Source organism: Polyodon spathula, chromosome 2 (assembly GCF_017654505.1).
Source record: "Polyodon spathula isolate WHYD16114869_AA chromosome 2, ASM1765450v1, whole genome shotgun sequence".
Classification (NCBI taxonomy): domain Eukaryota; kingdom Metazoa; phylum Chordata; class Actinopteri; order Acipenseriformes; family Polyodontidae; genus Polyodon; species Polyodon spathula.
Genome location: NC_054535.1, coordinates 101,386,859 through 101,458,947, shown reverse-complemented (window position 1 = coordinate 101,458,947; position 72,089 = coordinate 101,386,859). Strand labels below are relative to the sequence as shown.

At 38.2% G+C, this 72,089-nt stretch overlaps 1 protein-coding gene across 1 annotated transcript; it reads left to right on the top strand.

The window, feature by feature from the left end:
• The first annotated feature begins 16,923 nt into the window (after positions 1–16,923).
• LOC121305594 (microtubule-associated protein 1B-like) lies at positions 16,924–70,722 on the top strand. The gene is made up of 7 exons (XM_041237287.1): positions 16,924–17,174; positions 25,924–26,025; positions 53,175–53,257; positions 56,546–56,686; positions 57,379–64,369; positions 64,857–65,095; positions 67,451–70,722. The coding sequence occupies exons 1-7, from the start codon at positions 16,991–16,993 to the stop codon at positions 67,604–67,606; spliced, it is 7,896 nt and encodes a 2,631-aa protein (XP_041093221.1). The 5' UTR covers positions 16,924–16,990; the 3' UTR covers positions 67,607–70,722.
• The last annotated feature ends 1,367 nt before the right edge of the window (positions 70,723–72,089 follow it).

Genomic DNA, 72,089 nt, shown 5'->3' with positions numbered 1-72,089 from the left:
AAACATGCATAATAACATTGTAATTATGTGTATGTTCATATGTATTAACTAAGTAACTGCTATGTAAATACATAGTAATTTGACACTTAATTATACAGTTAGCTTAATTAATCTATTATGGCAAATATCATTAAATGATAACAATATAGCTACATGTAAAGCATACAACATGTATCCCTCTAGACCCCGATGGCCTCTTGAGAACATGGCAGCATTGCTATGCAGTTCATTCATAACTATGCTTTCATGAATAAGGCATTGTATCAAAGTGTTCACTTCTGATCCATCCAGAAGTCTAACCTTGAAGAAAACTGGAAAAATTGTTTACAATTGAAAAAAAAACAAAGTTAAAAAAGAAAATAATTTAATAGGACTTTTTAAACGTCTTGCAAAAGAGGTTGGGCAACACCTGAAATATTTAACAAGACATTCTGTAAAAATGGGCTGTTCCTCACTGGACTGCTTCATTTGTTCTGTGTATTTAGGGTCACCATATGACTCCACGTACACTCAAACAGTTTGGGACAGTTGAGCCTTTTCAACTCACACCTCCAATGCATTTTGGTAAGTGTAGTCCTGCTGTGAAAGATACTTGAGACAGGTCAAATGTACCAGAATGCATTACGATGTGAGTTGAAAAGCCTGAACTGTCCCAAACTGTTCGAGTGTACATGGAGTCATACGATGACCCAATGCATATTGTATCCCTGACGTGTAATATACTGTATGGAAACTGCAGTTCTCTGTTGCAAATCACTTTCAGTGCAGATATGACAGACTTAAATAGAGGGCAGATAGCTTACTGGTCAGCTTACTGTTCAAGCCACTGGTTTACAAGACAGAGTATCTTCTCATTCACCTTTATTTCTGTGCACAGATTGTTTTGGTTCCGTGCAAACCATATTATATTAGATTTTATATATATATATATATATATATTATATATATATATATATATATATATATATATATATATATATATATATATATATATATATTATATATATATATATATATATAAATATATATATATATATAAGTATCAATCCCATCTCAAGAACAGTATGACAGTGTGGGCCAGTATCAATCCCATCTCAAGTACAGTATGACAATGTGGGCCAGTATCAATCCCATCTCAAGAACAGTATGACAGTGTGGACAAGTATCAGAGGGTGACCCACGAAGACGAATGGGAGGAAAACCCCTGCTTTCAGTTTCTGAACCACAAAAGAAAGCAAAAAACATAGCTGCCTGCTATATCATCAGAACCACCTGGGGTTCTTTTCCTCTTACATCTTACTGCTTAGTTCCACAATGAATAGCAATGAGACCATGAAGTAGTATTGGTTTCATATCCCAGAAAAAAAAAAAAAAAACATTCAAGCTGCTTCGTTGGTTAATATCATCTCAAATAAAAGAAGAAGTTCCCTTGGAATCACTTACCATGCTCTCCTTAATTTGCTTTTCCAGTGCAAATATATACAGCTCCAGGAGATGCACTTTTATGCTTAGTAAATGCTTAGATACTACTGCTTAAATTGTAATACTGCAAATATATAACAGCAATTGTGTAACCTTGAACAGTGAGAGCTCTACATCATGGAAATCTGTATTGTCAATGCTCTTCTCATTGGAAATGGGATCTGAAGACTTTGGGGGAGTGGGTAGAGATAAGAATAATATGAGAAGGCATTCACCCTTCTCAACCTAGTTCCCATTGAGCATGTGTCCACTTAAAAAAAAAAAAATCAGCTTCAAACACTCAATCAAATAATCTTCAGCAGTCTCAAAGTGCAGAAACATTTTAAACAACAAGTTTATTCAGTGTTTTTAATGGTGCATTTTCTCAGTTGTGGTGGAATAATAACACGCAATTAATTTACACTAACTGTGCTACAATACATTGCAATGAAAAGTACAGCAAAATGTGTTGTTTTATTTTGTTTAAAATACTTTCTAACAAAAAACGTATTCATTATGTTAACTCTCCTCTTCGTGCTTCACAAATCAATAACAAAGGCTATTTTTCAGACTTCAGATCAGCTTTCCAGTGTGCTGGTAAAGAAAACATTTGCTGACAAAGCCAAAATGGCAGGATTACGTGCCAAATAAGTGCTGCCAAAGTCTTTTAAAGGCCAGTCTTCAAGAGGAAAAAAGCCAGCTCTTTGTCTAGACAACTAGTGGTATAATGAGTCATATGATTTTCAAGGAGTCAAATGATTTGTTTTCCAGTTTGTGCTAAAGCATTTTAAACCTCATGGGCCCGATCTTCGAAAAGTTTGTGCACCGCACAGAGGGGTATGCGCGTTGCAAATGGCCGTTGTGCCGAAATTGTGCCAAGTTGCCATATTCGAAACGTCCTTTTGCACGTCACAATCCATTCTGCACTGTGATGAAATAAAATGTATGCATCATGCAACAGGGGGGGAGTGGCCGACAATATGCGTGATCCTGGTATATTCGAAGGAATGCGCCAAGCACAAAACCACTTCATAACCGCGGCACTTCATAACCGCGTTACTGCGACATGCTGAGGAACATATTAAATTCCCCAGTACCAGAGCAAACAGTGAGGAGATAATGCTGGGTTTTTATGAGGTTGTGCACCTACCGCGCGTGGTAGGTGCAATTGACTGTACCCATATTGCTTTCCGGCCACCTGGTCCAGTTGTCCTGTTCTATCAGGATTCCAGTTGTATTTGGAATAGTGGGACATTTGGATAGCTATTCCATACCATGTAAACAGGGTATTCCGAATGAATCCGTCCGTATTCTGGATACCAATATTCCGAAAACGTGATACCAAATACCCACTGAGTAATAGGATAACATCGGAATGCTAGCCCTTCTAAACACCTTATTCAGAAAACCTTTTTTTTCTAGACACAGGAGTCGTCGTTTTATAATCTATAATATATAAGACAATGACTTTTGTGCCCAACAAAGCCTTTGCAAAAACTGTGCACAAATATATTAGTATGTGTATGACCCCAAACTGGTTGCTGACTATGCAATACCTTCCTATATTTTTTTTTAGTTTTCTTGTTTTTTTTTTAGTAGATCAACAGTCAATATCAAGAGATATGTATGTATGTGTGTGTGCGTGTGTGTGTGTGTGTGTGTATATGTATGTATAGATATATATATATATATATATATATATATATATATATATATATATATATATATATATATATATAGTATTTGTATTATCCTTGTAGTCAAATTGAGATTAAAACCTCTTTTATGAGTGAGACCTAGCCAAGCAGGCAGCAGCAAGTCAATCGGACAACAAGAACAAGTACACAATAAAATGCAATTAAGACCCAGGCAAATCACATTTAAAACAATAATCAAAATACTCAAAAGTACGTAACTCAACTACTTAAAACAAATACAACTCTCAGTCACGACATCATGCAGTTTACTCTTAAATTGCAATAAAGATATCTGGGTCTGCAGCTTTAGTTTGGACTGGAACTCATTCCAGGACCATGGGGCATAATAAGCAAAGGATCCTTTACCAGCCTCAGTATGCACATTTGGGATTTTAAAATGCAAAAAAGAATGAGATCTGAGGCTATGGTTACTACGGGAAGCTATAAGGTATTCATTTAAATAAGTATGTTCATATAATTTACATTGAATAGCCTTATATACCAGAATTTACCAGTGATTCAACCTGCGTAAAGCCAAAGAAGATGCCATCAAAGTACAGAAATGAAGATTGAGAGAAGGATGAAGAGGAAAGGGGGGTCCTGCCTGTCTTTGGTGGGTGTTGTCACACATCTGTAAATTAATTGTATAAATACGTCTGTGGCAGGGCAGAGCCCTGTCTGTAAATAATAATATTGTTGTGTGGTGATTTAGTGATGGTTGGCAGGGATGGGGTTAATTTCCTATCCCTGCCAAAATACATGTGAGAATGTGGCTGGAGCTAATTGAATAATTGAAAATTAAACTCCAGCCACATGCTATAAAAAAGGGGAAATTCCTTTGTTCGGGGCACGTGTTTTGGGGTGAGTGAACAGTGTGTTACTACATTTGTTTGGTGTTACAAAGTTCAGTGAAGGCTCTGCCCGGCCTGAACAGTTTTGTTTAAACTTTAGTTTTGGCCCTTGTGCCAGTTATTTTGTAAGTGTTTATTGTGTGTGAGATTTGTTTTTGTTTGACCTTTTATTTTTGGCTGTGTGCGCAGTGTTTTGTTTATTGAACAGCGCAGCAGTGCTTTCACTGCAGCTTCCTTGTCTCTGAGTCTCCTTGCCTGCCGATACCACCTGGGCCCGCAACGCTATCCTGTCACAAAGTCACACACCCATCTTGTGGCCTCTTGCTTTATTTGGCTATTCCATAGGCTGCTCCGCATTACGGGTGTAGGGGTGAGCAGCTGCACTTCGGAGAGCCAGTCACAGTCAGTCAGCAAGGCATGCTTACGTTTTCCTAAAGCCAGACCGGTGATACTATCAACCAATCAAAGACCTGTATTTTCTCTGCAGCAGTCCATTCATAAGTTAGCTGAGATGGGACAAGCAGTTCTGTTAATTGTAATTTCTGGCCGTTTATGCAGCTGTCCAGTCGTTGAATGTCGATGTTGCGAATTGTACAGAGCCAGTTCATTTATAGAGAAATCATAGTAGGCTACAATTAACATTTTAGGGGCGTATTTAGAATTAATTATTATTCTTAAAGAAAAACAAATGTCAAAATGAAAAAAAATCCATTCTGGCGACACTCAAAACCTTACAAACTGGACTTAATCATAATCTTTATACAACACTGTCCACATTCAATAAAACAGTGGCATTATCAACACATTAATTTGAAAAGTTGGCGCCTAGCTATGGAGCCAATTGTGTACTTGAATGGTCCATATGTATGTGTGCACGATATATTGTGTGGTCTTGTCTGCTGTCATATCGGTACATACTGTGGCGATACCGATGATTTCATCTTATCGGGGTAATGCCATTACTAATGGTGACTGTCCATTATTCTGCATTCTCTCTTGGCTGATGTGTGCAGTTGCTATATTGGTAGTGAATGCGCAGACGGTTTTGCGAGGCACAAACAGATTTGCGAATTGCTCAAAAAACTGTTATATTCCAATGTCTCGCAAATGTTTTGTGCCGTTTTGGAATATCTCTCATTTTGTGCCAAAGCCCTATTTTTTTGCGAGGGGATTGCGTGAAGATAAGGCTGTGTGTGTGTTACAGTGCAAGGAACTCTAAACACTGTCGGCAGCAATGCACATTCCATGGGTTTTCATTTCCCTGCCTGATGGAGAAGATTTGTGTGATGTTGACTCAGAGCTGATTCACTTGAGATATCTGATTATAGAAAATATGTACTGTAATTGTGTTTGTTCGAGCAGCAATACACATAATCCTAACCTTAAACCACCATTAATCCCAGACCTCCATTTTAACCCTAAAATCACTATCAGTTTGTGAAATTGCTGTTCAGAAATTGCTGTGACCAGGCTGGCTGGTGGTGACGTCAGGGCAGGAAATGAATGCAACACAACAGCACACTGGGGTAAGAAACGCAGTGATGTGTGTATTTATTAAATAAAATTAAAGATTTTTAAACAGAACAAAAGACTTTCACAAAACACAAAACAAAACTGCACCTTGGCCAAAATAAATAGACAAACAAAACACTGACCCAAACAAGTACCGTGCTAAGGTGGTTTAGCACCAGTAGCAATTGTTAGTATTATTATTTTCTTTCTCCTCTCTCTACTCCCATTCTCCACTCACCGAACACCCATCCCTGAGTGAGTTATCCGTGCATCTATATATACAGCTGTGCTAGGATTCAATTGCTAATTAATTATTCACTTGAATCCCGGCACGTGAACTAATTTGTGCACTCCCAGTACACATTTAACTGCTCGTGAAGTGCTTGGGCAACCCCCCACGCCTAACTACAAATATACAGTTTAAACCACTCGTGCTACAAAGCCCAATCTATACCCTGCGCACCACTATAGCCACACCAACAATAACACACCACATATATAATATATAACACAAAAATACGTACAGGGGCGGGGCACCCCACCACAGACCCCCAGCAGGAAAATCTGAAAATTGTGGAAGTTTCCAGACTTTTTAGTACTGAAGAATCAACAGCCTTAGATTCAGATAGAGGATATTCCACTGGTACAGCAAAACAAGTAGACAGTGTGTATATCTAAACAGTGTGCATCTCTAAACTCTTTCAACATTGAAGACACGGAGAAAGACTTTGAGTCCAAATGATTGTCATTAAATTTATTAGGCTTTGTTTACTATTTCTTATTCCCATGCTCCACATTAGATAGGAGGGGCTATGTTAGTCAATGTTCAGGATTTGTGATTTTGCTTTGTGCACAACCCTGATATTTCTTTCTCAGGGTCTTCTACCAAGGCATTATTGGAGCTAATAATATTAGGATTTCTTTTAATTCTTCTAACAAAACCACAGTTTGCTTATATGAGTTATCATGGCTTTGGGGGATTGAGTGAGTTTAATTACAGCACCACTGGGATAGCAAGGCCCCTATAATAAGCAGCGTTCTAGCCGTGATACCTAGGGGACTGAAAAACAGAGGTAGACCTGTATGAAAAGATGCATATTGGGTTATTGGCACCCTCAATTCATTTCAATATTAGTAGCATGCAGTAAATGCTGATACATTATTATTATTATTATTATTATTATTATTATTATTATTATTATTATTATATTATTATTATTATTATTATTATTATTTGCAACAAACAGTGAAAACTGAACAATACTTGACAAGTATTCACAGCAGTCTGTACTACCTGTAATTGTGATTAGGGTACTCCCCGCCCTTGTGCATATGATGTTTTGTATTATTTTGTATCTGTATTATTTTTAAAGGCAGGACGAGTGAAGTTCTGTCTGCCATTGTTTGTTATTGTTTTATGTTTCAGGACTTCTCGTGAGAATGCATGACTGTCAGCTAGTAATTATTGAATTAGCTGGCAGTCACGCAGATTTATTAAACTCATGCAAACTATGGCCGGGGGGTTAATAAGATAATTAATAGCCAGTTAATCCCTCAGCCGTAATATAAAAGACCTGCAGCTCTGGCTGCAGGGGGAGTGTGTGTTCGGAGGCGGAACGTGAGTCGTGAGTTACAGAGAAGTAAAACATAAATTTCAACTGCTACCCTTGTCAGTTTAGACTAGCACGATGCTCGTTGTGTTCTGTGTCTTTTTGTTTCTTTGAATTGTTTTTGTTTTGTTCTTTTTATTTTACAATAAAGATAATTTATTCATATCCCAGCACTGCTGTCTGTGTCTTCTAGGTCACCACTAGCCACCTGGTCACAAGCACTAAAAGCATCTGTGTTTTTTTGGTTTTGTTTGTTTTTTCTTCACCTAATTATTGGAATAAGTCATGCTTTAACCAATACAACACAATGCTCCTATAACTGTGTGAAGAGGTATCTTGAATAGAGATGAGCTGCAGTCAAGGGAACTCTCTTAAATACTTCAACTTCAAGAGTAACTTGGTGTGGGCCATGAAATAAAAGTGTTATCTTAACTAATATATTCTTCTAGTTTTTTAGAATCACTTTGTATATTATATTGTTTTTTTCATCACATCCTGGTGACTTGTTAAAAACTAGTAGCGTTCTATCCATCGGGATTGTAGGTTTAAAGCAGCAATGTGATCTTGAAAGGGCTCTCAGACATGTCTTCCCTCTAAGTTCATCGGGTACAATAGAGTAACCAATTTTTTATTTTTTTATTTTTTAAATTTAGTTGTCTCCAATTTTTTTACCCCGGTTTTCTCTCCAATTTAGTGTGCCCAGTTATTATTGTATCCTCGGCTCACCGCTCTCAGCCCCCCCGCTGCTGACTCAGGGAAGCCAGACTGGAGCATGCCTCCTCCGAAACGTGCTCCTGCTAATCCGTCACTTTTCGCACTTTGGATCCATAGCGAGGCCACCAGACCTATAGTGCCAGAGGACAACACCGATCTGAATGACTCCACTGCAGAACCGCAGGCGCCCTATCGGCCACTGAGAGCCGTGGATTCCCCTGCTGACCTAAGCCTACCCGGGCAGCACTCGACCAATTGTGCACCGCCCCCTAGGAACGCCCTGTCACGGTCAGCTGTGACATAGCCTGGACTCGAACCTGAGATCCCCAGAGTGTAGCCATTAACCTGTCCCCCCTGCAACACTCTGTAAGAAACACATCAGTCAGAAACCTGTTTACTGCAGTGTGTGTTAGGAGAACAAGAAAGAGCAGAAAGTTTACAACTGTATATTTGCACAATAATTTAGCATTTAACCCTGCTTTCCTGCTGTGCTTTTACTGTGCTTTTCCACGCTTAACCATGTTTTTACCATTCTTTACCATTGAATCCAATGATGTCATTTGCGTCCCAATGCTTTCACTAAAAAAGGAGCTCTATAATGTCATGTGAATGTCCTGAGTAGCACCTTATTTTTGTATTAATGTATATATTAATTTATTAGAAGTACTGAAAGATGCCACGGGATGCTTGTTGCTGGGGCATCGCTTTTTTCCTCAATTTTCCATCAATTGGAGGATTTCTGTCCTCCCTTAATCCCATTAGGAGTTGCTGTGCAGCTGCTACTGTAAAGCTATGAAAAACAACACATCTTTTCATGCTGGGTAAATCAATGCGATACTTATTCAGGGATTTCCTGGTTCATCTGCTGTCAGTTTTATTTTTAAAATATTCACATAAAATGCCCATAAGAGTTGAACTAATGTTATTGATACTTATCTCAACAACTATCAAAACAAATTGCACTAGACAGTGTGGCTGACTAGCCAAAACAAACTGGATTAAATATAGCATCAGTCAAATGTATCTTTAGGTTTTTTCAAAGGGTTATTTATTTGTTTTGTTTTTGATTGCATACCAGTCATTCCAGCAGTAAATTGTATTGCATTTTTTAAATTGTTGATGCTGGTAATTTAGCACTCATAAAAGTTGAAGGACACTGGCACTGGCTGATGAGAGGCTTCTTCTCACAGCTCTTCAATCCTGGCTGAAAACTCCCTGGAGTATAGACCTGAGCATTTCTTAACAGCTACATGTGTGTTGGTTTTGTGATTGTTGTTGAGTCACACAGATGGGGTATGTAAAATAATGGGAGGTTATTCATTCAGGTTATCAATAATAAAGCTACCTGTAGGTATGTGGTAGTCATTTCATAGCTCTACCTCACTTTAAGCCTAAAATACAAGTAGAGTGCTACATGTACTTGTGCAGCTGGGGATTATACAATACAATATAATTTACTTTTATATAGTGCTCTTCATGCAGGCATCCCAGGGCGTGTTACAATTAAAAAAATAAAAATAAAAAGGAAGCCAATGGGCTAGAAATCCAGCTCAGAAATAAGCAAACTCAAACAGGTATGCTTTTAAAATTGATTTAAAAATGTCAACTGTGCCAGCATTCAGAATATAATTTGGAATAGAGTTCCAAAGGCAGGGGGCATATCTACTAAAGACTCTTATCCGTCCTGATTTCTAGGAGCAACCAGAAGGCCTGTATTTGCTGATCTCGACTAGGGACATCAGGTACCAACAGTTCTTCCAGATATGAAGGCCCTAGACTATGAAGCACCTTACAAGAAGTAAAACGATTTTTAAAATCAACCCTGGACTTAACAGGGAGCCAATGTAGTGATTTTAGACTTGGAGTAAACTAGCAGCAGCATTTTGAACCAGTTGGGCTGATTCAGTTTAGAATCAGGAAGGCCAGCAAACAAAGCATTACAGTAATCTAGTCAAAAAATAACAAAAGCATGAACCAACATCTCAGCCTCTTTACCAGATAACATGGATCTCAATGTGGCAATGTTCCTCAAATAATAAAATGAGGCCTTATAACTGAGCTAATGTGGGTGTCCAAACATAGTTCTGGATCCATAGTGATTCCCAGACTTTATCACAGCATGAAATGGAATCAAAACATTCCCATCAAAAGATATTTCAAAGCGAGGCAATTTACCAAGTCCACCAATAGCACCTCTGTCTTATTGAGATTTATGACTAGAAAGCAAAGCGTTTTCATCCATCAAACAGAAACGTTTGTTAGCTACCTCATGGTATTTAACAGTTGAACATTCCAGTAGAATTCCTGACTTTAAGAAATCAAAACACAGCAAAACCAAACGAGAAATCTGTAATTTAAAGATGTTCAATTTTGCAATAAAATAATGATTACCAGAGTGTAATGCCCTTTAACCTGGGTTCTATTGCATAGGTATATGATTGTAGATATCTAACCAGCTAATCCAGGTCTAATAGACAGTACATAGGGGATATGTTATGACACTTCCCAGTGTTGACTGGTTTCTCTTTTTGACAGTTAAATCCATGTGCTCCCAACTCACTTGAACATTGGCATCTGAAGCATGTGTGAGGGGGATTGGAGAATTGGGGCGCAGAGTAATAAATAAAACAAAAACATTTGAGAGACAGACGCTGCAAGTATTAGCAAGACTCAAACATGTCAAGGTATAAAATAAAGAAAAATCCTAGTGTAGATTATTGTGCGGTACAGTATAAAATCTAAACTAATCGCTTGTGTCAGTTGTAATCATTTGTAAATACTTTGACTATGCACAACCAGTTGCATTTTAACCAGTTTTGTGAAGATATATTTGCTGTACGTACATTAAAAGAATCCAAAACACTGTTAATATGTCAATATGCATTATTACGGCTCATTGAATTTCCAGTTAAAATATTTTTTCAGATTATGAGATGTCAGAATTACAAGCAAAGCTGAAAGAAAGCTCAATGAATTAAAAAGAATGAAGTATTGTAACACATTATTAGTTTAAATATATGGAGCTAACATAATAATTACAGTAAATCTTATCTGATATTAATCATATTATTGTCATTCCTGTATAAAAGGAGCATGTGTTATGGTAAAAGTATATTTCATTTTTGTAATGGCATTTTGTCAAAGCTATTAAGGGCTGAAATGTACAGTCAATAAACCCCTGCAGCTGGATTAATACAGAGTTAAAGATATATAATATTATGCTGCAGCCCTCTTCAAATAATTCAGTTTGACCTCGCTGTCCGTCAGCAGGCAAAGAGTACAGTAATTGCTGTTTTAAAGGCAGGGAAGATAAAAAAAAAATATCCCAAACCAAAACAGCCCTTACAATATAAATGGAGACAAAACTCTTTCATGCCGTTCCATTCAAATATTGATTGAAACGCTCCTCCCAGGAAGTAAATGTTGTGATTTCAATCATGTAAAATAGGAATACCTCATTACTTGAGTAATGGCCAATGATGTGCAAGACTAATGTGGAAGGCGTATTACATAGACATGCATGTTACTGTTGTGTGAAATCCATTACTGTAGCAAAGATTCAGTTGGTGGTTTCTGTAAATTACAGAGGAGAGAAATTGTTGCAGACTCATGCTGCTGTTCTTAAAGCATCTGATCCCAAAGTCATAGCAACTGAAGAGGAGGATTACTGTCTCATGCATAAATAACTCTCACTTCTCATAATTCAATACATTAACAGTTAAGCAGATGTTTAAACAATTTCAGAGAAGACAAAGCTTAAGGTTTGTTTAATTTTTGTATTATTATTATTGAGAGTACAGCAGTCATTAAACAAATGTCAATTAGGTTGAACATATCTCAGATTTAGGGTAAGGTGTGTAGAGGAAAGGAGGGAGGTGGAAATGCAAAACACAGTCTATGTTGAATCCCCAGTGTCTCACCTACTCTTGTTAAATAATCCTGGCTGAGGACTCACAGGGACTACTGCATTGCTCTGTTGGCATGGGGCAGTACCTCTCTACAGCCTGTATCCAGCTTGCTCTATGCTAAAACGGGACTATCACCTTGTGGCAGAGTGGTTGATAGTGTGCAGGTGCAGGTGATTAAAGAACAGACAGACAATTGTAATCCAGGTGAAAGGGTTTTTTTAATTTATTTTTATGTCCAGTGCCTGACGGCAAAACAAACAGTAAATAATAATGCTGGTAAGTAATACAGCGGCGTGTATTACTTACATTTATAATCCCTGGGCTGGTCCCTAAATAATAGTCCCATTATTGTATCCCCACATTAAACACAAAACACATACACAAGTCAGTTTAGTGTGTGAGCTGCAGTGTAGCAAACAATGTAGCAGCTGCCTTTACAATCTGCGGCTGCTATATTGTTTCCCTTCCAGGTCAATATGTTCTTGCAACGGAGTCTCGCCTTTTTCTAGACTGACCAACTTCCCGACCTGGGGAAAGAACCGTCAACCCAGCCCGTCAAAAAAACTCTGTCCTTGCTTAGTACCCTCATAGGTCGGGAGGGAGATTTACAACCAGGGTTCATTATCTTTCTGTCACACGCCTCCTAGTGTTTTTTTCACCACCAACATGCTACCATATCAAGTCTGTGAGTGTTCTTGATTTCAACAAATCCATTTCATGAAGGTGCCTATTCTCAGCAAAATCAGCTTTTGCCTCGTTAATTTTACAAAAATGTAACAAATTAAAAAATTCAGCTTCAAGAAAGTTAAACATGAAGCAGAATACTGGTATGTCAAATGTGCAGTACAAATATAAGAACAGAAATCTCATTTTAAAAGAATTCAAAGGGTCTTCGTAAACTTCCCTGCAGCTGGCAAGTTCTACTAATATAACATTTATAAATAATATTGACCAACAAAAATACATCTGTGTGTAAATCATGTACTTGTTGGGACATGGTATATCTTTATTCAATTGAACTCTCGTTACATTAAAATTAGTCTTGGTATAAAAATGTGTGATATCTCAAAGTGAAAGATCCTGATATAGTAGACCTCATATCAGCCTGCCATTTTTAACAAGAACCTTCAGTTTCCTGATTTAAAATCTGACTTGATGGTATCAATATTGCTATATTTATTGAGTACACCTATTTGTGATTGTGCATTTTGTAATGTTTTTTTTTAAAAAAATTTTTTGTGTGTGGTAAGCATCTTTTGTAGCGCAGTTATTGTAGATAGCCTGTTACCAACTTTAATTCCTAAAAAAATAAATAACCCATTCTACAAGGATGTCCAGCCAGTAGTGCTGAAACTATGCAAGCAATCCTCTGCAGCAGCTCTCCAGGGTTCTGAACCAGCTAAGTGACCTCCCAGCACGTGAGCTGCAAGAGTGACCCTCTGGAGAACAGATCTTTTCTATAGGAGTCCCGACTACAGGGCATTTTACTTTGTAAGACTTGTGTAATTTGTTCTTGATTGCTGAAATTCTGTTCTATGTGTCTGCTTACTGAATAAACGCCTCAGAGAGATGTTTGAATCTCTCCTGGTGTTGAGTACACCAGCTTTCACCTCCAAACCCACTATGCTCCCAGTGCTGTGTTGTGGAATTGTCTGAGTTCTGTCTCGGAGGGAGCGTTCTATATGATAAAACACATAATAAATCTTTGCACAGAACTTGGTGTTGACCATGGTCTTCCATCCCAGTACTGTAGTTCCCAGACTCAGTCAAGATGATATGCACACAGGCTGTGGGAATCAGGGAATCAATTAGATTAAGCCAGAGAGTGAGGATGCATTCAAGAGAATGAATTGTTTAAAGCCAGGTGAGCTTATAATATGACAATTATCATTTTTCTCAATTTGCATTCTCAAAGCTACAGTATTCTCAACCACCATTACAAAGCACTTTACAGAGGTAGGCTGTGAACTGTGCATTATATGCAGAGTGACTTCCAATAGGACATTGATTTAACATCTCATCCGCAGGATGGAGCAGAAGGAAGTTAAGTGAATTGCTCAGGGTCACACAGTGAGTCAGTCAGCGGCAGGGTGGGATTTGAACTGGTGACATTCTGGTTACCGAAAAGAAAATGATAAGTTTAGGTTAAAAACGGAAATAATGTACTTAGGTGCATACCTATTGAATTATAGACTATATAATAAATGGCATTCAAGATTACAGAGCATACTATTTCATTGCTGTTAGTCTTTCCCATAACAATAACTTTACTGTATACTCTGAATTCATTATACCAGTTACTCTTTAAGATGTACCAGCTATAATCATTGTCTTCATTATTAGTATGCTGTCATTCTGATTGCCCTGTACTCCCCACTCTGCTGTCTACCAAACATGACAAGTCCCTTTTGATCACAGAAAAACAATCTTGCCTTAGCAACTCATCTTTCACATCAATGCAAATGTGTCTAAATGGGTGTTCATTTTCTACATTCTGTTTAGAACTTACACAGGAAGAATTTTTGTAGCCAGCGTGTTGGTCATCTATACCATTCATTATTTTAAAGTCTTTGAGTTGTGTTTTCACATGTAAGAGGAAAAATAGCAAGAAGGTTATCATCATCTTCATTCATAAAGCATTAGCACACAACCATCATGCCTGTTGCTGGTATTACTTTTTAATATTGCAAATGACAAAAAAAGATATGTTTCAAGCACCCAAAAACAACACAGGAGAGATCATACCTGAGGTCTCAGCTAGTAGATTTGAGAACACAGACACAGACCTGAAATGCAATATTACATTAGAGAAAACTATTGAGAGAATAATGCAGTTGATTAATGACGAAAAAACATAATGAAAGGGACCCAGTCCACCACACATACATATTCCTGATATATGTAAGGTGATGAATGTAATGAAGTAATCTTGACTGCTGCATATAGGATGAATCCACAAGACTCTCACAAGTAAAATACAAGCTCCCTTTTTATTATTGTTATTCAGCAAGATGTTTTTAGTACAGCTCTGCTGATATGACAGTGAAAGAGATTAAAAAAGCTTTCTCCATGTCACCGAGATGCACAGTTAGAACCCTGAAATCGGAACAAGAGTTGGTCATGCTTATTCAATCTATTGATGGCTTACAACCATCTTACTAACATATGAACAGATGCTGTTTTGGTAATGAGGTATATATTAATTAATACAAAAATATAAAGATTCAACAAACAGCAGATCCCTACTGAGGAATTTTCCAATCCTAGTCGACCACATCATTAAAATATGTTTAACAGCACTTCAACGTTTTGCAGAATAAGATAGGGTTTTATATTATTCTACCTATCAGTTTAGATTGTTATCAGTTCATTAATAGGCTACTGTATATTATGCAATGTGTTACATGCTGCTCAGCTAAGCCCAGCTTCAAAGCAACATTAATAATGTATCACTTTTATCCACAGCTTCATAAAGAAACCAGTAGGACTAAACAGAGACGTTAGTGGTTCCATAATTTGGTGTTTCATATTTGGAAATTAAGATGCATTGGCTATAGCACCCTTATTGTACTCTAATACTCCGTTTCCATGGACAGCCAACTTGAGTTGACTCGAGTGCACTCCAACTGGCTTGAATTCTCCTAGAACTTGAGTTGACTTGAGTGCACTCCAACTGGCTTGAATTCTCCTAGAACTTGAGTTGATGGACAAGCCAATTTGCTTGAAAACATTAAAAGTTGACCAGACATTTCCATTAAAGGATTTAAAAAATCTGGAATTGACCTGATGCGATGAGAAACCCAAAGGCAGTGTACACTGAGCCTGCTACTGTAGTAGGAGTGTTCTTTTTTATGTTGAGCATTTTTGTGTCATTTTTGTTTAACAAGGGTTTAATTAAGTAACATCCAAAATTGTTTGTGCCAGACTTCTTAGAAAGTCTGTAACAAAATGGTTGATTATTCTTCACTTGTTGTCGATAGGACTATTACTGAAGACACTCATCGTGCAGGTATCTCAAAGTCCATAAACAAATCAAAACGTTAAAATAAAGTAGTTCTGCACTGTATAAAACTAAGCTGATTTTACCAGTGCTTGCTTTTCTATTAACCAGTTTGAAATTATTTCTAAACAAATTAAAGCATTTTTGATTAGGCTTTATATTTTTAAAGTTTTCACACGTGGCAATACCCTCCTGCAATTATACTGTGATCATTCCACTGTGTTATGTTGTGAACCATAGCTAAGTTTTCAAACAGAGAGATAGCAAATGCTTATCATAAAAGTTTACTGGTACCTTAAGATTTAGGGCCATATAAGAACGATAAATACTGTAAGTGATTAGAAGGCCTCCTTTGCTGTTCTCCAAGTTGCTGCAGTTACAGTGTCGATGCCATAGCGAGTTATAGTTAGGGGGGACTCGAACACATACCCGAGTTCTGTGGTTGATGGAATCACGATATAAGCTTACTGACCTGTTTACCGAAAGATCTAAGGCTGGCTTTCACTTGACACTTTTGTACCATAAGACAAAACTGCTACTTTGTTTTGTTGCAAATTATTATTATTATTATTATTATTATTATTATTATTATTATTATTATTATTATTATTATTATTATTGTTGTTGTTGTTGTTGTTGCTGTTGGCGGTAGTGGTTGTAGTGATGGTATTGTTGTTATTATTAGTAGTAGTGTTATTTATTACAATGTACATGTGACAATCCACTATATTTTTGTTAACTTTTAGAACCCTAATGTTATGTTCTGTTATGGTGTTCAGCTCTACATATTACAATATGCGGTTTTGATTCAGTAGCGTACAGTATACACAAAATAGGACATTATATTGTCTAAAGAAGTCTACCTCCGTTGTATAAAACATATTGCAATTCATATGAAACAATTATTTCTTTTTTTTCTTTTCTTTAGTTTTATAATGTAGCCTCTCTCTCTCTCTCTCTCTCTCTCTCTCTCTCTCTCTCTCTCTCTCTCTCTCTCTCTCTCTCTCTCTCTCTCAATCTTTTATTGCTTCCGGGCAGGTTTGATTCGCTGCAAATGACATCAACTGTGAAAAAAAAAAAAAAACCAGACCGTGATTTCTAGTTCATTTTCTCCTCCCCGTTCCTCATGGTTGTGACAGTGTCTGGAGTATAAAAGCGTGAACCACTCCTTCAGTGCTTACTCCCCGTCTGGCGGTAGCGGTTTCATTCTCACAGTTACAAATTGGGGGCTGTGAGGATGGCGACGTTAGTGGAAACAACAGTAGACTCTGAGCCTACTTGTAGTAGCAATGCAGTGCCGTCTCCATCATCTTCAAACCTTTCCCACCGGTTTCTCGACAATAAATTCTATTTGCTGGTGGTTATCGGAGAGATTGTTACCGACGGTCACCTGAGGTGTGCCATTGCAGATATACAGCGAGGTAAGAAAAGACTGTGCAATATTGTAGTTCACAGACAACAGATAGAGAAAGGAAAAAACACTGTAAATAATAATAATAATAATAATAAAAATAACTTATGTATATAATACATTATATATATCCATTTGATGTAATGTATAACAGTCAGACATTCCATTGGTATACCACTCAAAAACCATAAGAAATCTCAAAACTTTTACACCCGCAAAAGAGTCTTTTTTATTGGAACCCGTTTGGAAAAAACCAACGTCCACCTGTCATTTTATAAGTGGACGGCAATAAAATTTGGTAAATAGATGAACGGCAGTCATGTTTATGTTTTGTTTTTTTATAATAATATAATAATAATAATATAATAATAATAATAATATAATAACTTTCACGCCGTGTCCCTCCCTGGAGGGAAAAGCTATTGACGTTTTCTGCTCGTAGTGTAAATCAAACAGATGGTCCGATACAGTGCAACACCCTTTTTTTTTTTTTAAAGAGCTGGGGTGGTACAAGCCATTATATGAAAGAAAATGATACATTTACACATGTGCATTAGTTTTTCTTACAATTCATTCTTATAATATATGTTATTATATTACTGTCTATGTATGGCAATTCGTACCGAACATGATGTTGCTTATAACGATTCAGCAATTTACTTCCAATGGCAACAATTATGCAGATTTTTTTCCTGCTGTACCACACCCAAAAAGCTAAGTCCAATTTCATTGTTGGTTTTTAACCATTTTTTTTTCCCACACAAATTTAATTAGCTTAGTGGTCCTACAAGACTGTATTGCTAGTTTCAATTGTATTTTTAATACAAAATGCTAAAGCGATAATAATAATAATAATAATAATAATAATAATAATAATAATAATATAGTGATATTATTATGCAAACGTTTGCATAAGTTTTGTGTTTGTTATGTAAAATTAATTTTAACAAAACCATGTTGTATACACACACACACACACACACACACACACACACACACACACACACACACACATATATATATATATATATATATATATATATATATATATATATATATATATATATATATATATATCATATACACGTGGTTAACATAAGACATATCTTAAAATTTTTAGTACCACAAGTCTAATTACATGTGTTTCAATTAATGTCACAATAATAATAATAATTTATATTATTATTATTATTATTATTATTATTATTATTATTATTATTATTATTATTATAATAATATAATAATAATAATAATAATAATAATAATATAATAATGTTTTATTGCAACACGCTGTACATGACATTGCATATGCCTTTAAACGTTAACGAATCGTAGCCAAAATAAAGGGACCTGTATCGGTATCGTTTATTAAAATTACTACTGGCAAAAGCCTTCAGGTGTGCCGTCATGCACAGTTTGGGGTGTATTTCACGACCTCCGCCTGACAGTAGCGTCTTTCACTCATTCATTCTCATCATTCTCCGCATTTTGCTTCTCTGCTGTTCTCCGCTACCGGCATGTGGGCGTGGTTCAGTCCGCAGTGCGGTTCATACGGAAAGCCACAGCAGACCTCTTCCAGCAAAGGGCGTTTCAGAGAATGTCTATATAATGGGAGAGATGTAGTTGAAAAGTAAACAACTGCCGAAGCATTTAAACAAGAGCATATGACAAGTTAACATTCCATTATTAGAAAAGGAACAAACCTGACTACTCGTAATTGTTTTTCTTTTGTTTGTTTTCACACGGAGAAACAGTACGTTAGCTCGACATTGATGTATACAACATGTTTAATTCAACTTGTCAATACTCTGAATATACTAATAAAGCGTATTGCTTTTTATTTATTTTGTTTTACAGTATTATGGTGATGGCTGCCCTGTGTTTAGCCTCTTTACTATGAAAGAGTTACAGTGGCTGCAGTCAGCCAGACTGCCAGCCATCATCATAAGAGTCACTGTAAATACACTCCAGTCCTGAACACCCTCAGCTTGAACGTGATGTGGGCTAATGTCCACTTGGGGGCTAGAGGTGAAAGGCAAAGGGTTTGTAAATAAAGCTGCCACGTCACCAAGCATGATTTGTTAAATGTAAATTTTTGCCTTGTTTACTCTATCCATACATGTGTGTATGAGATTTTTTTTTTTTAATGGAAAAGCTGTAAAACTAGGCTATAAAATGGAGAATACCATGGCAAGCAGAAAACAACATACGATTTCAGTCTGCTGGGTATGCTTGGTCTGTGGTCAGGCTTGGAAAAAACCCGACAATTACCAGTCATTGCTGCCATTTTAGAGACAGCCTAGGACTTATACACTCCTTTTAGTTCTGTTATACCAAATGACAAATTGTAGGACATACAGAAATGGCTGTATATAGATGCATACCTGCCAACCTTTGAAAATTCAAAATTCTGAGATTTTTTGGGGGGTGACGGGGCTGGTGCTGAATTACAATATAAAGATATTTTATTACTGTATCCCCTGTAGAGTGAGCAGGCGGGAATGTGGAGGCACTTGTTTTACAAACTTAATTTAAGCTAATAATGCATTACAATTGGCAGTCTACATTATCGAGAGTCTCCCGCCAAAATCGGAAGACTTGGCAGGTATGTATGTCTATAATTACCTCCACTGTTTGTTTTCAAACACACTTTCCCTTCACAAAGGTATGTGATTTAACCAAAGTGATTTAAAAAAAATAAAAGTAGGATCACTCTATTTATACATTATTGTGCTAATAAACTTATGTTTTGCTATCTGATTATGTAATATGATATATTAATTGGAATTTCAAATCCTGTTATCCAACAATAAAATGAAAAAAAAATACTGTTTAGATAAATAAAGGAAGGGACAAAGGGACCCAGTAGCAGCATATCAACAGCAGTTAGTCGCTGAGCAGAATGGCTTATTCAAATTAACAACAGACTAACACTTGTCACATAATAATTAAATCTAGAGGAAGCATCAAGTGTACTTGAAGAGAACCGTCTCCCTCGCTAGCACTGAAAACTCAGCCTGGGTTATTATGCTCTTGGAAGACATATCTCCTCATACACTCAATGCCCTGTAGTGAAGGCCTCAGTAAAGCACTATTAGCTCATCGCTGCTTGTTTACAGGCATGTCATTCCACTGTGCTTCTTACATTTAGATTTGGTTACAGTGACTCTGCTTCCATCTGTGCCCTCTCGTCCTACACTCTGTACTAAATTTATTGGGCTCTATGTACTAATATTACTGTTCGTAAATACTGCAAATTCGTAGCCTCCGTCCTTCGTAGAATTTGTGCGTGCAATTTACTAAACAGCTCTTTTTCATGAACATCTACTGTAATACAAACAGCATAAGGTACTGCTCATTACAGGAGAGATCGGAATTTGCATCTCATTATGAATAGATTCACAACGTCGGAAGTCAAGGTTTAGAACTTCCTTCTAGCAAAGATAAATGAGTGGTATAGTGAACAGAAAGAAGTAGTAGCAAATATAATAGGATCGAGCTATGGCTTCTGCAAACTCCAACCTTGATGCAACTATGGCACTGGTCAAAAAGAAAAGGAAAACAAATTTCCACAAAGACAAAACTCACCTGTTAGTTAGTGAAATGGAAAAAAAAATCAGGAAATATTATTTAACAATTTGCAGGGCCAAAAAACATTAAGAAAAGAAACATGGAAAGAAATAACACAATACATTCACTGGGACACTGTAAGCAACAGACACTTGACATAAAAAAAATGGCCTGGGATTAGAAGGATTACAACAAAGAAAGCAGCAGAAAATAAAACAGCAGTGCATCAAGGGAACATGCGAAACTTCGAAATTACAATGAGATTCATACATTGCCATACGAAAGTGCAATACTGTGGGGTAGATGTACACGCAAAGTGATTTGCAATCGCTAAAAATGCGGCTTATGTAAAGAATGGTGTTCACCAAGTGTTCTGCACATGCTGTCAAATTTGCACTTTGCCATCATTAATCCATTAATTAATTTGAAATGCATTCAAATGAAGAAAAGAGAATGGAATTGGGTGGGATCTGGATACTAAGTGGGCGCAAACATTATAATATGATGTAAGGATTTTGCCTTGCACTTTTGCAATTGCTGACCCTCCAAAAACCTCTTCTACAAGGTGCAAACCATTGTAGAAGCAAGTGACTAAGAGCTGTATAAAAGAACACACCTGCAGAGACCTGTCACTGGCTTCAGGATAGCTGCTGTGGTTCACTTCCTGATGCAGCGACACTTGGCTCTTGTTGAGGAGAGCCAGGAACACTTTCAGAGAAGAAGGGCAAGAAGAAGACCCTGCATATTCAATCCCAGGGTCACTTTGTTTCGGATGCCAGAGGATGCATTACTAAGCATTATCATCTTACTCCACAGGCCATCCTAGACCTAGCTGAATTAAGGGATGAGCTAGATCCCAGCGTCAATATAGGGACCGCTATCCCTGCACATGTGAGTGCTGGGTTCTCTGGACAAATTAGCCTCTGGCTCCTTTCAAACCACAGTTGGAATATCTGGAGGGTAGCCCAATCCACCTTTTCCAGAGTGCTAGGCAAATTTCTGGATGTCATGCTAAAAAGGGCAGGCCAGTACATATCATTGCCTAAGGATACTAGCATAACTGATGTTGGTTGAGGCTTTTCATGCTTAATGACTTCAGCTGTAAGACTCTCATCCCTTCTCAGAAAAAGTTTTATTTTCTTTTCTGTACGCCAAGAGGACTTTGCTGTCCTTCGTCTGACATTTTTTGTTGGTTTGTATTTTCGTGTTCCGCAAATGTCCTACAGTGACTGCTACTCTCTGTACTCCTAACCAGGGGCGGCACACGCTTCGGCCTGAGGGGCCTGGGCCTGGGCCCACCCATTTTGCTCATGTACCCACCCAGTTCTGGAGTGATTGACAATTAAAAACATTTCATACCAACCCATATCAGACTGTAATCCGCAGTGGCGAGTCTAGCTCATCATCGTGATTCAAAAAATATATCCGTCCCACCCACCTCGGTACAGTTGTCATAGTTATGAAAAGAAGATTGGTGATTGGACGGCTGAGATATGAGCTCTTGTGTCTTCGGTAGTATAGTATCGAAATTAAGCACATCAGCAGCAAACATACAGGAACTTTTCTTTCATTGCAAGGCACGCAAGCAACCAGCTTGTGCAGCTGCTGTTTAGTTATTTATACAGTATAAATGGGTAATTGTATGTAAAAAATAATGTGATATCTTGTAACAATTGTAAGTCGCTCTGTATAAGGGCGTCTGCTAAGAAATATAATAATACAGAACATTTGCAGTAAACTGGAGTTATATTTGTGTCTTACGCATTAGCTATATCCCTACACATTTTGTAAAAAGAAAAAGAACCGACGATCAACAAATGTGCCAGTAATGTAAGTACCTACATTTAATTTTATCAATTTGAATTCAGTTGACTGATGCAGCTGAGATGTATGTTATGCTCAACTGATGCCTCTATTCCTGTTTTGTTTTTGTTCCCATATAACTGACACTTTTCTAAAGCTCAAAGGGAAGCATTACCCTTCTTTTATTCACTGTATGAGAGCTTTTTAAATTTAAGCTCACTTTGGGGAGTCAAATACACGTTTGAGAGATTTTGTCAGAAGTAATTTTCTTTATGTGTGGTAGTGACTTGCAGCTCGCGAATGTATGGAATTTGTGCTGCTATGCCTGTTGGTGGTAAATCGGAGGTCCGACTTTCAAAATGTTGACAGTCTGAGAATATGATGCTATTTCTGACAGTATAGACTGAGTGTCCTCAGGACGCATATTGGTAATTACGTCATTACGTTTAAGTCATAAATGGCCCGTCCGTGAAAATTTGGGGCCCAGCCAGGAATTAAATCCTGCCGCCGCCACTGCTCCTAACTTCTTTGCATATGCAACGCTAAATAGACCAATGCGCTCATTGAGACCCTCATTATCATAATTGCGGATCATTGTTTGTGCGTTTTGATTAATTTGCATCGCTCTCAAGCTCACATAAGGCACAATGCTAAATAATTGCCTGGCCGCAATTAGAATTTTGCATCTGCAATTATTTGCACTGCACCTAGACTTACATCTAGCCCTGTATGTCCTTTGTGACACCATATTTTAAGTGGGATCTAACTAGAACATAATAAGATGGTGGGATAATTAGCATAAGTGTGACTAAAATGTATTGAGCAGGTTAGTTTTAGCAAGGTTTGAGTATTTGGATGACATTTATAGCAGGACCTTGCTAAAGAGAATCCTTTGATCACTAGATCAATTCTATCTGTAATGCCAGTCATCTGCTCACATTAGTAGAACACATATAGTTGTAGGCGCTCTGGTGTTTTTTTCAATGGATCCACATCCTCCTTACGGAATCATGCTTGTCTGAATGATCTCCAGTGGCAATTCAAGCACATCAAGTGATTACAATGTTTGTTTATTTTCTCTTATAGGCAATGGAGGCACAAGGGCTGCTACAATGAAATGAGCCATTATTGGTCAGAACATTGGTACCATTTTGCTATTTTGAAATATCAATGGTGTTACAGTGTTATGAACCAAAACAATTGGATTGCAGTGCCGCTGTAGACTCACTGTGTTTGTTCCAATATATTGTGTTGCCATTGCTGGTAATACTGTGGTTAGTTAATGGTTCTGCTAGGGCTTCTTCAGTGCCATTATAACCAAACCAACATTTAGAAGAATGTGTGTGAGTCTATTTAGAGCAACACTGGAAAGGAAGTAAAATGTCAGGTTTGCTTATTTTTTTTACAAATATGGAAACAATCCCTAATATTATTAATATAGAAATACATTAGGGATCGTCTGCACATTTATTAGCCTTGTATCCTGATGCCAGCCCACTGAAATTAAACCAGTGAAAGATACTGTTATGGCAACTGGCCTATTGCCACTTATTTGAGATAAGCAGACATTTCCTCGAAAGTGCATCTCCCCTTCAATAATGCTATGGCATCTTACAGATAAGTGGGCGAGATGTGGTTTGTGTAAGAGCTTGGAAAAAATGCCAGTCAATCAACACTGCTGCTTTGGTAATCCCCCAGCCATAAATATTTTAAAGAGAATATTGCTTCTTCTGAGAAGGGATAGAAGCTGCTACAAAGAAAACCGAAATGCCATGCAGCTACATCTGCTTTGTTGAGTCCATTCTGTTTAGTCTGAAATTAGCTGCACTGTGGTGTTCATGGTTTTGCATTCTGTGATCTTGTGTTCCAGTGTGAAGAAAGTATTTTTCATCCTGTAAGCCCTTGAGGATTTGAAAACACAAAACAATGCACAAGTACATTTCATGAATTACACTATGTAACACAATTTTTGTTCCTGGGTAGTAAGTGTTATTTCCTAATTGCTTATGCCTCAAAAGTATAGAAAAAACAACATATGAATCCAAATTAACATGTATTTATACTAAAGTAATACAAAGATGACTACAAAAGATTTAGAAGTGAGTAGTTGTTCGAGATTTACAATTATACTGTATTTACAATTATACTGTATTTACAGTATAATTGTAAATCTCGAAAAACTACTCACTTCTAAATCTTTTGTAGTCATCTTTGTATTACTTTAGTATAAATACATGTTAATTTGGATTCATATGTTGCTTTTTTTCTGACTTTATGTGAACGAAAAGACACACATTTGCCCATTTTCCCATTGGAAATAGTGATATTTTGAAATATCACTGTCCTGGTCACAAAAGCAAAGTTTGCGGGGAATAATAGCCATGTTCTATACTTTTGAGGCATAAGCAATTAGGAAATAACTCTTACTACCCAGGAACAAAAAAAAAAAAAAAAAATTGTTACACAGTGTTACCAAAGCAGTATTGAACCAGTCATTTCCATTCGTATGCTTAATGCCATGCCTTGTTGTAGGGATGCTATTATAGGCTTTCAGGGTTGCATGTGAATTGTGATGTTCTGATAAGGGCAGACTTTACTATTGGCATACAAAAATGCATTCTCCATTGTTTGCTGTAGAAATGCAAATAAGTGTTATGGTATATTAATTTAGACGCAGGGCAGACAAATCATTGGAGTGAAATGCAGGGCTTTAAGTGGAACTTTTCAATAATACCATACTTTAGTGGGATTGGAACATTATTTCATATCTACAGCTGGAACAGTGGACCCGTTTGTCATGTATACAGAGTTTTTGCAATGGGTGTGGTGGCATTTATGGAAGCCACATTTCAAGGTGATGACTGCATCTGTCATTCATACATGTGATGATACGCTTTCTTTCGATGCCACATTCATAAATACACAGTGTCAATCAAAAACTCAAATACTGGGATCTGGCTTCTGGACTAAGACAAACAAATGCAAGCAAATATATGGCTTTTTTAAATAGCCTGGTACATAAATTTCTATATTTCTAAAGGCAACTTATGAATCCATGATGAAATTACAATATATATCTTTAGGCAGGAGGTGCTTCATCTCTAATGCTTTCACTGTAAGCAATCTTCTTCATTCCCTTTGTGCTTTCAGAACTACAAGAGAGTTTGCAGAGGTATGGCTCAAGATGATACCATTGCCGCTGGTTCTAAATGAGTCATTCTAAACTTTTTGTATTTTTATCTATTAGATTAATCACATCGATTAACATACTGAACCTGACTAACTTAATATTGAATCCCTGCAAAAAGGCAACTGAAGAAACAGAAACAATATAAAATCAGGATCTGTGTCTAAATGCTGTTTTACTTTTTTTTTTTTTTTTACAGGAATCCGCTCTTGGGACACAAACCTCATTGAATGCAACTTAGATGACGAACTGAAACTCTTTGTTTCTCGACATTCTGCACGATTTTCTCCTGATGTTAGAGGTAAGTCCTAAAAAGTTACTTCATAAAGCACAATTAGGTATAAAACATACCAGGAAGACTTCAAGTGGTTGTAACCACACGCTTTTTTAGCTAACGTATATTTTCATTTCAGAACATGATATTGATATCTGGTACTAACGAGCTGAAGAATGTATTCCTTATGTGACTGCCAAGAGTAGCTACATGGGTTTTTCACTCATGCGGGGAATCATTTGTCTTTTCCCATCTCTAGTTAGCTGAAAACGTATTTATACAGCATATCCTTTTCTGTTTGGTGTTTCTATTGGAAAGAAGAGCCAGTCGTACCCAACAGTCTTTGTCACATACCTGTTGACAGGTTTAAGATCGTTGTGACAATCCCTAGATTATGGATACATGTTATTCACCAAACAAAATGTGTTTTATGTAAATTGCTCATTTTAAACTTTGTTTTATCTGATTTTATTTTTACTTGCCACTGTAGAAATGTGTTTGTTTGTCATAAACACAAAGTTTTTCCACGATGCCCCAGTAACAAATAAATTTAGCAAAACATTTTGTTGTTGAGTCACACAGCTGCATTTTACACATTCGATACTAATGACTGCTGGCAACCGATGAACAGTCTTAGCCAACAGGATGGGCTTTGCAAATGGGTAACCCTCAATAGAAAGGGTAATCCGAGCCAGTGTCTGCTGTGCCCTTGACCTCAGATATGCAAAACTGGCACAAGTCCATCCAGCCTTCCATGGTTGTCTGATTTTAGCACCGTGCCCTTGTCATCTGGCTTATGCCATATTCATTATCACCACATGCCACTTCACCACGGTGTGTGGTCATTATGGATGCAGCAGTGCTTCAGCCTGAAAAAAGGGAGTGGAATAGATCGGTCTGCAATCTAAGTCAAACAACAACCACGATTCTTACTTTTCACTACAGCAGCATGTGATTTATATTGCGTTTGCTTATACTAGAGCATGTATACAAGTAGGGTTTATATCCAGGAGCTGTTGCAGGGCAAATGCAGCTCTGCTGTTCAATGAGACTGTTATTGGGAGCCAGCCATTTTGTGTGTTCTAGAGATGTTATAAAAAAATAATACTAAACTGTAGTTTGTAACTGTAGCGACTATATATTGTAGAGTCTAAAAGAATGATTAACGATATATATATATAGATATAGATATACATATATATATATATATATATATATATATATATATATATATATATATATAGAGAGAGATAGAGAGAGAGAGAGAGAGAGAGAGAGAGAGAGAGAGAGAGAGAGAGAGAGAGAGAGAGAGAGAGATTTAAATTTATAGATAGATAGATAGCAAAGGTTTCAAAAGTAAACAGTATTTATTATCGGGGATCTGACGGGAATGAATATAAAAATGAGATTTGGGTTTTCTTCATCAGACCACCATTCAATGCAAGGTGCCTTTTAATGCATGTTTGACTATGTTTTCATGTTTGAAAACAGACCATAAAACGGCTGTATAATTACAAGGACAAAGTCGTTTACCTCTTGTGAGTTTCTCCACTGTAATCTGTTGTAAGATTTTCTGTGGAGACCTTCTGAAAGGAACAGATTAGTGGTGATATCTGTACATTAAACCCTTGCACGGGAATCCAGATTTCTTCCCGACACAGGATGAGATTGACTGTGTTCAGTGTGAGTGCGGGCAGAAACCTCGTGTCTAGAGCAGATAAGAAAGGTAATATGTTCTTTCTGTTGTTTGTCCTCGCAGACAGTAGCTGCTTTAAAGTGCCACAGATGCCTGAGGAAGTATTTTCTTAATTATAGCTGAGGCCATTTGTCTCTGTATGGACTAGTTGTTATGGAAGGGCTTCTCTTCAATAAACTTCCAGTCTTTTCTTTAATTCATGTTTTTATTGTGCAGGTAGCACTCAGGCACTTTAAAACGTAAAGTCAATGTAAGACTGTTGTCATTCATGTGCTTATTTATTTGTGTGTAGAGTGATATACTGTAAGCTGATTTGATATAACCTCATTATAGATAAACATGACACTGGTGAATAAAGTATTTATTTATTTAAGTATCATCAAAAATGTTGCAGAACCCTTCGGTGGTATCTTATAGGAATATCCACTGATTAGAAATCTTTTTACCTGCACCTGTCCAGCACCATTACAGCATCGCCGACAGACCTGTGAGGTTTGCATAGAGCTGTAACTGTCAGCCCAGTACCTAGTGGACAAGAGTCCTCAATGCAAGACCACAATCGCTTTTGGTACTTATTTTCACCTGTCCCAATTAAACGAGAGGCATTTCCGACAATCTTAGTCACACTTTTTTTTTTTGTTTCTAAATGAAAATAATGAAATTACATTACATTATGATTAAATGTTAAATACATCATTTATTTTTTTATTCCTAAACAAAAGTAATCGCTGTTTTTTTAAAAAAAAAAAAATTTCTACATGAAATGAAAAAGAATGAACTCACATCTTATCACAAGGTGAGGCACCTGCGATGTTGAAACCAGCGGGCCAGCGTTCTTTGCAACAGCAGCCTGAGAAACCACAGGAGACCCTAGCACCTTCAAGAGTTCAACGTGGTTTACGCATTTTACACAAGTCACACGGAATCACGTGCTGTGCTACTTCCTCTGAGAAACTGTCTCTGTTCATCATTGAAACGAAGTGACGTCCCAATTAAATGACATGCATAGCATTGGGAAGAAGCGTCTCCCATTTAAGCAGAAATCCTGATTATCAGTATCCCAATTAGGCGTGCCGACTGTATAATATTAATGTGGTTTAAATTTCTTGCTATATAAAATGCACAAAATACTGTATTAAATACCGTAGCCCACCTTACATCATTTGTTTTCAGCTTCGGTTATTCATTTGGCCAGTGTTACACGATGAACATATTTACAGCAATGAATGTTTGCATATATACAAGTATACACATTCTGCGCCATCTCAATGTAGTAATTATGCACATTTTGCAGCATGTATATTTTGCAGATTTTTAATAAGCTGGAAATTAGTGACAACGTCTTGCTCACAATCATTTCAGCTGTTTCAAGAATAAGCAAATAATTAAACATGCATGCTTAAACAGCACAAAAAAAAGTTTATTTACTTCCCTGCATTTTCTCTGTGAATGAGCACATGTTGTTTTTACAGAAATGCAAAGTCAGCAGCATTCAAATAGCCTACAGAAAACGACCAAATGTTTCTTTATTTTAATAAAGAACAGCCAGTTTATATGTGTTTGGCATTCAGTTGATGAGAGAGACTGGGCCATGATTTACTTTTAAATGCTGTTTATGTATTACTTGGACTCCCATTGTTGCCTAGATTTTGAGTGCAATAAATTTGAATGTTTTATTGGTCTAAAACCATTATGAGGGGGAGCTGCGATAATTTATTTTCTGCTTTATTGCTGCAAAATACCATAAAGAAATGGTTCAGATTTATTTAATGTTTTAAAATAATAATTAAGCAATATGGTATATTTTCTTTGTGTAGCCTACATAATATACTGTGTGTATGCATCCTGAGATTTGGTCATTTGGTGACTTAGTTAGACAACTGAGAGGACCTTGTTTTAACCTGATATATTAACCCTTTAAATGCACCGTGGCACTTGTAAAGTATGACTGCGATGTCAATGTCATTTCTCGCATTGTTATATGTGATCTATCGGACAACAGGGAGGAATGGGAACAAAATTCTTGTTTATTCTTCAGGTTTCGTACTGTATGGATAGACACAGCTATACAAGTACTAAAAATAACTTGTCTGGCTGTCTATTCATGTGAGTGTATTTAAATCATTCCATGTCTGGTTACAGTGTTGTTCTGTTAATCTGAATGAAAAAAACAAACTGGATCTCTATCTAGGTTTTTTTTTCTTCAGTAAATTGGACTGCTGACTTAAAAATGTTCTTGAAAAATACTGATATTGGTGAGTACGTAATACGGTTTAGTTTATTAGACTTGGCAGTTTAGCTGTGTGATAAGGAGTACAGGGGTTAGTTTATTAGACTTGGTAGTTTAGCTGTGTGATGAGGAGTACAGGGGTTAGTTTATTAGACTTGGTAGTTTAGCTGTGTGGTGAGGAGTACAGGGGTTAGTTTATTAGACTTGGTAGTTTAGCTGTGTGGTGAGGAGTACAGGGGTTAGTTTATTAGACTTGGTAGTTTAGTTGTGTGGTGAGGAGTACAGTGGTTAGTTTATTAGACTTGGTAGTCTAGCTGTGTGGTGAGGAGTACAGGGGTTAGTTTATTAGACCTGGTAGTTTAGCTGTGTGGTGAGGAGTACAGGGGTTAGTTTATTAGACTTGGTAGTTTAGCTGTGTGGTGAGGAGTACAGGGGTTAGTTTATTAGACCTGGTAGTTTAGCTGTGTGGTGAGGAGTACAGGGGTTAGTTTATTAGACCTGGTAGTTTAGCTGTGTGGTGAGGAGTACAGGGGTTAGTTTATTAGACTTGGTAGTCTAGCTGTGTGGTGAGGAGTACAGGGGTTAGTTTATTAGACCTGGTAGTTTAGCTGTGTGGTGAGGAGTACAGGGGTTAGTTTATTAGACTTGGTAGTCTAGCTGTGTGGTGAGGAGTACAGGGGTTAGTTTATTAGACCTGGTAGTTTAGCTGTGTGGTGAGGAGTACAGGGGTTAGTTTATTAGACTTGGTAGTCTAGCTGTGTGGTGAGGAGTACAGGGGTTAGTTTATTAGACTTGGTAGTTTAGTTGTGTGGTGAGGAGTACAGGGGTTAGTTTATTAGACTTGGTAGTTTAGCTGTGTGGTGATGAGTACAGGGGTTAGTTTATTAGACTTGGTAGTTTAGCTGTGTGGTGATGAGTATGTACTAAGAGTTGAATCTAGCTCCAAAAAGAAAGAAAAGACCTTCTGTTATATCAGTCATCACCTTGATTTCGTCCATATACTGTGTATGAAATGTGAAAAATTCATAAAAAGAAGATAGTTGTGTTATATTTCTCATGTTTGATAAAAAGCAGGGCCTAACCAAAAGACCATTCCTGCATTAACAATTTCATTTTCGAAGTGACGGTTTTGCTAGAAGCTGCAGAAAATTAAACCTTGAGAATGACAATAGCAAACATTATAGTCCCCCCCTAGGCTAGCCTAATCATTTGAAGTTAGGTGAAAAGGAAATGATGTTTTTTGGGAGCTTTACTTGTAGGTGTCGTAAATCAATCGCTCAGGGCTGTATGATGGCTAATGAATCGATTCATGTGAAAACTCACTTCCTGTAGTCTGTGGTTGTGACTGGAACTGTCTTCCTGGTCGTCAAAACTGCATTAACGCTTATTCACTAAATATTAAAACATTCTTAAAGGGAAGCTGTCAAGGTGCTAATTGATATTTTTTCAGTTGAGATGGCTTTGGATCAAATGTGTGTTTTCATTTTGGTTTTGTTTTTAACACAGTACACGAGTAGACTGTAATACTGTTGTATTCTTTGTTCGAAACATAAATGCTAACAGTTAACTCACTAGTTTCTACGTTCTGGGTGTCTTGATCTATAACTGTGGTTACACAGTACAGGGACTGAGCCAGTTTTCCACTGATTATTCTGCTCTGTTACACAGACAGGTTCTATTGTGTGAGAAAAGCTCTACAGGAGATTTATCTTAGTGTGACAGGATGACTCATTATTGCGTATTTTTCAAGAAGCTAAACTTGGCGGCCAGATTATCACTGTTATATTACCAGAAGCAGAGACGATCTATGCAAAAAGACACAACACTAATTCATACACTTAACGGAATATAGAAAATATATACAATTCTTGTATGTTCACTCACAGCATACCCTTTTGAAATCCTCCTCATTTGATGTAGTGCAGGGAGTGCTCATTTTCTTCATGTTTTTGGTTGACTCTCTTTGTCCTTTAGTGCTCCCCGGTGAAAACAGTTGCTGTGCAACGGAGCAGAGGAGAGCCGGTCCTGCAATTAGAACAGAAATCTATGTTTGCTTTGCCTTACCAGAAATTGGCTGAGGCTGTAACAAGGCAAGCAGTGAGGGAATATCATTCAGGTGGTACACAGACATATTTTACTCTACCAGCGGGACAGAATCTAGTGTTGGCTGGGACTGACTGATGCCTTCATGTGACAAGGAGGGATTATTATTAAGATGGAAACAGGTACATGTACCAGCTGTGCACTTCACTATCTTGCTGGATGTAAAAGAATGCGTCCTTTTGTGAAGGGTCATTTTATTTTCACTGTTGAACACATGCTATATAACTGGAGACAGTTTTGTGTGTTTTCCTGTCTTTGGTATACTGAATAGAACTAAATGTTAATACATACCTCTTTAAATACTTCCTGGCAAGCCTACCTTTTAAATCAGACAGGCACTGCTTATTACAATGTAACAAATTTAGAATCAGAAAATATTATGAGACTGGACTTGTGGAATTTTAAAATTCTAAAGCTTGTCATGTAGGACGTTTGAAAGAGAATGTGATTTATGTTAATTAACAACAAAACGTGTGTCCAATACAAAGCAATGTTGTTCTTAATCAGATATTTTGCACTTAATCGAACTCATTCGAGTGGATAGACGCCTGCCTTTTTAAGCATTTCCACTCAATTTGGTCAGTTTGCAGATAAACTGAAACAGCAATGCAGCAAAGTGTTAACAGACACAGGGCTGGTGAAGCGCACACATGGCACTGTGGAGATGAGAACTGGCAGCACAGCACAATGCTTCCACGAGGCTTCATGCTTCACATGGCATTGGGACAGGGAGATTGTCTGGTGAGGTGAGGGCACAGAGGATCTGGGCTGGGGAAGAGACATATATAGATTCTGTCTAGACTAGCACAGGGTATTTTAAGCAGACTGGGTGATTGTGGAAACGGTGGTACAAATTAAATAGTTGAATTTACATAAGCTCTTAAAGCAGAGGTAGATTAGCATGAACTAAACCTCTGGGGATGAGGTGAAGCATGTAGCCTTGCTTAACGTACAGCCAAATGAAAAGGAATGTCTTTTGTTCTCTACAGAAGATGTAACTTTTCAGGGGCATTCGGTAGTGTAATGTGTTAGGGGCACTTGGTATAATCCAGAACCAATTGAAAAATAAAATCTTACCCAATTGTAAAGTATACCCCAGCTGTAAACTGTACCCTGAGTGTAAACTATACCCCGAGTGTAAACTATACCCCAACCATAAACTCTACCCCAACTGTAAAGTATACCCTGTGTGTATACTATACCCCAACTGTAAACTATACCCCATCACCTACAATTTTAGGATTGAGGCATAATTGAAAAAAAAAAGAACAGAATTTAGATCTTTTATCTAACATGTAATCAAAGCAACTACAAAATTATATTGCAAAAGTCTCCTGGAAGCCATAATAGTAGTACAGTATTTCATTTTTACACAGTGTAAAACAACTATTTACAGTGAAAACTTCCATCCCTGTCCCTAGTCCATAACACAGTCCATTTTGATGCCAATAACCAGCAATGCAGCTGAAATAATCAAAATATATGTTTGCTGTAACATGTGCTTCTTTTAGAGTTGGTCATTTGAGATTTATATAGCGAATACAGAGTGTGACAGATTTCTGGATTGTTTTCTTAGCTACAAACACTTTAATGACTACTGCAGCTAAAGCACACAATTACTGGAATTGTTATTATTCTAATCCAATCCAAGAACCTTTCAGATTTTTCTGGGAAACCAAAAATGGTTCTAAATCCTACATCTATTCATTTACTTTTATGATTGCCTACCAGGATGTCTGTATGCTTGAATTGTGTATTCTGGGCCAGTCAGATTGCACCTGGAAACCCTTGCCTTGGGAAGCCTCTTATTCAGAATGGGGTTATGCCCTTCAATAGTGTGAATACATTCAGCAGTACAAAGACTGTATCTTCAGAGTGGGCGGAGCTGTGTGTTAGGCCCATCAATACAGATCACAGCAGGAGGTTTTCATCTTACTCCACATGTCACAGTATACATATGGAGACAGGAAGCAGGAGCACACTGATCTTATTTTTGTAATTTAATCTTACTAAGATGTTTCAGGTTGTTTTTTTATCTGTGTTGCTGACCACAAAGGTCAACCTTACCAAATGATCTTCAGTGACAATTCTGTGTGAATTCAGAATGATACATGTCATAGCATGGGTATATAATGCTGTCTCAGTAACAGATTTTAAAGTCAAGATGAAGCAGAGCATGTGTTTTCATTGATGCAGAGGGTTAGGAATCATGCTAATATATCATTTCCTCATGTCATCCTCAAAGCAGTTTAAAACCCAACAGATATCATGAAGATGATCATTTTTGTTGGTTTGCTTATTTTCTGTCTCACTGGAATATCTTGCAGCAGAAGAGATCTGTGATGCCTTGTTTCTGTCTGTTCCTTAACCTGAGTGAACCCCTCTATCAATATACCAGGCTTCTGTTCCATTTGTTCAGTAGGTGTAACACCCAGATGAATGATGCTTAGAACTAATGCAATGATAACGTAATGCATTCTGTCACCATGTGACACAATGCCATCAGTTACATAAGAACATAAGAAAGTTTACAAATGAGAGGAGGCCATTCTGCCCATCTTGCTCGTTTGGTTGTTAATAGCTTATTGATCCCAGAATCTCATCAAGCAGCTACTTGATGGATCCCAGGGGGTCAGCTTCAAAAACATTACTGGGGAGTTGGTTCCAGACTCCCACAATTCTCTGTTTTAAAAAATACCTCCTATTTTCTGTTATGAATGCCCCTTTATCTAATCTCCATTTGTGACCCCTGATCCTTGTTTCTTTTTTTCAGGTCTAAAAAGTCCCCTGGGTCGACATTGTCAATCGCTTTTAGATTTTGAATGCTTGAATCAGATCTCCGCGTAGTCTTCTTTGTTCACTCTAGAGCAGCCATATCCTTTTTGTAGCAAGGTGACCAGAGTTTCACCAAGGCTACAAGCTAAAGGGAAGGGGAGGTTAGATAAAAGGGTCGTCTTTGAAAAGTTTTTATGCTGGCTAACAACAAAAAAAACAGAATCTATTTTAAACGTTATGGAGGTTGATTATTATTACAGATTCATTTATATGGGAATTATTTGAGTCAGAGCAGAATTTAAAAGGAACTAGAAAAAAAATACATACATTCTGAATCTCTTGGTTTGTAACATCTCATTTCAAGCAGAATATTAATAAATCTAAATTACATGGTAGGATTATGTTACCTAAATATTATTTTTGGAAGCTCCAGCCCACAGTATATAGAGGGGGGTTATGCTGTACATCAGGGATATTTGTAAGATAAGAAATGAAACCCCTCCCATTCTACTAATCTTCAAAAATAGTGTTTTATAGTTAGATGACTGTCGTTTTTTCTCAGACACAATCCTTCTCTGATTTGGAATAATTACATGTCAGAATTCAACAAAGAAAATGCACTGACAAAGGAGAACACAGCTTAAGGACCAACTAAGCAGTTATGGTAACGTGTGTGCTTGCAGACAAAAGAAAAGACCACTGATTGAGAGCAAACCCAAGAGAAATACAGTATTACTAACATTTTATAGATTTTTCCATAGGGAAGCAGTCATTATAATGAGCTCATGTAAACATTAGATTTTCCTGCTGCTGCTGCTGCTTCTGCCTCTTAAATTCCCTGGCAGTCGAGAGGGGTTCATTTCAGGAAAGGGCTTTGAATATCTAAGGTCTATAATTTGCAGTTTTATGTTGATAACAGTCTGTCTTGCAATTCACAGGGGTATAATTTAGCCTCTTCGTAGTTGTCTTAGTGTCTTTAGTCTTCTCGAGATGATCACGCAGCAGTATTTATAAATTATTTCAACTTTGCCTACAATAAATGGGGGGGGATCTTTTTTCTAAATGCATGTAATACAAATTGCAAAGTATTGCTTGATAATAACTGATAAAGTAGGAAAGTTGAGTATCAAGTTATTTGAAACTTGGGAATAAAATGATATGGCTAATATATTAATACAGTTTGTGTTTAAATTTGAAAGAAGTGGGTGGGAAAGGGTATGAGTTTTACAGGCGTCACATTACTGCTGACAATAGGCTCAGACCCTCTAAAATACCATGGCCATGTAACTGAGGCTCAGACCTTTCTCATCCAGAAACTCTTGGCTATGAAGCCTGGAAAGAAATCTTCAAAAGTGCTGAGGGAAGCTTAGCTTAGCTTTAAAAAAAAAAAAAAAACTCCTATCTTATTAGTGTTCCATGTCTTGTTTTTCAGCTAGCTTTATGAATTCCTGATTTTCTGATTGCTATGAATCCATGTCCCATAATCACATGGCTCGTAGCAGGATTATATATTTCTCAATTGGTACAGTATATTTATTAGTGATATTTTGTAAAGTTCCATAGCTGTAGAGGCTGTGGAAAATATCTCTGTCTGAGCCAGCAGAAATTCAATTGTGCAGATGGTAATCAATGCTGGCCCAGGCTTAATTAGGTTTGGTTCAGCTACATTAATTCAATTCACAATAAATTAGATACATTATTTAATGAGTAGTTTACTCCCCAGCAACCAATGGTGCCACTTCAGTGCCAACACACTGTGTTCTGCATCAGGCAGTTCTGTAGGTTGGGAAGCCTTCATCCTCAACTGCAGACACAGTGAAAAATCTTGGCATTGTTGATTCCTTTTGAATCCTAAGATGGTGTTCCTTTAAGATTTTCAGATTGACTAAGGATAAGTCAGTGCATCTCCATAAAACATTGTGTCCTGCACCGTCATTGATCTCCGTTGAAATATTGAGTCTTGCACCAAGTCATTTATCTTATATACAACTGACACTTACGACCTGTAAGGGTAATGTATGATATTTAAGGATTAATGAAACAGCACTGCACTGTTAAACATTGCTGCATCCAATACTGCAGCCAGTCCTTGACTCATCTCTAATGTATAAACGTGTTTCCATTTGTTGTTGAGTATGCAGAATATTGACAAATATAATACCATTGGATACAACAATGACTATAATACCTTAACTTTAGATTTTTTTTTAAATCTGAAGGTACATTATATGTGCTGTGTGCTGTATATTGCAAAATTGAGAAGACAATTCCCATTTTGGCTGTAGAATATTGTCCTCCAGCCGTCTTTTCTTTTTAATACAAATAACCCAAAAACCAACATCCACTCTGCTATAGCAGCAATTTGAGTCTTGCATGCAATACCGTGCATTAAGAATAAAAGCAATGTGTTATAGGCCAACTTCACTGTGAAATCATGAACAAAACATAAATAATAACTGCAGGGACTTCTTAAAAAACACAGCATAGTATTCAAGTTATCTGTATTAGCATCTGCTTTCAATCAACCTTTCTCTCCTAGGCCTATTTCAGGAGGTGACAGTGAAGAGAGAAAGATCCCATTCATCTGGAATTAACTGTAACAATAAAAAAGACTAGGGCTAAGTGGTGGAATTAGGGAATGAGAAGGAGATGGCCATTTATTAGGTCTGGCCTTATTTAGTGCAGCACAAGGAAGAGGCAGGACGGGGATAACACAGCCAACATAGCCCGACTTGCACTTTACAGCAGATGCATTGGTTCAGCTGAAATGTAAGTGCTTTATCTCAGCACACTGACTCTGCAATTAGCAGTGTAAAACTGTTTCCATCTGCTGTCAGCATTTTAATAAAATATCTTAACTGACAGGGATGCTTAACTAACCATTATTTCAAAAGTTCAGAAGTGCTTTGTGAAAGCCTTGGGCCACTTTTAGAATGGGCAGAAAGAAACAATCATATTTTTTCAGCATTGGTTCATGTTTCTGCCAGAACTGTGCTTAACATGTAGATTTGTAACAAGTGTGATAATCGGAGCGTTGCTGGAATCTCATATCTGGCCTCTGAACGTCCAGCTCAGACAGGGACGTGTTTGGTTTCTTTTAATATATAAGCAATTGCATTAGGTGATCTGTAGTGTGGCTTTTTGATCAGCAGTGTGTCTTTGCAGAACTAGCTGGCCCTTGGTACACCCATAAACAGATTTCTGTTCAAGCAGGATGATGAATGGAAATGAAAAGCAGGTGATCTATCTTCGGTGATTAAACACTGCCTCTGGGTTACCAGCTGTGTGTATTAGTCAGGGTTCTTACCGTTACCCAAGGGGAAATATAGAGCAAGTGCAGTCATTGTCATAAATGTAATGTGGAGCTGAGCACTGAACAAACATACAGTAGGGAATGTGACAGCTGGTGTATACAGGATCTGTATCTGGAGCACGTTGTGGAGCATGTACTGTAGAGGACAGGCAGCTATTTTTTTTAAGTATAAGCATGAGTGCCAACTACTGTCACTTGGAGACATGCTCTCTTTTGAAATTGCAAAAAATAACAAACAATTGCAAACACTCTTCCAGAAATAGGGAAAGACAAAGACCTAAAAACACTAGAAAGAGGCACGATAAGGGGTGCATGTCCAGCAGGTGCCACATTATCAAGGACAGTCATGTTGGTAGGCAGCTCCAAGACATGATCCATCATCACAGTGTATCAGCAATATCAAATCAAAGGCAAAGCCAAGAGAGACAGCTGTGGGTGCAGACAGTTAGTGACGAACAGAGGGAAAAGACATTTAGAAAGGCTTGACAAGTCTGAGATGCCAATAAGTGGATTGATTAACATCCCTGGAGACCCCTTCCACCCCCCCTGCGGTGTCAAGGCTCTATAAAACCGATTGTGGGTACAGATCCCAGTAAAGTGACCAGACAGTGTAGGTTATTCATGTTAATCAGATATAAAACATCAAATCTAGTCTAATGCCGGCACAAACATTAGTAGAGCATGGCCCATCAGAAATGCCAACAGAAGAGCAAATCATCTCAGTGTTAACAACTGGCACATTTTGTGGCAAAAAACCCATACAGCATCGACTAGCTAATACAAAAACCATACAGCATCGACTAACTAATACAAAAACCATACAGCATCCACTAACTAATACAAAAACCATACAGCATCCACTAACTAATACAAAACCCATACAGCATCCACTAACTAATACAAAAACCATACAGCATCCACTAGCTAATACAAAAACCATACAGCATCCACTAACTAATACAAAAACCATACAGCATCCACTAGCTAATACAAAAACCATACAGCATCCACTAACTAATACAAAAACCATACAGCATCCACTAACTAATACAAAAACCATACAGCATCCACTAGCTAATACAAAAACCATACAGCATCCACTAGCTAATACAAAAACAGAAACCATACAGCATCCACTATCTAATACAAAAACCATACAGCATCCATTAGCTAATACAAAAACCATACAGCATCCTCTAGCTAATACAAAACCCATACAGCATCGACTAGATAATACAAAAACCATACAGCATCCACTAACTAATACAAAAACCATACAGCATCTAATACAAAAACCATACAGCATCCCACTAACTAATACAAAAACCATACAGCATCCACTAACTAATACAAAAACCATACAGCATCCACTAACTAATACAAAAACCATACAGCATCCACTAACTAATACAAAAACCATACAGCATCCCACTAATACAAAAACCATACAATCCACTACTAATACAAAAACCATACAGCATCCACTAACTAATACAAAAACCATACAGCATCCACTAACTAATACAAAAACCATACAGCATCCACTAACCTAATACAAAAACCATACAGCATCCCTACTAACCTAATACTAATACAAAACCATACAGCATCCACTAACTAATACAAAACCCATACAGCTTCCACTAACTAATACAAAAACCATACAGCATCCACTAGCTAATACAAAAACCATACAGCATCCACTAACTAATACAAAAACCATACAGCATCCACTAACCTAATACAAAAACCATACAGCATCCACTAGATAATACAAAAACCACTAACTAATACAAAAACCATACAGCATCCACTAACTAATACAAAAACCATACAGCATCCACTAACTAATACAAAAACCATACAGCAACCATACAGCATCCACTACTAATACAAAAACCATACAGCATCCACACTAATACAAAAACATACAGCATCCTCTAGCTAATAAAAACCATACAGCACTCTAATACACTACAGCTAATACAAAAACCATACAGCATCCACTAATACAAAAACCTAATACAAAAACCATACAGCATCCACTAACTAATACAAAAACCATACAGCATCCACTAACTAATACAAAAACCATACAGCATCCACTAACTAATACAAAAACCATACAGCATCCACTATACAGCATCCACTAGCTAATACAAAAACCATACAGCATCCACTAGCTAATACAAAAACCATACAGCATCCACTAGCTAATACAAAAACCATACAGCATCCACTAGCTAATACAAAAACCATACAGCATCCACTAACTAATACAAAAACCATACAGCATCCACTAGCTAATACAAAAACCATACAGCATCCACTAGCTAATACAAAAACCATACAGCATCCACTAACTAATACAAAAACAACAATACAAAAACCCACCTAATACAAAAACCATACAGCATCCACTAACTAATACAAAAACCATACAGCATCCACTAACTAATACAAAAACCATACAGCATCCACTAACTAATACAAAAACCATCCACTAACTAATACAAAAACCATACAGCATCCACTAACTAATACAAAAACCATACAGCATCCACTAGCATCCACTAGCTAATACAAAAACCATACAGCATCCACTAACTAATACAAAAACCATACAGCATCCACTAGCTAATACAAAAACCATACAGCATCCACTAACTAATACAAAAACCATACAGCATCCACTAACTAATACAAAAACCATACAGCATCCACTAGCTAATACAAAAACCATACAGCATCCACTAGCTAATACAAAAACCATACAGCATCCACTAACTAATACAAAAACCATACAGCATCCACTAGCTAATACAAAAACCATACAGCATCCACTAGCTAATATAAAACCATACAGCATCCACTAGCTAATACAAAAACCATACAGCATCCACTAACTAATACAAAACCCATACAGCATCCACTAGCTAATATAAAACCATACAGCTTCCACTAGATAATACAAAACCCATACAGCATCCACTACAACATCTGTTTTAAATGTGTTTTCTTTCATTACAGCATCTAGTCTAATGCAGGGATAGAAAAGCCAGTATATCCTCAGAGCGGTTAAATTTAACAGAAATTAATTCCACTTTGGTCCTGCTTCCTTGACAGCAATGCACCAGGCATGTACTGCACCTTCTGGTTTTGTAAAATCATAATAATAATAAAACTAATTGAAATAAAACTAATTCAAATGTGTGCTCCAGTTTTGAAATTCATCGTAACATTAGCACTTCCTTAGGCACTAGCTAAAGAGATGTTACCGTGGTGGTTTGTGCAGTATTCATCTTTCAATAAGGGATGGTAAACAACTGTTTTCTAAATTAAGATAATTGTCAGCACTGATCAACATTTATTTTTTTCATCATAATGCTGATATAAACAGTTCAATTCTGAAAGAACCTTACCAGTAACAGGGAGCAGCTATGAAAAACCAAATACATTCGCAAGTAATTTCAGCTTTTATTTTACATTTGAGCTACACCTTCTTAACTTGTTTTCTGCCTCTTCTAAATGTCACCAGCTTCCTCCGTCTTCTTGTTCTCTGCTTGGAAATGCAGCCGCTAATCCCACGTTTACAGCATTGTTAGCTCTCTTTCAGTGAGTCCATCTGCTTGGAAAACGACTTGCTTCTGTTCTTTATACTGAATCTGGGAGTGCCGCAGTTTATTTCTTGATGTGTCTGAGGCACTGAAAAAGCAGACAGAGCAACCAACTGCACACTGATATATTTTATATATCTCAACTGGCAATATAGTCAAATGTTAATCCTTGCAAACGTATGCCATGCTGTAGATTTGCTCCTGTAACATTATGTTTTGTTACTTGATTCTAATATATGTGTTACAGTACTTACAGTACATTATTATATTCAGAGAGACCGTTTGCTTTGCAGAGGTAGAAATCAGCAAATCAGAGTGCTTCATAATGTTGTTTGTTTATTAAATGGGGGTATGGAATCATGCTCATCTTACCGACTGACAGTACAGTACAAATAGAACAAGAATAACACAGTTAGATGAGCAGCGGCAGCATTAGCCAACAGGATTGACCCAGCAAGAGACAGCTGGGCACAGATGGGGACTGGGGCACTTCTCCATGGGGGACTGGGAGGGAAACTCAAGCAGTCATCTGGGAGCTGCACTCCCTATGAGGCTGTGAGGATCTCATTTTCTGCAATTTGAGATTGAAACAGAACATGAGCAGCCCCTCTGAGCCACCCTATTGAGTGTGATGTCAGTAATTTGGTGCGTTTTCAAAGGGCAGCACAGTAGGAGATGCTGTAAGAGCAGGTTGGCGCCGGTTCCGTGATTCAAAAGGGCTTTCTTTTCAAACCAGCTGAAGAAATAGAAAAGGGCTGTTGGTCACTGGGGCTGACTGGAAATGAATTGTTCCCTCTACAAATGCAGGGCTTTACCAAAACATTTAGCATATAATGTTTAATAATATACCTTCTGCAATGGACTGTTTTCCTTTATTTCAATGACTCGGTTAGTTACTGGCATATTAGGAAATTAGTGTGTTGTCATGCTCTAATATTTGAATCCTGTCATTTAATTAGTTTGCAATCACACTAATAGATTTTCAGTTTAATCACAAGAGCCCTAATTCGAAAATGTTCAAAATAAGTGTGAGCGATATATCTGAAGTACCTTCAAAACCTTTTAAACACCCTGTTGTTGCTAAAAGGGCTTTGAAACAACTTGGGGACAATGTTCTGATAAACTAAATTATCATAAGCTCATTCCAAGGGGAAAACAGGTAAGTTGGATATGTGAAGCCTTGCTGGTAGACTGATTAATAAAAGGTTGTAAACACCTACCGTATAAAGGCAGTCTATGCTAGATAATGGCATCAGGTGGTATCGATGCTAAATAAGGACATCATTAGTTAGCACTGCTTTTCACTCCATATTACATCCCCAGTAAAGGGTGACTACACTGTGCAGTATGTCTGTCATACTTTCAGCTGGCCCATTTTTCAAAGATGTCATTCTCCTTGTACCTTTATTCCACTTATCTGTAGACAATTAGTCAATCTTCAGTTTATTCAATCAATTATGTTCCCTAAGATCTGCACTTAACTGTAAAGTACATGGGGAATATGATATTAATAAGTAATAGGTTTCTGACAGCCACACGCAGCGTGGGGTCTCACCCGTTCCCTTCAGTGGAGCAGCAGCAGTGTCTTCTCAAGACATCTTTTCAGTCTGCTTGCTGGTCTCTCACAGATTAGAGCTGCAGCTTTGTTGGCTTTTAGCAGTAGTCCAGATGGGTTACAGTTCAAAGCCACCAGGCTAGTGTTGTTTTAGAGGGTGGAACGTTCCTTTTATTTAGTCATGCAAGGTTCTTCTGGTTGCAGTAATAGAATGTGTTTTCTTCACCTGTTCATCTCTTTTCTTTTGATAGGATTTCCCCTTTTGTCAAAAGGCTTTGTGATGCTCATGACCGCAGGTGGAGCTCTTGTGGAAATGGCTCATGCAGTATTGCATGTGCAATCATAATCACATACTCATTGCACCAATGCAGAGTATAATTATATGCTAATGAGGTGGTGTGACAAAGTGCCCGCCCCTGTGTATATTATCTGTTATGTGTTGCGTGTGGTGTGTTGAATGTTGGTGTATAGTCATTGGTACACAGGATATAAACGGGTCTGTGTAACACGAGTGTTTAAAATGTATATTTGTATTTAGGCACAAGGATTGCACTGCACTTCACGTGCAAGTAAAAAGTAATAATATGTGAGCATGGGGAATTGCACTTTATTAATTCACGTGCAGTTGTACCGAGACTCCAATTGAGTGATTGGTTAGCAATCAAGTCTTGGTACAGCTGCATAAAAGCAGCATGTTTTCACCCACTCAGGGTTGGGTGTTCGGTGAGTAGAGAACGGGGGAGAGAGGAGGAGTAATAGAGCTTATTATCAATTGCTATTGCGTGCTGGTGGGACCAGCACGATACTTGTTAGTCTGTCTATCTGCTCACCGTGTTTGTCTAGTATTGTCCTGTTTTCTGTTTGTTTAAACCTTTTATTTACAATAAACTGGCTCAAGCAAGCGTCTTCATCATTTCACTTCACTGTCCTGTCTTTGTGTTCATTCCTTCCTAGTTCTGACATCACCCACTCGGCCGTCTTTGTGACACTGTGTTTGATCCCAAGAGTAAATAAAGAGTTAATATATAATAACTGAAAAACTGCTTTTTGGACATGTTTAAACTGCCTTGGGAATACCTTGCTTTTTAACATTGTAAATATTATGCAAAACCTGCATATTTATTTGAGTCTGTAAAAAAAAAAAAATGTAACCTATTAGATACTAAAAAGAAACCAAAAAAAAAAATCAAATTTTTATATATATATATATATATATAGATATATATATATATAGATCGTTATATATATATATATATTATATATACTAGATAATATGAAAATGCAATATCAACTACGGCTATGAAACTTCATAGAAACAGGCAGGTATGTCCCCAAGGCTGTAGATTGTATTTGGAGAGACCATGAAATAAGTCAAATAAGATGCTATGAGAAAACGTAATTTATATTGCATGCTGTGCTTAAAGTAGGCTGTTTCAGGATGATGCCCTTGGGGTGGACCACCTAATACAAAACAACCCATACCTATTATATTCACTTGAAAGTGTAGGACAGGATACTTTTATTGTGATTTGTGTTATACCAACTGTAGAAAAATAAACTGAGACTTCTTTAGTTCCTTGCTGATAATTGCAGGGGTAGGCAGGACTGCCCTGACTCTCACACCATTCATGGAGGTGTACTGCTGGGAAAATGTTTACAGGTTCTCTTAAAACATCCTCTGGTGATTAATAACTCTGGCAGAGGTTATTATTGTCTATATATATATATCCTCCCCAGCACTTCCAAACGATGCATAATTAAAAAATAATCCCGGGCCAAGCTGTCTTTTCCCCTTAACGGACATAAATCTATTGGAAAACCTCCCTAATAATCTTACCTCGAATGCATGTTTCACTGCAGAACGCTTTGTCTCAGATTTTCAAATTTTCTCTTTTTGCAAAACTCAAACTTTAGTAAGCTTTTAGAGCTCGGCCCTCTCCCAATTATCTATGGCTACTTTCCCTCCGACAAGTAGTGCTTACGAGATAGTCAGGCTATGTGCTGTCATGAGATCTTCTCAAGCTGCAAGATGCCGTGGAACCATAAAGGGTTAAAGTTGTATTGATTGTTTAAAGTCACAGATGTTGATCTGGGAAGCCAAATTCAAACTGGAAGTTTGAGACACAAGAGATACCAATTTTCCTGTCATTGCTTTGAAATAAAATGACATTCCAATGCACGTTTCCCGTGAAGGGAATGTCTTTCATACCGACCAGTGGGAGAGCTGTGCAGTGGATGGCAATGCTTTGGAGGTTTGGTTTACTAAATTATGATATTGCATTAGCATGATGGTCTTCCGTTGTGTCAGTTAATGGCTCGAGACAAAGTTGATGTCCTTTCACTCTGACAGGAAGGACATTAGCTTTTGTGAAAGGATATGATTACAAATTCAAATCTACTTTTTTGATATTATATTCTGTTTTAATGCCGCTGAGCGCTGAACACATGGTTGAACAATTGGACCTTGGCATGTGGCTCAACAACAGAGGCAAAAGATGACATAATCTACAATGCATTACTTACCCTGCTTGGTATAGACAGCTCCATATTTCTGTTCTTTGTCAGATCATTAAAACCCTGCATTTGACAAAAAGGCAGAGAGAGCTTAGAGGGTCTGACCATGCTTTTTAAAATCAAACAACGACCCCAGCACATGTTTAATGGTTTATAAGAGAAAACAATACTCTATATTATCTGTCTTTTTCAGTTGTGTTAAAGGTCTTACAATGGATTGTTCTGCCTGATTTGTGATGATATTGCTTAACATGTTTAACAAGCCTTTGAGATTCTAGTGGTTAATGCAATCACCAGCGCAGCTGTTTAGCTTGTCATCTGAGACATTATCAGTCAGCAGCTTTTTCCAGAGTCAGCCAGTCATGGTTGACCATGTGGAGTAAGCAAAGAAAATAAAGAAAGAAAATGCTTCTCCAACTCTACAGTAAGGTAACTAGTGACTTCTGCCAAGTATTGGTAGTAGCTGACTTTCTCAATATTAATACTGTCTCTTTGAAATCATTTTAAAAACATCTCTGTACAATATAGGGACATTTCCCTTCAGTTCACCTTGTGTTCAGCTTGCCCATTCTTGCTCAGACAAGTCTATGCCTTGTCATCCCCGCCTTATATAGATATTAGTATGGGTATGAAATATCTAAGGGGTATTTTAGTCACATTATTCTCTGGTTACTTGATAAAACTCTGAAATTTGAAGTACCCCTGTGGCTGCAATAGAGCCCTCAGAATCACGTCTCGCCTCTAGATACATCTGGTACAGCAGAGTAACCATTAACCTGTACATTAAATTACTGTAAATGTATCGCAACAGCCACCTGCCCCCACAATTCCACCTGCCCCCACACTTCCACCTGCCCCCACACTTCCACCTGCCCCCACAATTCCACCTGCCCCCACACTTCCACCTGCCCCCACAATTCCACCTGCCCCCACAATTCCACCTGCCCCCACAATTCCACCTGCCCCCACAATTCCACCTGCCCCCACAATTCCACCTGCCCCCACACTTCCACCTGCCCCCACAATTCCACCTGCCCCCACACTTCTTCCCATGGGCTGTGTAGAATATGATTGTAAAGCCTAGGTCCTGTTGCTGGTACATTAAGGGTGTATCAAAGTGGAAAAACAAGTCAAAACAAACAACAGCAAAACAAGAAATGGACTAGTGAGAATGCTGCTCTATTAACGAGAGATTCTTGCACTGAGAGCCCGTAAAGGGGACTAATTGATCAGCCCTTACCCTGCTGGAATAAGGCACTGCTGGGATAAAGCACTGCTGGGATACACCTGGATGTTTTTTTTGGAGTGTTTTGCAGCTCTGGGGATCACCCTGGATTGCATTATTCACCTCTCTGTGGTTATCCCCTCAAAATAGGGGCACTCCCCGGTAACGTGCTGTCGGGGTATAAATCGATCAAATGAACCTGACCCTGAGCCAGTGGTTGAGCTTGTCTTCACAGTGCTAGTGCTTTTAATAAACCACCAGTTTTGAGATTTTCTTAAAAGCAGCAGTGGATAAATATATGATAAAAATGCCAGCCACGAGGAGTTGGTGTTAGCTGTTCAGCTGTGTGAAGCCTCACCACCTGGGACGGGGTTTAGGTGCCAAATGTGAAAGCTGGCAGTGGACCGATATCCAACCAGAACCACCCCCACTAATATTACATACAGGCAGCCAGGTCCGCTTTATCATGCCAGTGGGACAGCTCTGAAGAGCGCTACAAACTCAACCCAGGGTAGGAAATAGATTTTTCAGTACAGAACTCAGTAAATTCAGAACTGAGTTTTAAACAGCTTTAGGAAGTTGCTGTACCCTTTACTTCACTTTGAATTCTCAGTTTTTCACAGTTCTTTTTTGTTTGATGTATTGTGTATATGCAGATTTCAGTAGGTCCCCTGTTCATCAAGACTCTTTGATACACTGACAAAGTACCATATTCCTTGGAATTTAAGAAACCCTCAATTTGAGGTAAAAATAAAGCATCAAATAAAGATGCATTTACAAAGAATTACCCATGTAAGAGCCATTAATACAAAGGAATAATCCATTTTTGGCAATGCAATACTACACACTCATCTTTGGGCATATTTTTAAAGCATATTGTATACTGATAAATGAACATGCCTGTTCACAACAGATCTGGCTGCCTGTATGTCATGGGTGATTGGGCAGTAATACGGTATGCATGTTACATTTTTGGGGTTAAGAACAATTATTGAGTTCAAATTATTAGATACTAGTTGAAGCAGTTTAGGTATTTTGTGCTAATACCTGGGGCGTACTTCATTTGAAACATGATGTTTCTGCTAGTTTCTCATAGTTTTCTCTCAGTTTGTGATTCAACCATTCACAAGCCCTGTGCACAATGTAAAAGAGTATGTATCTTTTCTGGGATTGACAAAATGTCATGAATGGACCTTTCTGTGTTGGATTCCTCCTCAGTAGAAAGGTGATCTGACAAGATTTCATGAACATGTTCAATCTGATCCAGCAGGCAGGCTGGGGGCACTAATCCATCAACGTGAATACTGGATAAGCTTGTATATCAATAGCTGTAGAGATCAATAGTACACACACTTGTAGGAAAATATACAGCAGTGTATTACAGTGATGGTTATGCTACGAACCGAAAGAACCGATACTGTGATTATCACCGTGAGTGTTTTGTATATTTTGTCTTTCTGTCTAAAACGGTCTGTTTGTTTGTTTAAGACTAGACGGTCAACACTAAACCCGGATAACCCTGCACATTGTAGCACGCTATTGCCAGTGTGTATACAGCTGTGTATTGCCAGTCCTCCTGTTTACTGTTGGGTCATCAGACCATTTGAATTACAAATAAAACAGAAATCATTTCACCCACACTTTGTTGTCTGCCTTTTCTTGTTGGATTACTGCACCAGCACTGCACCTGCTCTGCTAATTACCACTTTGCCACAGGGTGGTATTACGATCCATCACTGTTTAGATCACTTGAATACCCTTGTAAATGTTTACTATAATAAAATCATAGCATAGTGCAATAAAGCATAGTGAAAGCATGGTAAAGCATAGGTAAGCGTTGTGGAGTTCAGAGAGGTATGTTAAAGCATATTACAAAAAGAAAAAAGGCAAACCATAGTTAAGTGTGGTACATACATACTACACCATGGGAAAACTGCAAAAATGGTTTTATAAAGATAGGCCCTGTTGTCAGCAAAGCAGTTAACAGTTAATAAACAGAAAAGGTGCTCCTTATAAATAAAGCATGACTGTTAATTTATTCAACCAAACAGTAGAGTTTTCAGTCATCCACAGCATGCAGTAGAGCAGAGGCACTCTCCTTTCAGCAGAATTCAGGAGGTCTAACCTCCATCTGTCAGTGAGCCTCGAGTGCCAGCAGCTCTCCTTCAGCGGAGCAATGCACATGTATGCAGGGGTTTCTATAAACCTTGTGGCAATAACACTGCACTCAATCTCTGGACCAGTGTCAAACCATGAGGAAAAAATACAACAAACAATTAGCAAAATCATAGGAATATAACTCATTGATAATTACAAAGGTTCTGCACATACCTGGATTAAAGGCAAAGAGTTATTTGGGCTTTGCATGTTATGACTACCCCTGAGCTCTCATGCTTGACTCAAAAGGACTTTGCAGAGCTGTAGAAACCAGGTAGACTGCAGAGGAAGTTATTATAGAGATTTCTGTTCATTACTCAAACCCATGCACACTGTGATCAAACCAACCCCAGCGTCAAGCCCTGAATCAGACATTTGAAGTGTTTCCGCTGGGACCAAGTGGAGATCCAATGATTTTGAATGGATCAATATACGTTATGGCGCAAGCCACTCTCTCACAGCTTTTTTTCTAGATTTACACCCTTGCGAATTCGGTGGGTGGTCAGTCCTGGTTTGGGGAATTGAATGTATTATGCGAAGCAACCATGACTGTTAATGAACTGAGAAGTTTATGTTTACTTCAGGTTTATTGAAAAACTTGTGATTGTGACAAATTTTTTTTGTAGGTACAATATATGCTGGGAGCACTACTGTGACTCACTTTGATGGTGCTATAATGTGGAAAAGGCCTCACAATTTAAGTGAATTTTTTTGCTTCTGGCCATACTGACCCAGCTGAAAGAAAAATAAAAACCGTACATCTCTGCTGGACAGGGAGATCCAGAGGGCCTTGAGGTTTTTTTTTAAAGCATGCTGTTCATTGCAACAAATTTGGGCAGCATTTATATATGGCTGAATCAAACTTTTAAAAAAGTTCGATTTGACCCAGGGGGGCTGTAGGCTTAGCTGACTAATTCAGGTCTGTTGTCCCTACAGGGGGTTAGAGGCTTGCATGTATCTCAGGTCAGCAGTGACATTTAGTTTAGCAATATAAAACAAAAAGATTCAGTCCTGTAAAAATGCAGCTGTTTTGTAGTGACTTTAACTATTCTAACAAGGCAGGGAAGGAGTTGATATCTTCCCTGTCAAATGTGTGTTAATTGTTTTTTTTTTTATCATTTGATCATTTATTGTTTAATAATCGCCTGCACCTGGCTACCATTTTTATTGTGTATACAGTAGTTATTGTGGATGAATTTTGATATTTCCATGATCAAATAGTGATTTTATTTTAACTTCTACAGTAGAAGAATACTTTCCAGATGTTAGCAAAGACAACATAGTGCTATTTTGAGTACAGCTTTAGTGCAACACCAATTTTTAATTATACACAGGCTTTGTCTCTTGTGATTAAAGCTTTCCCTTCTAGACAAGATTGTTATATACTCAGAACACAGCACTATAAAAAGGACTGTACACATTCTTGTCCTGGAGGATGTTGAGCTCAATGCAGTGGTAAACTAAGTATGCCCTTTGTAAGCCAATAGTTTATATTTCAGTTAATTATAGAAGGTTAGGAAATGTATGAAAACTTTTTACTCAAATCTTGGCCTGAAAAAAATCACAGATGAAGTCCAGTGCCGCACATTTACACATTGAAGGAATGAGTCCCATCTGACATTTATAAATAGTGAGGTTGTACAGTAGCTCTACGTTTACTGCTACCTAGCTGAAGTGGCCAGGGTTGGTGTTCAGTCTAGAACTCGTGCTGGCACTGCAGGTACAGTTGCTGCAGATCAGTCATGTTTTTATATCAACATTTAATCCCAGCATGTTCTGTTCAACACAAGGCAGCGTCAGGGTCAGTATTAGCTGGAAAGATAACAACTCGGTGGATAGCCAATAAACACCATAAAAACTGCGAAAATGGTTAATCTATTCACTTTGACTTTACCCTTTTCACATAAAAAAATAAAATAAAACCTACTACAAAAATAATAATAAATACATTTCTCTGTGCTGCTGGGCAATGTCCTGCCTTCCTGACTGGTATCTGTCATTGATTAGTTCTGAATACTTTAAACCCGCCCCAATTACTGAGTGACAGCTCATTCCTACATTTCTATTGGAGACTCCGCTTGCGAGATTTAAAACGAGATTCCAATCAGGATGAAGGCTTGTTAGGGGGATTTAAAGCTGTATTACAGTTAAGATACGGAGGATTCAAAACAGAATTGTGGCAAAATGTACAAAAATGCCTCCACACAAAAACCCCAGAAGAATGTACCCGTGACCATAGGGATTTCGTTGTGACAAGACAAGTACTGTCGAGATACTATACATATTTTGACACAAAAAAAGACGATTAAGCATTTTGGAAAGTAACCGAAAACACTAATTTCATACAGTATATCAAAAACAAAAGCCCCTAAAAAAACTATTTACATAAAACTCGGAAATAGCTAAAAATAAGCACCTAAAAATACAATTAATAGAACCCGAAAAAACAGAAGCCCTACTAATACCCTGCAGCGTAAGCTGGCCCAGTATTTTATTCGAGCATCAAGCACCTTATTTTATATATAACCCTATTGCCTGTTTATAATTCTCTTGCATTTCTTTATTTGAAATATATTAAATTAACTTTTATCCGTTGGGTTAAAATGAGATGTAAGACTCCCAATACTTCAATACAGTATGTTCATCAGAACTGTGCATTATTGAACCTGTTTCTTGTTGCCAGGCAGCACATTTTGAATGATGACTTGTGACTGACAGCAACGTAGAGTAAATATCCTGAAATAATACACAGGCCTTCACCTCTTTGAGCCAATTCAAATCCAGTTGTATTTTCTGACAGGCTCCGAGGGATGCATTACAGATTCCAATATCTCATGACACCTTTAGATCTTGAGCTGGCCTTGGTGGTCCAAATCTTAGAGGACTTTTTACAATAGTGAATGCGAAGCTGTTTCTAAATGAAACATGGGAGCACAAGAGCACTACTAGCACAGAGCACAGTGATTACTAATTCAGAGACTCTCAAACGAATTTTCATTTGAAAACAGAGGAAGAGTAAAATTGGAATCAGGACAGAAATAACCATACTACAGTGAAAGTAAACCTTTTTATGTTTATTATCTGTATGTAGGCCAGTCTCCCAGCACACAAAACTCAAAGATCTCTTTCCGTATATGACAATTGTGTGTTGATATTACATACTGTAAAGATTTTTTTCCAGGTATCAATGTAGTTGTTCCATACAAGGTTGATGTGTTCATCTCCAGTCAGGAGAAAGTAAGAGACAGGGGTACAGGGGTACCTTGCTGTGTAATTCCAGTAAGAACACATGGCATTTAAATGTAGAAGGTGGTGTGGCAGATGAAAGAGTTAACCAAAGATTAAAAGCTAATGTGAAGCTTGCGTTTCTCCTGCTCAGCTATTTCATGGAGTAGCAGCTGGCTGGGCAGCCTCCATTAGGAAGCTAGTAACTGGCTGTGCACCACCAGAGCAATGTATGTGAGGACTCCTGGGGCTTCACCCTGCTGACAGTCGAGTTTGCATTGAATCGCTGAGTGAAACAGCAGTGATGGACAGTGCAGCATCCTCGCTGCTGAGCCTCATGACCCTCACAGCATAGTAATACCCAAAAGGGTTCTTCTTTTTCATTATTATCTGTAATGTGTTCTATTGCAGTTCTAGTCTTACTCTAGTCTGTACTGTAGCTATAATGGGTGGTACACTGTAGAAGATATAATGGAAACTAAGCTATACGGTATAGTGACCTCTATACATGATAAGGTGCAGGTGCTTGATTCAGGACTGTTAAAGTTTCAGTCAAACCTTGACGCACCACACAGTTACACATGTATAGTCATGTCATTTAAGTCTGAGACAGCCATCAAAGAAGCAGTTATTTGTTTAAAAAGTACATCCAGTATATACAGTATATAACGTGCAAAGGTTTTTTTTTTTTTTTTTTGTAAAACAGAAATGATCAATATAAAAGACTCTTCCGTATGCTAACCTTTACTGTCTATCAATTTCCCAGGTCAGAAAATCCTGCACCACAAAAGCAATGTCCTGGAAACAGTGGTTCTCATGAACCCATCAGATGAAGCTGTCAGCACAGAGGTAAATTCACTTGTGAACTCAGATGTTATATTCAATCAAGTGTGTTTAATAGAACAGTTTTAGTACTTTTAACAATTAAAGCTGTTTATTCACTGTGGGATCAGGCTAATGGTAAACTAAAGTAATTGTAGCTAATTTCATGAATCTTAACTGATTTACGCTTCCATTAGCTAAAGAGGTGTCAGATGTTCAGTTTTGAGAGAGACACATATTATATCAAAAGTGTTTTATTTATTTATTTATTTATTTTAAACCATTTATTTTTACTTTGTGTTAAACAAAGCTCTCAGTTTGTATGCTTTATCCTCAGGTTATCTGTTTGCACTTCCTGGGTCATTTCACCTCAGTAGTGCCTTCTGTGTCAAAACATCTTACTGCCTGTCTGTTAACAGGGGAAGCAGCTAATTGGTTAATGTCAGGACAGAAGCCATTGAAAGGCTGGGGATGATTTCTCCATGTTTGAAATGGTCAAGCAAGTGCAACATTAACTGGAAGCATGGCTCGCCGAGATTTCTTAAAGCAAATGAAGTACTGGATACCGTGTTTTACAAATAAAAAATACACGTTTACTATGACATGTGGTTCTTTCAAAACCAGGCATTTGAGACCAGAACAATGAACAGAAGTGCATGTCCTGTAAGGGTTATGGGATTGTTTTGATAGGGTCAATCACTTTCATGGTAAATACCACACGCATTGGATGCTCATGGAACGCCTTCCACAGAAACATCAGGAACATGTCTTTACAATCTATTGATGTTGAAAACAATTACAAACTGTAATAGTTATACAGTGCCAGCTGTTGTGTTTATCTGAACAAAATCAAATATTTTGGTAGGTTATTTGAAATATTGTTTTATTACATCTGCTTATTAATAGATAAAACATCAGAAGCTTGACATTTTAGTATGCTTGAATTTAATATCTCTCTTAAAACAATGAATTTCCTTTATAACAGCTACACAACTTTAGTGTCAGGATCTGTCAGGTTAATAATTCATTTTGTTCAGGTATAAAAATTCCATTCTGGGGGAACCTCAATGTACAAGCCAGAGCTTATTTTCCTTTTTAATCGATCTGTGAGAAAAAAAAAAAAATAGCCTTGTCTAAACTTTATCCCTGTGATGGTCAGTCTGTCCTCTGTCAGCCATTACTTTATTGCGGCGCTCACTTGCCCTGCCTTATGGGTATCCCTATTACACCAAAATCAACAAACAATCATGTAATATTGGTGTTAATACTGCAATACCGACTCTTCAGTTCTGTTTCATTGACAGGAAGCGAGAATCCACTCGCATAATTCTGTGTGAGCCACTTAAAGCCATCATGTATTCTCTACGCATGAAATGACGATTCTGAAATCAGAATGGAAGGCACAGTAACACAAGGGTGGAGCTTCCTCTTCTCATAATACAGCAGTGCAGGTTTATAGACGTAGATGTGTTTGGTTGACAGCCCAGAACAGCTGCTGCTAGCAATGAGTAGAAAAGGCAGCTGATCCTGTAATGGATGTAATGCAATTGTAATTTATGAGACACTCATTAGATTGATGACCCCTTCTATCAGTGGAGTTCAGCAGAAAACAAATGAACACAACCCTTCCCATTGAAATGAAATGCATGGTTTTAACTCAGTTATTCTGAAATCAGCCTCTTGTCTTCTGTAGAACATAGCAGTGACGTGACCAGAGGCAGCTTCTTTATTCAGAGCTGAATCAGAGGTTCATTTGAAGGAACCACCAGGGTAGTGCTGCTCCTCTTTGATTTTCACACCCTAGTAAGCAAGGGAAGTGACTCACATTGACAGCATGCTCAGCAGTTCAGTGGTTCTCAAACCGGGGTCTGCAAACTGGATAAGCCTCTTTTGTTAAAAACATCTACCTGTACATTTATATGTTCTCTTCACTGATGCGGTGAGAGACAGGCCTCATAACACTTACAAGTCATTTTATACTTAAACATTTACATTGACTGCAGTGCAGTTTCATGCATGACTCAAATCAAATTGCTAAGTATTAATATTATTTTTGTTTCTATGCTTCTGCTGTGGTTAATGACTAAAGACAAACAAAGAAATAAAACATTTTAAAAAACAGTGGGATCTTAACCAAGGGCGTTGCTTCACAAAAAACTTTTGGTTGGGGGGGGGGAGCAAAGAATGCATCAAAAAGCTCAAAAAGAGAATACAATCTACCGGTGGTGCAAGTTTAGCTTTTTGTTCCCCTCTTCGACTCAGTAACTTCTTAATTAATTAACATGGCACTGGCTATTATCAGGGCGGTGCCAGGTTTTTGTGCTCCCCTCACCCCCAATAAAATATTTTTCTATCAAAAAAGTTTTCATAATCAGTAGTCCCTCGTTAAACCGGACATGTCTGGAGACTTGAGTTATCTGATTTAAAAAAAAAAAAATGTAATAAATCTGTACAGTAGGCCTTACACACAAATCAAATGAATACCTATAGCACACTTTCTTTTTATTTTAGCCTAATGGTAACGCAAAATAAACCATGCTGCTGCATTTTACACAATACTGTACAATGTGAAAATAGTAAAAGCATATATGTTTAATTAAAACTACCGGTATATGATTTTAGCTAATTTTCTTTTTTACTGTAGCTTACTTAGTACACAATTACCAGAAAACAGAACACACACTTTACAGAAATAATATTTTTATCGCGATAACTTGGGAGAGGCTGTTGCTATGACGTTTTTTTAGGCAGAACAATTTTAAAACATATTACTTAGTATCATTGCAGCTTTTGGCAAGAAAAAAAGAGAATGTTTCATTCAACAACGTTACATTGTCAGTCCAGTTGCTGCACTTTCGATGTCCCAAAGCATGAGCACTTTCCTTTAAGTCTTTTAACTTCTCACAGAAACTGCCATTTGAGGGTCCCCCTGGTGAGCTTGGCAGGGGACCGACTCGCCCCTCCCCCCCCCCCCCCCCTCCCAAATGACACTCATGTCCTTAACAAATTAACAATCAAATGATACTTTCCCCTCTCCCTTTCATTTTGTTATGTATTTTTCCATGCAGTCCGCCTATGCAAATCCCCACCTTGGCACTGTCTGTGCTTTTCATCTATTGATATATCTGAGGGTTTGTTTAAATTAGCTTTCAGCCAATTAAGGCTTTAAAATGCTTTTTTGTTAATGTGTTTTGCTTCATGAAATATTCTGTCAAGTTTCCTTGCTTCTTGCATAGAAAGCCCTTCCAATTAAAAAGAGAATTACAAAAGTTGGATTAATTCAGACATTTGTGTTTGATTTCCTTTTCTGTTTAGGTGCGATTGATGATCACAGACACTGCTAGACACAAACTACTGGTTCTGTCAGGACAGTGCTTTGAAAACACAGGGGAACTCATTCTGCAGTCTGGATCATTCTCCTTTCTGAACTTTATAGACATCTTTACTGATCAGGAGGTGAGGTGTAAAAACTGAACTGAGGATCAAATATGCTTTTTATGATGAACCTTACCTCGTTATTTAGGAAGCAGATCTCCAATTGTGTGTTTGTAGTATATCCTCAGAAAAGCAGTACTGTTTATTAAAAAAATAAAATCATATGTCATGTAATACATGAGGAGGAATTTTAAATGACATTCATAAAGCAAATTAACAGCAGCATCCTCTTATCTCTTGACTTGCCTTACCTGTTTTAAAATCATTAAGGAGGAATATATGATGACAACTGCAAATAAAGGTTGGCAAGTAAAACAAATCATGGCATTTTGCATGAGTTGTATTGGTTATTGATCAAGGATACTGCTTTCTCTAGATACAGTGTTATTCATACAGGTTTGATTGAAGGAAGTGAAATAGCAGAGCCAGACCGCTTTGCAAGAATGATCTTAAACCTGCTGCCTGCCGAGACCCTCAGTAACGTCCCTAATATTTCTTCTAGGGTTTTGCTTAAGTAAATTAAAGTTTAGTAATAATTACTGACCTGACTAGCGCTAGTTTCATCGGCAAAGATTCAGAGCTTAATCTTTTATTCTGGACCGTGTTAAAGGTCAGTTTCAGCTTTGTTTGCAAGTGATTTTCCAACAGGCTTCCAATCAATCCATTTTTAATGAAATATAATAATCACCTTAATCTTTCGCCTTCCTCAACAGATTGGTGAATTGCTTAGCACCATACATCCTGCCAACAAAGCAAGCCTAACCCTGTTCTGCCCTGAGGAGGGGGATTGGAAGAACTCAAACCTGGACAAACACAATCTGCAGGACTTCATCAACATGAAGCTCAACTCATCCTCAATACTGCCTGAAATGGAAGGACTTTCAGAGTTTACAGAATACCTCTCAGAGTCTGTAGAGATTTCATCTCCATTCGACATCCTAGAACCACCAACCTCAGGGGGCTTTTTAAAGCTCTCAAAGCCATGCTGCTATATTTTCCCTGGTGGGAGAGGAGACTCGGCCCTGTTTGCGGTCAACGGCTTCAACATGCTCATTAATGGAGGGTCAGATCGCAAGTCCTGTTTCTGGAAGCTTGTGAGACACCTGGATAGAGTGGACTCTATACTTCTGACACACATTGGAGACGACAACCTTCCTGGAATCAACAGCATGCTACAGCGGAAAGTAGCAGAACTAGAGGAAGAGCAGTCACAGGGATCTACTGCCAATAGTGACTGGATGAAAAATCTCATCTCCCCCGACCTGGGAGTGGTGTTTCTAAATGTTCCCGAGGACCTGAGGAACCCAGAGCCGAATCTTAGGGTCAGAAGAAGCATCGAGGAGGCTAGTCTTACACTGCAATACTTGAATAAATTATCTTTAAAACCAGAACCACTTAACAGAGGTGTCGGAAATGCTATAGATCCTATCATTCTCTTTCAGAAAATGGGAGTGGGGCGATTAGAAATGTATGTGCTAAACCCAGTTAAAAACAGCAAGGAGCTTCAGTATTTTATGAAGCAGTGGACTGGCAGCAGCAAAGACAAAGCCTCTGTCTTGCTCCCAAGCGGCAAAGAATCTGAAATTCCAGTCTCTTACTTAACCTCAATTTCATCGTTGATTGTATGGCATCCAGCTAACCCCACTGAAAAGATAGTACGTGTTTTGTTTCCAGGCAATGCATCTCAACACAGTATACTAGAAGGCTTGGAAAAACTTAAGCATCTGGACTTCCTAAAGCAGCCAGTGGTCAGCCAGAAAGAGCTAACTGCAAACATCGCTGCGCCAGGTCTGAAACAGGCTAAGCTGAAACACAAGACGGACAGTATTGAAAGCCTAAAATCAGCATCCAGACCATCATCAAGCAGAGGAGTTAGGAAAGAATCAAAAGAAGAGCCGTCAGAGGCAGCAAAAGTAGACACACAAGAAAAGACCCAAACAACAGAGAAAAAGGTAAAAACAACCGTGAAAAAAGAAAAACCAAAGCCACTGGTGACAGAGAAAGAGGCCAAGTCAAAATCAGACCAACCACTTCAAACAGAAACCCCAGACAAGCACAAGGCTGACATAAAACCAAAAGTGGTAAAGGAAAGAGTAGTTAAAAAGGAGGCCAAGGCCCAGAAATCTGAAGAAAAGAAAAAAGAAGTAAAGAAGGAGGCAGCTAAGAAAGAAATTAAAAAGGAAGAGAAGGCTAAAAAGGAAGAAATAAAGGAGTTGAAAAAAGACCAGAAAAAGGAAGTGAAAAAGGAAGTAAAGAAAGAGGTGAAGAAGGAAACACCAAAGAAGGAGGTTCCAAAAGAAGAGAAGAAAGAATTGAAAAAAGAAGACAAAGACCTTAAAAAGGACATGAAGAAAGCCCCGAAAGACATGAAGAAAACTGCCACACCTCAGGCTGATGGCAAAAAGCCTGTGCCAAAACCAAAAGTCCAAAAGAAAGAAGAGTCATCAAGGAAGGATCTAGGAAGCCCAGGAAAAACCAAAGAGAAGGGAAAGATCAAGAGTACCAAGAAAGGCAACAAGCCCAGTGAGTCCAAACTTGTTGTCGCTGCAGCAGCCGGGGCGATGGCTAGTGTAGCAGCTGTGACAGCCACAGTGGAGGCTCTTGAAGCTGAACGGTCACTTATGTCTACACCTGAGGATCTCACTAAAGACTTTGAAGAACTCAAAGCAGAACAAATAACAGAAGATGTAGAGAGCACGCCACCGCAAGAGCAACCAGCAGAAGATGAAGAAGCTGTCATGGTGCAACATGAGGAAATAATGGTCATCAAAGAATCTGAGGAGCCTGTTGAATCTCCTGATGAAGGGATAACAACCACAGAAGTTGAGGGGGAGTGCGGACAGACCCCCGATGAACTGGAGTCCCGAGAGAACATCAATGATGACATCAATGAGAAGTTTGAAGATGAGGGCACTGGTTTTGAAGAATCGTCAGAAGCTGGAGACTATGAAGAAACAGCAGAGACTGAGGAGGTAGAAGAACAGGAGGAAGTTGTGGAAGAAAGGACAGAGGACAAGCATGATAATGTGATGAAGGGAGAATTAGTTGATACAGAAGCAGAAGATCTTGCTGAAGCAGATGAACAAGCCAAACCTGAACATGTGTTGGAAAAGGGAAAATCCAGGGATTCTGAATCAGGAGAGGATCAAGCAGAGGAAGATTTAGAAGAAACACTTGTAAAGGAAGGGGAAGAATCTGAGGAAGAGGAGGCAGAAGAGGATGAAGATAAAGATATTAAAGAAGAAAGGGATGTAGATGAAGCTGAACAAGACACAAGAGATTTTGAGATTGAGGAAACAAAGGAAAAACACAGTTTGCCTACTACAACTCCACCCAAAATGCCTGCACCTCAGTCCCCTGTCATTGAGCATGCATCTATTCATGATGAAACTCTACCAGCTGGTTCTGAAAGTGAAGCCACAGTGTCTGATGAAGAGAATCGCGAAGAACCACCTGAAGAATTCACAGCAACTTCAGGTTATACACAATCTATAATTGAGATTTCCAGTGAGCCCACACCAATAGATGAAATGTCAACACCAAGAGATGTTATGAGTGACGAGACCACCAATGAGGAAACCGAGTCTCCTTCTCAGGAGTGTGTGAAGTTTGGAATGACAGCGTACTCCAGTGAGCATGACAGAACCAAACTCTCTCCTCTTCCTGATAGCTTTAATGAATACTCGTCAGATCATTCGAAGAGCGAAGCCACTGAAGGTAATGTTTATCATCATTCAGCCTCTACAATATCACCACCTTCATCAATGGAGGAAGACAAAGTCTGCAAAACACTGCCTAGTGAAATCCTTACTCCCAAAGAAAACGAAAGTGAATATGGGTTACACCTGGATACTCGGGATAAGTTGTTTCTCGACACAAGATCTAGTCCCGCTCCTCTCTCACCTCAAGCAAAAACACCTACAAGTGAGCGTAGTGTAAACTTTGATTTGACTCCAACTGCAATTGCAGCACCAATTGAACTGGGAACCACCCTTTCTGAAGTCACCAGTGATGCGATGGATCACTCTGCCAGTCCAGATGACAAGACCATAGAAGTTGCTTCTCCTACACAATCTGTTCCTGGAAGTGCAGGTCACACACCCTATTACCAGTCACCTGTGGATGAAACGACAAGCTCTGTGCCCACTGCTGGAAAGACCCCAGGTCCATTTATAGTCGAAGTAACTGATGAAAAAGGTGAACCTTCAAACAACAGAGTTAGTCCAATGGATGAACCTGTACCTGATTCTGAGTTCCCCGTTGAAAAGGTCTTGTCTCCTCTTCGTAGTCCACCTCCACTGGGATCTGGATCTCCAACAGAAGGGTCACCAAATGTTGATGCGAAGTCACCCTTTGACATTTCTGAACCGTCATTAGATGTCAAGCATGGTAACAATAAGTCACCCAGTAGCTTAAATCCCTTTGTCGACTATTCTTCAGTGAGTTCAGTTTGTGTTTTACAGGAAAAGCAAGAAGCAGCTTGTCTGGATTTGGAACCTGGCAAAGACATTTTCAGCCCAGAGAATAAACTGCAGGATAGTGCATCTGCTAAAAGCAAAAGCTTGGAACCTTTTCAGGAAATTAAATCTACTGATCTATCACCCATTTCAGTTGATGCTAACCAGTTTGGTTATTTCAAAGAGGAGAGTAAAATGTCAATTTCCGAAGGAACAGCATCAGACAAATCAGCCACTCCAGCTGACGAGGTTGTAGCAGAGGACACATTTTCTCATATCGAAGGAGTGGCCTCCACGTCAACTGCCTCTCTCGCTACAAGCTCATTCCCTGAACCCACAGCAGATGATGTCTCTCATTCGCTCCATGCTGAAGTGGGCTCCCCACATTCAACTGAAGTAGATGACTCTTTGTCTGTATCTGTAGTACAGACACCCACAGCATTCCAGGATACAGAGATGTCTCCATCTAAAGAAGAGTGCCCAAGACCAATGTCAATTTCTCCAGATTTCTCACCTAAAATAACAAAATGCAGAGCCCCTATACAGGACTTACAGTCCCCAGAGCAGTCCACCATGTCAGTAGAATTTGGTCAGGAGTCTCCTGATCATTCTTCAGCTTTAGACTTCAGCAAACAGTCCCCTGAACATCCAGCAGTCAGTGCAAACCTCCTTCACATCACTGAGAATGGACCCACTGAAATTGAATACAGTCCTTCTGAAATGCCATATACCAAATTTGCAGATCAATCCATGCCGCCAGTTGAGAAACCCATACTTTTCCAGGGAGAAGGTTCTCCACATGTAGCTTCAACATCTCCAAAAGAGTCTCGTTTGCCCACCCCACCTGCTCACTCTCCATTACAAGTAACAGAACCATGTGCTCTTTCATCATTTGTCAGTGGTGGTTCACTAGCCCCAGAGAGTTTGACACATATGTTTGAGGAAACTTTACAGCAGCAGGACAGAGAGTCGCCTGTTACACCCAGAGCAGCTTCCCCTACCCACTCACCACATTCCTCTGATTCATCATTAATCTTAGGAAGCTCAATAATACCGGAAAGTATCCCCTATAAGGCAGAGGAACCTTCACAAATGCAGGAGAAGTCTCCTACCACCCCAAAAGCAGAATCTCCTGCATGCTCTCCACTTTCTTCAGATTCGTCATTTATTATGGAAAGCTCAATTACACCTCAAAGTTTGCCAGTTAAAGTTGAAGAACCTTCACAACAACAGGACAAGTTTTCATTCAGTCCCAAAGTAGCTTCCCCTGCATACTCAGCACTGTCCTCTGAATCGGCATTGTTCTTAGGAGGCTCAATGGCTGCAGGAAGCCCATCACTTAAAGCAGAGGAACTTACCGAACATCAAGACCAGTCTCCTGGTAGTCCTAAAGCAGCTCCCCCTGCATACTCACCACTTTCCACTGATTCTTCATTGTTCTTAGGAAGTTCAGATGCCCCAAGAAGCTTACCAATGAAAGCAGAAGAACTTACAGAATATCAAGACAAGTCTCCTGTTAGTCCCAAAGTTTCTCCTCCTGCTTACTCACCACTTTCTTCTGGTTCATCATTTTTATTAGGAAGCTCTGTAGATCCTAAAAGTGTTTCAATTAAAGGTGATGAACCTACCCAAAAACAAGACAAGTCTCCGGCTAGTTCCAAAGCAGCATCGCCAGCATGCTCGCCACTATCGTCTTATTCGCCATTAGTCTTAGGAAGCTCACAAGCACCGGAAAGCATGTGCTTTAAGGCAGAGGAACCTTCACAAATGCAGAAGTCTCCTACCACCCCAAAAGCAGAATCTCCTGCATGCTCTCCACTTTCTTCAGATTCGTCATTTATTATGGAAAGCTCAATTACACCTCACAGTTTGCCAGTTAAAGTTGAAGAACCTTCACAACAACAGGACAAGTTTTCAGTCAGTCCCAAAGTAGCTTCCCCTGCATACTCAGCACTGTCCTCTGAATCAGCTTTGTTCTTAGGAGGCTCAATGGCTGCAGGAAGCCCATCACTTAAAGCAGAGGAACTTACTGAACATCAAGACCAGTCTCCTGTTAGTCCAAAAGCAGCTCCCCCTGCATACTCACCTCTTTCCATTGATTCATCATTGTTCTTAGGAAGCTCAGTTGCTCCAGGAAGCTTACCAATGGAAGCAGAGGAACTTACAGAATATCAAGACAAGTCTCCTGTTAGTCCCAAAGTTTCTCCTCCTGCTTACTCACCACTTTCTTCTGGTTCATCAGTTTTATTAGGAAGCTCAGTAGTTCCTAAAAGTTTTTCAGTTAAAGATGAGGAACCTGCCCAAAAGCAAGACAAGTCTCCTGCTAGTTACAAAGCAGCATCGCCAGCATACTCACCGCTTTCATCATATTCAACTGACTTTGAAAAGAAGTGTACTTCTTCATGTTCTCCAGAGCAGGAGTCCAGGAAGCAAGACTTCAGAGCTGCAGACTCATGCAAAAAGACTCTCTCACCACAGTCCCGACATGATGTTGACTTGTGTTTGGTCACTTCTTGTGAATACAGGCACCCTAAAACAGAACTGTCTCCCTCCTTCATTAATCCCAGCCCCCTGGAGTTCTTCGCTAATGAGGATAACTCTCAAAAAGATGACAAGCCTTTAACACAGTCTGGTGGAGGGCAGCCCCCATCTGGAGGAAAGCTTCATCCAAGGCAGTGCGATGAAACCCCACCAACTTCAATTAGCGAGTCAGCCCCATCTCAGACAGATTCGGATGTGCCTCCAGGCACTGAAGAATGCCCTTCCATTACCGCAGATGCCAACATAGACTCAGAAGATGAGTCTGAAACTCTTCCTACAGACAAAACTCTTACATACAGGCATATGGATCCCCCACCAGTCCCGCTCAGAGACCCAGCTCCTTCCGCTCCTCACCCTGATGTCTGCATGGTCGACCCTGAAGCGATCCCTATTGAGCAGAACCTAGGGAAGCCCTTGAAAAAAGACATCAAAGAAAAGACAAAGACCAAAAAGCAGGGCACTAAGACCAAGTCTTCCTCGCCAGCAAGGAAAAGCGATGGCAAGACTAAACCGTCATCTGCCATCACAAAGACTAATGCTGCAAAGGAAACATTAGATAAGGTTTCAAAAGTAGCTTCTCCAAAGAAGAAAGACTCAACAGGATCCAAGTCAAGTGCCAATTCTGATATAAAGCATGCTGAGGAAAAAGATGCTAAGAATGCTACCAATACCTCGGCTTCAAAGGGTACAAAAAGTGCTACCACTGGTAAGCCTAGTAACATGAGATGGTAGTGTATCTTTTAATATTGAAATAGCATTTATCATTTTATTTATTGGACAGAATGAAGATTTGGTACTATCTCTATGAAACCGCACAACACACAATAATTTGTACTATTTATCCTGCCGGATACAAATGTAGTGTTTTTCTAAATGTACTACCCTTATAAATAACGGTACATTTCCATGGTAATTTTGCCATTTCCCATGCTTTTCCCAAGATTATATGCATTTGCCATGGTTTACGTGGTTTTCTAATATGATTTTCCATATAATACCTCTCTGGGGTTTACAATACTTACCTATACTTCACCAGTTTTCACTGTACTTTATTACACTTTGCTATGCTTTTACTATGGTACATTTTTATAAGGGGTGTGTTTTTCTATTAATGACCCTGTATATTGTACTGACACAGCTTGGCAATGACCTGTAGTGTTGGATCCTGTTGTAACCACTCATCTGTGTTCTAGGTTCTGGTAATAGTAAAGCTTCCAGTGGAGCAGCAGCTCCCCCTGGACCCCCTGTATACATGGACATGGTATATATTCCAAACCACTGCAGTGCCAAGAATGTGGATGCTGAGTTTTTCAAGAGAGTGAGATCTTCTTATTATGTTGTAAGTGGCAACGACTTGGCAGCTGAAGAACCCAGCAGATCTGTCCTGGATTCCCTGCTGGAGGGGAAGGCTCAGTGGGGTAACAACATGCAGGTGTGTGTGGAGTTATTCTATTCATAACAACATGTTCTGTCCTGTTGTTCCAATCGAGAAGACAACAGCAATGCTCTTTTTTTAAGTCCGTGACACAGTGATGACACACCATGATAGATTCAATATTGCATAGTCACACTAGACAGTCCTGAAGCTTCAAAACATGACATTCTAAACTTCTAAAATAATCTTAATGCAATGCACCAGCTAAATCTTACACCCAGTGCACCTGAACATTATTCAGGGTGATGCAACATTTTTGGCCATAGCTGTAGGTCAGAGGTCTCCAACCCTGGTCCTGGAGATCCCCAATCCTGCAGGTTTTATAGGTGTCCTCAATGGCTAAAGATCTGGAACACATGTTAATCTTGACCAATTAAGCCAATAATTAGTTCATTTAAGTAACTTTAAGCTTGGCTAAACCGAAAACCACAAGATCCTGTAGCTCTCCAGGACCAGGGCTGGAGACCCATGCTGCAGATGGTAATGTGTAAATAATCTACACAGTAAAGAATATTAATGGAAGCTTCTTTACTGCCATGTGTTGCTCTAAGACTATAAAATAAATAAAACCCTGTTGACTGCAGTGGGGGAAAAACATGCAGTCATTACATAAAATGTAACCTTAAAACTTATATACAGTAACTGATATCAGTAGATGATGAGTAATTGTATTTATATTAATAAGGAGGAGTCCCTTTGGCATTTAAATGAAAAAGTAAAAATGAAAAAAGTCCATTTAGCGGTTTCACAGAAGAAAAAAAAAAGCGTAAATTAACCCAATTTTACTACTGAAGAGTTTCTCAGTTGTGACTGAGATACACAAATGGATTAACAGGTATCAGCTGCATTTAAAGGGAGTCGAAAAGCAAATGTAAAAGACCTATTTATAGACATATATGCGGTAATTTATAGAAAGCTATTTATTTTAAAATGCTCAAAGCTCGATGCACGAACGTGGTCTATGGCCGGCTTCAGTCCAAAATTTTATAACTTTAAAAGTTCATTAAATTAAACCTAATCTAGAACCCCTATCTAACATGAACCTAAACTTTTTTAAACACCAGGGAATCTTAAAGCCACCCCCCATTCAAATCAATAAATGCCTACTGCTTGAAGTTTTATATGTTGGAAACAATTGAAATACATGAGAGAAACTAATGTGCACTGATAGTTAGTTGTTAATTTTTATTAATGATAAAAATTAATGATTTAATGTTTCATTAGTAATCAATTAGGGCTGTCAAGCGAATTTGTATCGCGATTCATTTTGAGATTTAAAAAATTCTCAGTTATGCTTGGTTTTAGTCGCATATTTAATTGATGGAATTACTGCATCCATCTCATTTTAGTTACAATGATCAGTTTCCTTTACTCAAACTGATGTTTTTCATTGCTGTTTTAATAATAATAAATAATAATAATAAGATAATAAGAAGAAGAAGAAGAAGAAGAAGAAGAAGAAGAAGAATACTTTAAAATTCTCTTTTATTAATAAATTGAAATTGTCAAAACAAAACAAAACATTCAGTAACAGTTACATCCTGCATAATTGTAAATAGTGTCATTTAAAAATAAATGTGATCATGAAATAAAACAAAGTTACAATGTTAACAGGTATGCAGTCGGTAGCTGTCCAATAGCACTGGTTGTAGTTTCATACCTAGCTTGATTCATAAGTTTGAATTTCTAAAAGAGTACTTTGTCGAAACTGACACGTTTCAGTTGTTGTCTGTAGCATAAAAACTACTAGAGTGCATTTTGAGAAGTGAAAGCACGTTTAACATGCATGTGGTGCAGCAGACTAGATGCACTTCTGTGATACTGGAACTCACTTTGACAGTAGATACAAGTAACCCTCTTTCTATCCATTGAACTGTCAAAAAGTCCTTCAGTTTGAGTACAGGAGTGCGATTTAACATGCGTTAAAAAAATTAAGCTCCCAAAAAATGAACACATTCATAGCGGAAGGTAACTGCATTTAATTGACAGCCCTACATTCAATTAATTTTTCTGATGCTGGCCTTTTTAACAGCAGTCTAGAATGTTTTTTGGGTGCAAAAAATGTGTAAAAAAAACCCACAACTTTTTGTTAAAACACACTCTTGGGTTAGGGTTGTTCTTTATGTGAGCTGGGAAGGTCATGCCAGTGCATTTTCATTGCTGCTTCTTGTACTGGAGCATCCCTTTAACCCTTGTGATGTTGCTGTAGAATCAGATTCAAGTACAACATGGAAAAGACAGTACATTAGATTGTATGAACTCAAATGAACCCTGCAGTACCAATTGCAGAGGCACGGCTTCTCTGTACTGTTATCATCCACCAGTTTGAAAGCATTATTGTTTATATTGCAGGTTACTCTCATCCCAACCCACGACACTGAGGTGATGCGGGACTGGTACCAGCAGACTCACGAGAAGCAGCAGGACCTGAACATCATGGTGTTAGCAAGCAGCAGCACCGTGGTCATGCAAGACGAATCTTTCTCTGCTTGCAAGATTGAGCTGTAATCCCAGGAACCCCAAGCCATGCATTGAGTCTGCTTTCCTTAGTGAACCCTTCAATGTAAAGAACAAAAACAAAAAACAAACTTTCAGATTGATTTGAAACAGGTAGAAACGAAAAAACTGTACCATACAACTGGTGATGCAAGTCACTAACTCATTTTTTAATAACTAAGGCACATATTCCTTAAACAGGATTCAGGCTGCTGTCACATGATGTAGAGTCAATGGAAAGTGATTTGACTGAATTGTAGAACCATGTACAGTGTATCTCTTTCTTACAGGTGATAAAACATCAGACTGTTGGGACAGGCACGCAAGTGGATGTATAAAGAGGTGGGCTGAATCTGCACGTGCAGCAGTTTGAATCATGTTTTAGACAACGTTTTAATTAATATGCAGAGGTAACCCAAGGCACGCTCCCACTGAAACAACTTAAACTGTCTTAGTTCTTCCCGTGCTATAATGTAATTTAATCTTGAGAAACCTGCACGTTCGTTAACAACCACAAAACAGAGCAATGGCTAGTACCCTGAAGCAAAGACCAGAGGATATGGGAGCACACATTCTGTAAAATGTGCTTAGAAAGGGACTTGAATGTAAGAGGCAGTTGATGCACTTATTTTTTTAATGTGAAACAGCAGGTGTATGAAATAGACAAAAACCAAACAAACAAGATCAGTAGCAACATCCATGTAGCAGTTTAGAAAAGAGTGCAGAGGTGTGGCTGCCTGTTTTTATGTGTGGTGCCACAATGTCCTTCTAACAAGCCTCTCAGCTACGTATTTTGTTTGAAACGGTGAAAACGTATCTTATTCGCAAAGATTTTCTTTCAAGGAATATTTGTCCCACTGAACAAAACAATACTGAAAGTTTTAAAATTCAAACCTTTGAAAATGTTTTTTGGTTTTTTAAGCAATCTGATGATAAAGTGTTGATGAGTTTCCTATTATATGTAAGTTGTTGGTTTTGATATTATTTTAACGTTTGGAAAATCGGTACAGCTCTGTTTGTAAGGAAGTTCTTTTTTTTTTTTTTAAAGAATGAATGTAATTTGAATCGTGGTATTTTAATGCTGTCAAGGTTGGTGTCAAGGCTAAGCCAGAACTGGTCTCCAGACCTAGGTGTCAGATTGTATTGGCAAAACACAGTTGTAAGTCTAGTTAAGAATTTGTCTTGTTGCCATATTCAAGATAAGGAACGGAATCACTTTAAAATGAACTGCGTGATTCCCATTTTTGAGTATAAGAACAATAACCCAAACCTGAGATTTCAAGGCTGCGTGATGGGCATTTGCTTGAAAGGTTTGCTTAATATAAAGTTCCATCCAGCAGCTACGTTCATTTGCACTTTTGTTTTTATTTGGCTGTTCACTGTATTTCCAGAACTGTATGATTGTGTTTTTAGAAGGTAGATGCCTTCCTAAATAGTGACCTCATTTGATTTGTCTACATTGTCTAATTAGGATTGTTTACTCTAAGCAAATGTTTTGCACTTAAGTTAACTTTAGCCTTTAAACCTGAGACGAGAGTATTGCTTACTTTAATTCTTCACTGTCCTCTGAATATATTCCTTAATGTTTTCATTCATGCATCAGCTTGTAGCGCGGGCTATATTTCACAACACTAGGTCTTATTGCATTATGACTGTCAACAGGGCTCATTTTTAGGATGTAAACTTCACTTTGGTAGTAAATGTGGTGTTGACCAAGAGCATTTCAATTCCATTTCTTTTTCAATTGGTTGGAGTAATCAAAGTTTAAATATATTTTCTTGGAAGGTATGGATTACTACAATTCCTTAGAGACACACAAACAGCTAATGATTTTAAAAGGCTGACTTAAGGCCTACTTGAATGTGACTTGTTTGTTAACTGAGATCATTTCTTATCTTTTGGAAGGTTCCTTGGAATTTTTTTAAGAACTGTACTATAATTATAAATAGACTTCAGGCAGGGTGAATGGTTTGCAACAGGATGCGCACGTGCTATGTGTAATATATTTAAGTTTTGGAAAAACAAAATGAAAAAGAAAAAATGTTTTGAATGGGATGAAAGTGTGCACACCCTGGCAACAAGGTTTACTAAAATAAAAAAAATAAAAAAGTCATAGCCACACAACCCACCCTGCTTCAAAATAAGAAAAAGGCATGCAAGCTCTCTTTACCTCTCTCCTGACATGTAAGGAAATGAACAAGAGCTTCCTGCAGTCAGCACCCCTTGCATTTCTGTAAAGATATTCTGAGAGGGTAGAGACGTTGCAGGGTGAATACAGCTGGGAGTGTTATAGAGACGGTACTTAGTTTAACCATGCGGATCTCAAAGTGCGCTGCCTTCAGCTTTCATACTGCCTCCTCTGCATAAAAGCCTGCAATGAAAAGTCTACACCATCACCACTCAACACTAGCGCAATCCTTGTAATAAACAGGCGACTGTCACAATAAATACGATCCTGACCTAAGTTATGCTGATAAAGAGGGATCATACACTTATTTGTACACCCGGACTGAAATTATTTTCAGTAATCCTTTTTTACTTTAAAGGATAAACTGTGCAGCAATTATTGCTGTGTCTAGAATATTTGACCTGCATTAACCACAAACTAGCTACTATAATACTGTTTATATTTAAGTCTGTGACATTTTTAATTCCAAATATTCTTGGAAAATGGATATCCCACTGCTATTTAAGTCTTCAACTCTACGACACATTAAGTCCATTGCAGTTCACACAGCACTGAACTGCAACTTACAGTAAACACAGTAACAAAAACTTTCAACTTTCAAACACATGCATGAACGTCTTACCTTTCCGTCGTACAGTACACATTCCTACCAGTCTTAAATAACCAGCTGGGAATCGATTCACACTACTGGCTCTCCTTCCGGGTGATTGTTTATGTGTCCGTCAGCAGCTGTGTGTGTGGTATTTATGTCTTATAATCCTGCATCGTTCTATTCTATCCAGTCATGTCCGTAGAGATTAGTTTTAAGTGGAAGTAATATGTAGTGCTTTTCTGATATTTGTGTGCAATATCTCCCTCTCCCACTGAGGAATTTGATGTAAACTACTACAAAAAAATGAAGGAAAAAAAATTCACAATAAAAACAAAATGTGGAAACTGATGAGCTGTGCGTGCGTGTGTCTTTCTTTCTGCTCTTTTGTAGGGTTGCGTACTCTAGTGGATAAGAGCTGAGTGGTGGTTTCTCGCATTCAGTTCATGTAAAATGTACGATTCTCGAAACTGCCATTGTTGTGCTGAAGAAGTTTTCATTATTTTGTTGTTTTTCACACTAATGCAGATATTTTATAATACTGGCATAAGGATTAATCCTTTAAGGACATTGTTCGTCTAAAGAAGATCATTCTGGGCCCAGGATCGAGTAAACACAATAACGTACTGGGCCACCATACTTTGTAGTACAGGTTGCAGACACATCTCATTGGGTAGGGGAAGGACTGAATTGCACTGCATGATTCTTATTTGTCGTGTGACAACACCGAGACAGGCATTTTACAGCAGCACACAGAAACAAAACATGACACAGGAACTCGTTTACAGCTTTGAAAACACTGTAAATCTGATATATTTGACTTAGTTATGTTAGAACATTTATTCTGTCTCGTATTTTATTAGATATGCTTGTATAACATTTGTGAAGATCAAGAAACGAGTGAATATAAGCAGATTATGTTTCATGAATTAAATTTATCAGGTGCACTTTTTTCCTTAATAATAATATCTTTATATAGTGCCTTTCATAGTGGACCACCATCACAAAGCGCTTTACAGAGTTAGGCTGTGAACTGTGCATTACATGCAGAGTCACTTACAATAGGACATTGATTTAACATCTCATCTACAGGATGGAGCACAAGGAGGTTAAGCGACTTGCTCAGGGTCACATAGTGGGCCAGTCAGTGGCAGAGATGGGATTTGAACCAGTGACCTGGTTACAAGCCCTAGACTTTAACCACTGGACCACACTACCTCTTATTATTGCTAATAATGTAATGAAGAACTATTTTATTTATAAATATTTATTTTGAGAAAAAAATTGAGAGTACTGTCCATTATTATTTATAAAGACCCTGGGAATAAACATTTATCAAGTAATTTTCCCAAACATCAATATTTTTCAACAAAACTTTCAGGTATTGTAATGTCCTTCAGGTTAAAAAAAGCAGAATACATGTTAGCCTTTTGGTGGAATTCGAGGGGGAGGGGGGGCGTGTCGGGACCCTTAATTGCTCCCTATCATTACCAATCTCCTATTTAAACCCTGAACACACACACCTTCCCTCTAGTGTTTTTCATTTTGTAGCAAACACTCAGACTCCATCATTTGTGCTTCAGCTTCAAGTCTTAGCTAATATCTAAACTCTCACTCCTGTCACTGCAGGTCATTTCTATGCATACCGCTGCCAAGATATTATCAACTATTTTCCTACCTGCTCAGGTAATTCTTCTCATCATTCAGCTTCTCTATTC

Coding starts and splice junctions, on each gene's coding strand:
- LOC121305594 (XM_041237287.1), top strand. CDS start 16,991: ATGGCGACGTTAGTGGAAACAACAGTAGACTCTGAGCCTACTTGTAGT. Junction 26,026..53,174: donor ATTTTCTCCTGATGTTAGAG/GTAAGTCCTAAA, acceptor TCAATTTCCCAG/GTCAGAAAATCCTGCACCAC. Junction 65,096..67,450: donor AGTGGGGTAACAACATGCAG/GTGTGTGTGGAG, acceptor TTTATATTGCAG/GTTACTCTCATCCCAACCCA.